Here is a 72,089-nt window from a genome sequence, read left to right on the forward strand (position 1 = left end):
ATTAAATATTTTTTCCATCAAAGTCAGGACTTTCCATTGGAACCAGTATGCAAGAGACAGTAACCCAAATTCAAATCTAATTGAAAGCATTGGCGTCCCAATGGGAAGGCTCAGAACCATTTTCCATATGTGACCCTCGATCTTGACCCACGGAATAGTTAGGCTCATTGGGTTAATTTCCATCCCATACATAATCTTCAGGACCACCTTAGCTACATAGTAGGTCAGCAAAGGGTTTATTGAAAACTTGCAATATTTACTATACACCTTCTTCATTTGGTATATCAATTGCTCACTGTTGTTCATTATTAGCTTGATGCTGCCCTCATGGGATCTTTTGTCCCATAACTGAAACCCTAAATAAATTAGCTCCCTATGGGGTACTATCTTAATATTATGTACCTGCCAGATGTATTTTGCTCTGGCCATCTTTGGGTAACTTAACTGAATAATCTGGCACTTCTTTTGATTGATAACCAAGCCATTTGCTTCAGCATAATTGGTCATTTTAGTTATCAGGCGCTGTAGGTCTACAGGTGTATAATCTATCAGAGCCAGATCATCTGCATAAACCAGCCAGTTTATTGATTCTCCCCCCAATTTAGGTGAGACGAGGCCAATATCTTTCATTGCCTGATAGAAGGCTGCCATAAAGAGGTTAAATAGGCATGGTGCAAATATGCATCCTTGCCTTAACCCTTTAAATGTTCTAATTGGCGCTGATAATACTCCTTTAGAGTTCAGTTTTATTTATTCCAGGTTTCTTGGTGGATGTGTGCAAGTATTACAAGTAGCGTTGCTGGTATTCCCCAAGCCTTTAATTTCTTCCATAACAGTTTCCTGTCAACGAGATCAAAGCCTTTGGAGAAGTCCATTAAAGCCACAAATACCCATGTCTGACTACCGTTGACAATTCTACCCTTCCATGCGGGTAAGATCAAGCCATTCAACATTGTTCCCATCCCCTTTCGAAACCCAAAAGGGTTTGGGTAGGAGCTTTGGGTAGGAGCTTTTTTTCTCTCACCCAATCATTCAGTTTCTCCAGGACAATTGAGGCAAATATTTTGCTATCTGGGTCCAGCAAGGCGATTGGATGGTAGTTAAATGGGTCAGACCGTTCTCCTTTTTTATGGATTGTCACGATAATAGATTTCCTCCAGGATTGAGGGATTGTGCATTTCCAGAGGATATCCCTAGATAATACATCCAGTATTACAGCCCATCATTTTGATCACCGCGATAGATAAACAATTCGGACCACATGCTGCAGACATAAATGCTTTTACTAATATTCTTTCAAGGTCTGGTGCCTTAAATTCCACTATCCATGGTTTGTTACAGTTAGCAACCTTGCTGGACCCTTCAAAGCCTATACTATTAATATTTTTCCAATGTTTAATCCACGAATCCTCAGACATGCCTGTCAATTTCAATGCATTCGGTGATGCTCATTGACATTTATTATAGACCAAAATTGCCTTGTATCTTTTTTTATATGTACCTCCAACATCTTCTCCCCAGTTTTATAATTCAAAAGTTGTCTATGGCCCCTTAGCCAACGCCTATAGCTTAGTTGGATTTCCTTTTTTTAGTCATATAATTGCCTGTACTGTTTTTATTAATTCTAATTTGTCTAAATTGGTACTTCATACCCCCTTTTTTTAGCCAGCCTTTTTTGTGAAAAGAGTATTTGTGCCAATTATCTGTTAAACGTATTGTGTATGGAGTTTCCTGCTCAAGGAGAAACTCATTGAAGCCCTCAACTGAGCAGTTATCTACTAGTGTCTCTCTGCTAGCATGCGCCACATAATTAGTTAGCTTCTCATTTAATGTCCTGCCCGTATGCCTATATTTCCATATACTGTTTCCCGCAGGATTCACCAGCAGATCTATTGAACCTTTGATATCTAATTAATTTGTCTTCATCGATAAGTGAGTAACTAGTATATTGTGATCACTCATTGTTGTTACCTTCACTGTAAAATGGAAACACATATCTAGCAGCGCTCTGAAAGCCATAATATAATCAATTGTAGTTTGTGATTCTCCTCGCTTCCATGTACTGGTCATATTTTTATTATCAGCCATTGCTTTGTTCAAGATGTGGACGTCCCAAGCAGTGCAGAGATTATCCCATTTCTTCCTATTCAGTCGCGCAGACAGCTTCATTTTACGCCTGTCATTCACACAATCAATATTAAAATATCCAGCTATAATCACCAGCTAATCAGCCTCACTCAGCCATTAAGCCACTAATTCAGAGATGTAATCAATATATCTATCTAAGTTGTCCAACTGATTGTTCCAATATACACTAACCACCAACAGTTTCCTTCTTAGACCTGTGCATGCCACATCTATTTCCACAGCCAGAATACCTTTTATTACATTGGAAATGATATGAGATGACACTATTTTTGAGTTTCTTGTTGCCAACAATAATCTACTCACCGGTCTACCTCTCTTTTGTTTCTTAGCCTCTTGCTGTAATATGGTCAACCCATCTCGGCAAAACTTAGTACTAAGCCAGATTTCCTGAAAGGTGATAATGTCGTACGATCCATTGGGGATACCGTGGATTGGTCATCTGCTTTCCCCACTACTTCCTCTGTCCTGTCCCGGACCTCCTTGGCCTTATTTGAGTCACTCAATTGAACTGCCGCTATCATCACTTGTTTCAGAATAGAACCCTGTATGGGCAGACTCCCCACTTGCATTTGCTTGTGACATTCCTGACTAGTCGTAGGCACTGCAAAAAGCGACACCCATTGTTCCTTTGCATCTGCCATCTTTTACGTTACTTTAAGTTATTTATATAGCACAATCATGGACCCATAGGCATTAGGGCGCAGACAGAACACAAAATACAATAACATGGGAAGTTTGAGAAACAGTCATAGTCTAAGATCATAAGTCAATGCTGCATCGGAGATTTAAGAGAACAACCAAGTTTTAAATTCTTTCTTAAAAAGGTCAAAGGAGACCTGGCCTCGCAATCCGGGGGGAGCAGATTCCAGGCCTCAGTGGCTGCAGAAAAGAAGGCTCAATTTTCTACCTTCTTAGTTCTACATCTGGGAGGAATCAGGACATTCTGATTACTAGACCTAAGGGTTCTGCTGTTCATCTTATTAGTGTAAAAGGTCTTGCAAATACGAAGGAATAAGGCCCAGTCTACATTTGAAGGTGATAACGAGGAGTTGGAACCGGGCTTGCGCCTCCACAGGAAGCCAATGCAGAGAACGTTTGGCCGCCAATACATGGTCACGGCGAGATAGTGCAGTGACCACTCTAACCACGCCATTTTGAACAACGTGGAGTCTATTGGTATCCGCTTTATAAAGTCCAACCAAAAGACTACTACAATAATCTATCTTTGCACCGATAATTGCTCTCGCAATGGTTTCAGCATTGTCCTGGGATATAAAAGGTCTGAGATGCACCAGCAACGTAACGTAGTAGACTGCTGCCGAAACAAGACTACCCACATGAGCCGTCATGTTCAGCAGCTGGTCAAAAACCACTCCTAGAATTTTATTTTTTGCCTGCGGGGTTATTTTTACTTCGCCCAATAGAAAGCTACTGTAGTAGGGGGTCAGGCTTCGCCAACATCGATGGAGTACCCACGATCACAAGCTCTGTCTTTTCTCTATTTAAGGCAAGATTGTTACATGCCATCCAGTTCTCTACCAAAGTATAAACTCTATTAAGTTCCTCTTCATCCTGTGAGTGAATACCGATCATAGGGACGACACTGAGTGTCGCCTGCATAGTCAGGAAAAATAACCTCCTCCTGCTCCAAAAGGGGGAAAAAAGGGGCCATAAAAATGTTATATAGGCAGGGAGAAATACACGCTCCCAGCGGCACCCCGATGTTAACTAAGACTGGTAAGGCCTCTGCCTCCTCAAAGAAAACCCAACTTGCTCTGTTGTCCAAGAAAGAAATAAACCATTGAACTGCAGATGGGGAGAAATTGGCCACCTCTGCCATCTGGCAACCAGAATGGCATGGTCGAATGTGGCTGACAGATCTAGTAATATTAAAAGAGAAGATAGACCTCTATCAATACGCCCCAAAAGCCTTGACTTCAGCTCCAATAGAGAGGTCTCAGTTGCAAAGCCTTGTCTGAATCCTGATTGATAACGATTAAGGATAGGCAACTTGTTCAGATGTTGTGAGATCTGACTGTAAGCAATATGATCAAGAACTTTTAACAAAAAGGGCCTATTTGTTATGGGCGTATAGTTAAGTGGATCCTCCAAATCCAGGCCAGGTTTTTCAAAATGGGAGTAAACCAAGCTTTTTTTTTATATCAGCTGGAACCTAACCCTCCTGCAGAGAGGAGTTCACAAATGTACATATAGCATCCAGAGGTACAGGAGGACACGATTTGATTATCATAAAGGAGCAGGGATCTCCCTTACATCTGGTTGGCTTCCACTGCTCCACCGCCAGATCGTCAACTGTAATAGGGGAAAAATGAAATTGAGGAATCGAAGAACATCTAACAAAAGACTCCGTACCACTGCTACCGGATGTTGAGGGTTGGAGATCTTTTTTAAGGTCTATGTCAGACCTAATACCCTTTAGCTTATTTTGCATCACATTTTGAATTTCCTGGCACCAGGTTGCATCCTTTATAGGGGAGTTTGCCTATGGCTGGGAGATTTTCTCTTGTTCTAATATTTTAAAAAGTTCTCTGACATCAGATTTGGCATTCTGAATTCTTGAATTGTGGAAGTTTTTCTTCGCTTCCACAATCGCCAATTAATAGGATTTGGCAGCTGCTTTATAATCTGCCAAAGATCGAAAGCACGGGTTTTCTTTCCAAGAATGAAAGAACTTAAGGGTAGAAGATTTTAATTTTTAAAGATCTGATGAAAACCACGGTTTACTTTTCTTTCCATCGATATTTTATCTCGGTTTCAGAGGAGCAAGAGAATTAGTAATAGAGTCCAAATTGGCTACAATGGAATGGGACATGGCAGCCACTGGCACGGAATCGACGAAATTGATAGCAGGATCAAGTAGAGGTTTGATTTTTTCTCACGTGAGAAGCTTCAGATTCCTAGCCAATGTGGCCCGAAAACTCCTATTCTTCAGTTTCTTAGGAAAAGCTGCCATAATGGAAAAGTGCACAAAAGCATGATCGGACCAGGGACAGGGAGTGACCTGAAAATCCAGGCTACTAACGTTGGCTGTCGAAACCCAATCTAAGGTGTGTCCCAATTGATGAATGGAAGCATTACATTTTTGTTCGAATCCAGGTCAGAAAGGACCTGCTCTAATTCTGCCGCCAAATCATCACCTGCATGACCCAGCCAATAATTAAAATCTCCTAATAGGACAAAATGGGAATTTGGCTTGAGAGCGGCTAACAGATAATTAGAAAGGGACAGAATAAAGTTTTCAGTTAAGGAGGGAGGCCTATATATTAAGAGAAAATTCACAGTGGATTCTGTGTTAAGACCCACTTTATGGTGCAGGGATTCTATGCCACGCATAATTTGGCCACACACTTCCCAAATACTCAGGTCAGCTTTAAAAATCAGAGCAACCCCAACCCCCCTGCCCTGTCAAAACATAGTATAACCCTCAGGTAAAGCTAAATTGAGGGAAGTGCCCGCAGCACTAGTACCCCAAGTTTCAGTCAGTGCGCAAATATCAATATTGTTCTGTTCTATGTAACCACAGACCTCATGGGTATATTTAACCAGAGATCTAGTATTCAGAAGCATGCATGATAGTTTAGAAACCGGGGTAATAGAGCGTTTAGTAAGCTGGTGTACCACGGTTCCAACCTCTAGCATTTGAGTAACAGAATCAGCGTTACCAGTTGAGGACAAGGTGGTGTCAATATCCCCCCTGACACTCTCACAGCCACTGCTGCATGAGGAGGATCGGGAGACAGTATATCCATCTCCTTATCACCAGTGGTAGCATTAGGTGAAAGGTTATGGTCTAACAAGAGTTTAGCTTGAAATACGGGAGCACAATTCGGATCTAAAGCCAATAACGTAGGACATACCGAAACCTTCTCAGCAAGCCTGACAACTGGAGCATTGAAAATATTTCTGGCTGCCGATATTGCAGCCAAAACTTTGGTAATCCCCATGGCCGACAAACACCCAAGCAGCCTAACAAGCCCACCACGGCCTGACCACGGACCGGCACAGACCTGCTTTACTCCTTCACGCCGGCACGTTCGCACCGGGTTTCTTGTGATAAGCGCGCTCTGAACTACAACAATTATGGGTATTGTAGTTCAGAGGCAGCAATAAAGCGTGCATGCAGAGTCTGACTCTGTTTTAAATTGCACAAGCAGAAATTAGTAAAAACAAGATCACTTGTTTGAAGAAAGCCCCAGTATAAATGCAAAAAACAATTTCCCCACACTAAAAGCAATAAGAAAACGGATGAGCTAAAAGCAATTAAAATAAGTACTAAATGTAGCTGAAGACAACGAAGAGACTAGCAGCAGCAAGTATAAGAATCAATGAGGCCTGGGGGCAAATCATTTTGTTCACCCGTTCTTTCGAAGGGCTCAACTTCCCCCGGTTCGAATTGTCTTTCTCTCTGACTGGTGATGCTGATCTAGCGATACTACAACCAATTGTTTTCATCTTTGATGAGAACTGCTTATTAACCGTAAATCTCTCTTTCTTTCCCCATTCGGTTTTTTGCCGGGTATCTGACGAATCACTGTCCGATGTAATATATTCCCACACTTCTATTAGACTTATTGAGTCTCTTTCTTTGTCCCTATCCATAGAGATCTCTTTTTCTGCATTGGTCCCCATTACAGGTAATTTTCTTAGTCTACTGTTGTCTTCACCGTTGGTTTTATGTGCTTCATCCTTCTTTGACTGCCACAACACATCTCCTAAGTATTTTCTTGAATCTTTCTTCAAATGATTCCTCCTACCAAGTCAATGATTTTTTCTTTGCTTTTCTTGGATTCTTTGGTGAAGATGTTGTTTCCTCCAAGGGTACTTGTGTTGTAATAGTAGATATTTCCTCAGTACTGTTGTTTGTTCCTACTGCTTTCTCACTTGTGCTCTTTATACATTTTTGTGTGTTGAAGCAGCTAGAACTCAGTATGTCAATTTTTATATTTAGCTCTGAAAAGATGAGCGTATGAGCTCTTACCTCATCCCTTATATTATCAAATAGGGTGAGCACTCAGTATGGAATTGAGTGCTGAAATTGATGGTGATGACAGTTTTATACATTCATCTGCCTCACGTAAGGTGGGATGGAGTATGTTTGTTCTACTTGCTTCTGGGCCTTGTGCAAGATTACTTAGTGACATTAATTCCACTAGCTCTGATGGTGATCCTCTCATGGGGCCATTGTCTCCATAATACTGTTCCTCCGGGCTTGTGTAACCATCAGCTGCCCCCACCCCCTTCATGTGTTCTGGAAGGCGCATGCCTTTATTAACAGAACTTTCTCCTTCTACCCAGCACAACTCTCCAACACCCTTCAAAAAACTAATATCCCTCATGTTGACTCTGTTTAAATTCAATTGAGCAGGTGGACGAATGTTCTTTGCCATCGTACTTGCCCCCACGGGCTCAAAATAGCTTTGTTGCCTTTGCGACACTCCAGGGGTTGAGTGATTTTCCACCCCCCCCCATTACCATCTCTAGTGGGTATAACTGATATTTGCGCTGTTTCCCACTGAATTCCGGGGACACTCTCATTCCCTGTGTTAATTGGGGTTTGTTTTGCCCCAGGGAGGCCCAAACCAGCACAAATAGCATTCAAAAGGCAGTTTTCTTGCTGAAGTGTGGATGGTACAGTGTTCAAAGTGTCCACCAGGCTTATCAGATCCCCCGACATCACCTCTCGATCTTCTTGGGGTTGAGTTACTATTTCAGGTGATTGGGTCTTGGATCGTGTTTTCTGTTTATGTGTCTGTTTACGCAAGACTGTAACTGTCAGCGTAGATTGCTTCTTTCTTGTTTGTACAGACAGCACCATACATTCTAATAGCCTGTGAAATGCCAATACCCTTACAATTTGAACTTGGCTAGTAATGTTTTCTAGAGATGTACATTTCAATCCTTATGCCAATAGTCAAGCAGCTACAAGCTTGTGCCCACACTCTTCTCCTAGGCTGCTTTCAACTCATAGACTGTAATATGAGCTGTCTCTGCTTAATTGCCTGACGCGGTCCAAGGCAGCTTAGTTTAGCAGTCCAAGGTTCCGCTGTGCACCCAGTATGCTGCACTTTTAATAAAGTTTCCCACCTGCTACAACTATTGTTTAACCTAGAGACAGAGGAAAGAGAGACAAGTCTAGAGAAAGCTCAAAGGCTCAATGGCCCACAGTCGCTTCCTCTCTCTCCCCCTGATAGGAGTACCCGGTGAAAAGGATGATTTTATGGCTGCTTTTGTCAGGTGTCTATCAAAAGAGAGTCAAAAGAGAGTCAGGACTAGAGGTAGTTCAAAGGCTCTAATGGCCCACAGACGCTCCCTCTCTCTCCTGATATGAGTACCCAGTGAAAAGACTGTTTTGTAGTTACTTTTTTCAGCGAAGGCCGTTCATACTGGCAAGATTCTAGCAAAGTGTGAAGGAGTTAATGTCCCCGACCCAAACTGGAGCTTTGATTCTGGTCCCATCGGCAATTGGGGGATGCTTTGGGAGGGGCTTTGAGAGTTACACCGAGCACGGCTTACCTTTGTTAAGCCTCGCAGCTCCACACCTCTGCACCCCGAACACCAAACACACTGTTGTACACCACTGCGATGCGCACAGGGTGTGTATTCTTAAAGGATCCTCCTCCTTTGGAAAGTGAAAACAGAGAACAGACTCCTTGCACCACAAATGTCAGCCCGCCAATACTCTGCCAAACACACTGTTGCACACTACTCATTTTTCCAGTGATATGATATCCCTCCATGGATAGATGGGAGTCCTGTCCAGTGGCTACTGCATGCTGATGTTTTGGTGCTGCTGGGTCGCACTCCTGTTGATCTTGTGAGGCAACTAAATGCTCTTAAATCATACGTGGATAAAAATAAATTGGTGATAAATGTGGCAAAATCGAATATTCTGATTTTCGGTCCTCCGAGAGGATGTAAGGTAGAGAACTTTAAGTGCCACCTTTTAAGAGCCACCTCAATTATTCGGAGGTGACCAGAACACATTCCTATCAGTATTTAGGATCGATGATATATAATACAATGAAAGATCTAGCAAATACCACCATGCTAAAAAATAAGATAACAGTGTTAGCCATTCAGAGATTAGCCCTCCATCGCTGATTTTGACGTTATTTCTTTCCGCTGATTTTACAATATTATAAAATGAAAGCGGTCCACACTATTATGTATGGAAAGGAGACCGTATTAGGCACACCAGTTGCATTACGGAATAGCTTGGAGGGTCGTTTCTGGAAGAAGGTCTTGGGGTCCCAGAAGGAATCCCGATCCAGATTGTTTGTTTTTAATAAAAAATTTTATTAATTTTATTCACACCAAACAACAATACAAACAATCCCAACACGCAGTGTAGTTTACAACAATTCCATTAAACACCATTTGTATTTCCATTTTGCCACTGCTTCCCAGGTCCCACCCTCCATTATGAGCCTATTTATACTTCGCGTTCAACATCTGCTACATGTGGCCGGGTCTCACTATCATCGGATTCCGTCGGGTCCGATATAGATCCGAACAGTTTCGCTATTAATAATTTCCATGCCATCAAGATACCTATTTCCTCCTCCACACTCATGCTGCTCACCTCCTGCCATACTACCGTTTCGGCCAGCGCCCATTTCTGTAACTACTTCCACCATATCTCCACCAGTGGCTTGTGGCACTTCTTCCATCCCATGGCGATCCTTCATTTTGCTAACACGTATGCTAAGTTTCTCAGTTTCTCCACATGTTTAAGTTTCCGTGGTCTGGGGAACTCTCCCACCAAGCAGGCCCAGGCCGTATCTATGACAAGCGTGACCCCTTTTGTCACTAAATTTTGTGCCACTTCACCCCAGAAACATTCGTTTATTACTGGGCATGACCAAAACATGTGTGTCATGTCAGCATTTTCCATGTCGCACTTAGGGCACGCCTGTCGCCCAGCGTTTCGGAACTTGGATATCCTCAGAGGGGTCATATATGCTCTATGCGTTATGTACAGCTGTATTTGTTTAAGTCTGGCGTTTCGTGACACTTTTTTGTGATATCCCTAGGTGCGTTCCCACATCCCATCTCCCATTGGGGCCCCCACCTCCTCCTCCCAATGAAGTCTCAAATGTGTCAATTCCTTCCCCACCTTGGTCATTACCATCTCATACAATCTAGAAATCTCATGCCCCCCTTCCGATATGTCATATATTGCCCCCGCAGTAGCATCTGGTTCCTCTGCCAACACTGTTTCAGGCCACGTTTTCCGAATTTTCTGAACCATCCTATGGGATGTAACATATTGGCCAGTATGTAATCCCACCTCCTCCCCAAGTTCTTCGAAATCTCTAATGGTCCCCTCTTGCCAGATGTCCCCTAACGTTACCAGCCCCACCGATTCCCAGTAAGTTCTGATAATCACCCTCAGCTGCTTGTCCCCTCCTGCTAAAGCGACCAGCGGTACTTGCGGGGAGCACGGGAATGGGTCCTCCATCATCACGTTCGACGCCACATTTTCCACCCCATCATCATCATCCTAGGGCGCTCCTTCATATCTGTCTCAGGCAACCATATAATTTCCCTTAAGTAAATTGGGGTAAAAACCCGCCCAAACAACCTATGTTCAGGGGTCACTTCGTCGGAGAGCCAATTGGCCACATATTGTAATTGACTTGCTATACAGTAGACCTCAAAATTGGGCAGCCTGATACCCCCCTTTTCGTAGAAGTTCTGCAACTTCCATAGCGCTACTCTATTCCGGGTACCATGCCATAGGAAGTCCCTGCACACACTATTCAGTTTAGCGAAGAACTTCTTGGGTATCATATGTGGGATATTACTAAAATAATGTAAAAGCCTAGGTAGGACCACCATCTTAAGCATTGGCCCGTCCCATCATAGGTAGGGGCAACCTCTCCCAAAACTTCATGCATTTCCGGATTTTCTCAACAGCTACCTCAGTGTTGTGCTTATGTTCCGCTTCTGCGGTGTGATATTCATCTATGCCAAGGTAACGGAAAGAACCAATCACCCATGGTATCTGTAACACCGGCAACCTTTCCTCCGAGGTCCCCTTATAGCTACCTAGCGGGAATATACTAGATTTTTGAGGATTTACCGCTATGCCGGACAACCCCGCGTATTTCTCCATCACTTCAAGGAAATATTGAAGATTCTCTTCCGGGTATTTCAAGTATAGTAATAAATCATCCGCATATAAGGATATTAGATGCTGCTCCTCCCCAACCTCAATACCTATCGTATCGTATTGTTGCCTGAGGTATATCGCTAGGGGCTCCAGGGCTAGGATGTAAAGCATCGGGGACCAGGGGCACCCCTGCCTGGTACCTCTACTAAGCTGCCATCTCTCGGATATCACTGATCCCGTTCGAACTCTGGCTAACGGCTCACTGTATAGCATTTTCGCCCACCTGATATAACCCGGCCCTACTCCGTAACCTCCCAGGGCCGCCAGCAGCCACTTAACGGAGTCAAAAGCTTTTACTGCGTCTAGGGATACGATCGCCATTTCGCCTTCATTTCTATCCGCCCATTCGATCACACGGTGGAGTCTCCTATGATTATGGGTTATATACCTATTCGGGACATAGCCCGTTTGATCCAGGTGGATTAATTTACTAATTACTCTCTGCAATCTGTTTTCCAGGACAGCCGTCAGTATCTTGCTGTCCTGGTTCAGCATCGACAAAGGCCTGTAGGAGCTACAGCTACACCCCAGTTTGTTGGGTTTAGGGAGCAGTATTATGATTGCTTCTCTGAGTGACTGGGGCAACCGTCCCATCTCAAACGCTTCGTTAAGCATGTCTAGCATTGGGGGGAGCACTTCTTCTCTATATACTTTATAAAATTTGCTAGGGAACCCATCTGCTCCTGGGGTCTTACTGGTGGGCAACTGCCTCACAACCTCCTCCAACTCCTCCAGGGTAATTGGTACATCAAGCTCTTCTCTCTCCTCATCACTTATCTTAGGTAGTCCTATATCTTCTAGTGTTTCGGTTATCTCCTCTTGACTACTCCCCTCCTTGTCCCTGTATAGCACCCTCTAATAATTTGCAAATTCCTTGTTGACTCCTTCTTGAGTGTCTACTACATCGCCATCTTCTCTAGTTATTGTCCTAATCGGGGGTCTAGGGGTCTCACTCTTGTACAGCCACGCTAAAAGCCTACCCGTTTTATCTCCTCCCGCGTGCTGTCTTTCTACATACTTTTTATAATTGAGGTTACAGTGCCTTTCCCAGTGTTCTGCACATTGCTGTTGTAGTTTAAGTACTAGCTCAGTGTCCACACTGCCACTTTCTAATGTTCTTTCTAGTTCATCTTCAACTCTTTGTAGGTCAGCCAGTACCCCACCTTGCAGGCCCTTTGACTTAGCTATGGCTGCCCCCCGCATCACCACCTTAAAAGCTTCCCATAGTGTACCCGCCGAGTCAACACTACCAGTATTCATTTCAAAATAGTTAATGATCTCATCTCTTATGTCCTCACGAAAGACCGGATCTTTGAGGGCCTCCGCTCGGAGGCGCCATGTCGGAATCCGCGCCCTTGGGGGGCAGTATTGCCACCCAAGGACCATGGGCGAGTGATCTGAGAGGACCCTCGCCTTGTATTCTATTTGAATGCTCTCCGTAATTACTTCTGGCATGGCAAAAACATAGTCCAATCTCGTGTGTAGCTGCTGCGGGGCAGAATAATGCAAATATTGCCTATCATTGGGATGTTTTGTTCTCCATACATCTACCAAGCCGAAATCATCTAGTAACACCTACAATGCTTTGGCCTCTGGGGTGGGCCTGTCAATCCTGCTATCAGATCTATCCACCTTGGGGTTCATTACACAATTAAAATCCCCGCCCAAAATAACCGCGCTTCCCAAACACATACTAAGGTTGGTGCACAAAGTTCTGAAGTATGCCGCCGTGTTATGGTTGGGGGCGTACGTATTCACGATGCATACCTCTTTATTCTCCAACAGCCCTCTCAATATAACCATCCTCCTGTCAGTCTCAGCCACTTCCTGTAGTAGCTGAAACAGAACATGAGGCGCCACCCAGACAAGCACTCCCCTAGCGTAAGCAGAGTACGACGAACCCACCACAATCCCTTTCAACTTTTTCCCAACTAGCTCCAGCTTCTCCCGCGTCAAATGCATCTCCTGTATCAATGCAACATCTATCTTTTGCCTTTTCAAAAACAGCATGACCTTATTCCTCTTCATATAACTGTTAAGTCCCCTGACATTTCACGTCACTATCCTGAGATCTCCCATAGCGCTCTGATATCTTCCTCCCTCATTTCCAACTGAACCCTCCCGGTCATGCAATGCAGATACAACCCTTCAGCTCTTCCGTGTAGGCTCATGTTTAAACTTAAACTCCCCAAAACTATGTACACCCCAAACTTCCCACCTCCCTTCCCTCCCCCCACCCAACCCTTCCCCAACAACGCCCCCTCCAACTGTTGCCCAGCTCCATCCCTGGATCTCAGGCACCCCCACATCTAGCCCCGTCCAGCACAAACTTATGCTCAGGGCTCAGTAGGGTAAAGTCGCCCTAATGGCCACTTAACTATTAGTATTTCGGGAGTGGGTTGCTGCCATCCTATTGCTCCTATTTCCAAATGTATTACGCATTGTGTTAACCCTATGCAGTTTCCAATTACAATTGACCTACTATATTCCAGTCCATGACGGGCACAAGGCCCGAATGCTATCCAGTGTTCAATCAGTCTCGCTTCCCGGTATAATCCGGTACCCCCAATGCACGTGGCACACATTTTTCAGCCATCCTGTTCCTGCCGGTCACGGTCCACTTCTTGTTCCGGGCAGCCTTGCAGACCCGATCCAGAATGTTCGTTTTAAAACAGGGTTGTTATCCCTCCAAGTTATAGTCCAGTGGAAAACCATTATGCTCTTGAGGAAATATGTACTGGCCTCAGGTTTTTCTGTTTTTCAAATTCTAAAGACAGCATTAACTGGAAATAGAGATTGTATATTCTCTTCTTGGCAATCTGAATGTATGGCTAGGTTAAAGGAATCGGAAATTGCACTAGATTTATTATTGAAAACCCTCTTGAAAGCCAAGGAATGGCTTTGAAGATTTGCCTGGATTCGCACTCTAGAGCAACGCAGAGCCTATAAGCAATATAGTCATTTTAGGGGTGAAGAGAAGGTTTAAACTGCCTCCCTAATTATTTACGGAAATTCCCAGATTGGAAATTCTGTAACTTATTTATGCCAGTGTGCTTCAATTTGTTACCTACGGGGGAAGTAGTGGGGGCTGAACTAAACTAGAGATGGCTCTGAGAGGGTGCAGATTTTGTAAATCCCCTTCCGAGCTTGAACTATAAATCATTTTCTCAGTGATTGCCCAGAGTGGGCTGAGAGACAAAACATACATATAGGGAACTATATCAGCCAACACCGGTCTAATACCTCTGAAGAATGGGGGAGAATTATGATAAGTGGAGCAAAGGTGGGTCTGACTCTAGCTGTGGGAATTTCCTTAAAGGATTTGTTTGTTTTTTAATATACCGGTGCTGTTCATTTTGTATTGTTTGGCAGGGAAATCACAATGAAATGTTTGTGGGACAGAGTTGAATATGAATGATTAAAATGTCTGAAATGTTTTACAATGCTGTGTTTTGTTTTAGAAATGTGATGTATTCTTTTTATGATGTTTGATATATTGTATGGGTGCATCTGGTGAAAGGTTTGCCTAGAGCAGGCTAAACGCCATAATTAATAAAATAACATTATAAATATTATTGGATAATGGACAAAGACAATATGAGTGTTCTGATGTGGGCGGTGGCTAGGTAAATTGACAAAGCCAATCTGGACATGTGTTCTTACTGTGGTTTGACTATTTTTACTGGCCATGTAAAACCAACATGGTGGGTGTTCATACTTGCCCATGCTGGCCTCAATTGGTGCAGCCAGTCTGGACATATTTTGTTATTATGGCATGCTGACATAGTAAGAAAACATGTCCAGACTGGCTTGGCATGGCAATATGTGAAAAGCCAGCATGATGAGTGTTCTCACGTGGCTGTTCCGGCCTACATTTGTGCAGCAAATATTCTGGACATATTTACTTACTGTGGTATGATGCCCTAGTAAAAAAATATATCCTTACGGGGTTTGCCACTGCATGGTTTACTGGCATAAAGGGTAAAGCAAACCTGATGAGTGTCCTTACATTGACATAATTGCCAAAATTGGTGTAACCAAAATGTGCATATTTCCTGAATATGCCATTATGACATAGTTCATTAGCATTACATTGCAACACTGTGATACACGCTCATGCTCATTGGTTTAACAACCTTCCACTGCAACACATAAAACCAGGTATTGATTTAACAATACTGCCATTGTCCCACTTCCTCATATACAAAGAGTATATTCCCAACAGCCATATTCAGTAAAGCACCTTATCCCCAGAGCTCCACCCCTTCACTTTACCTGGACCAGTGAGGGCCAGCAACATCCATCCACATACTGCTTCTTTAGTTGCTATGGCCTCATCCTGTCTTTTGGGGGAATTGTGGGCTTCACTCTATTCCCTTCGTTACCTGATGATCTCCCCTTGGGCTATTACATTGAGAAGTGATCCATCTTTCTGTCCTAAAGTGATTTCCTCTCTTTCCATCGGTCAGAGGAGATTGTCATTTCTTCTCTTCCAACAGGGTTAGTAGGGAAGGATACAGAGGTCATGGTGGGTCTGGATGTCCACTACCTGGCTAGGACAGCTGATTTCCACAAACCTTCCAGCCTATTTATTATGTTTGGTTCTGCCAGAAAGGGTAGGAAAACCTCTTCCCTCACGATTGGTTGATGGATCAAGGATACCGTTGTTTAGTCTTATAACTTGTGCGGGGTCCCTTGTCCTTCAGGTGTGATGGGCCAGACCATGAGGGAGATGGCTGCTACCTGGGCAGAAGCTCAGGGGGCCTCCATTTCAGAGATTAATCAGGCGGCCATATGGGCTTCCTCGTTTACTTTTGTGAGTCATTTCCAGCTTTTTCTGCCTGATCATGACGATGGGGTTTTAGCCCGCTCAGTTCTGATTGGTGCTACTGGTTGAAATGGGGGCAGTTATTAAAAATAGTCAGGATGCACAGCAATCCCTTTTTAGTGTGGATTGTGATGAAACTCTTTAGCATTTGGGATTCCTCTTAAAGTAAATACTGGGACAAGGAAGAGGAACATGGAGGTAATACCCTTACCCCTAAACATACTCTTCTCATCCCAGTACTAACACCCAGCCCCCGACCCTTTGCCAAGTCACATCCGGAAATTTTGGGATGTCAGGATGTAGATGGGGTTTTGCTCGCCCTTATTAGCCCAGCGAAAGGGAATGTGTTGAGTTTTGGGATTAAGGAGTTGTATTGGTTAATGCTGTCTCGAAGGTGGACACCTTCACTGAGTGAATACTAGGCCGAAGAAGAGTCGAACTAAAAATAATCAATATCAGCTGTTAGTAATAGGGGCACTGCCACCCTATGATTCTAACTCACATTCTTCAGTTTCACATTGAAACACTGGGAGGCAGACATCTGTTGAACCTTGTAGCACTGGTGTGTGTGTGTGTGTGTCTATACAAGAAGCCTGAGTGTGTGCTCTTCCAACACCCGTCCTCGCAGAGGAGCATTCCAGAGGTTCTGTGGAGTAGAACATTTCATTTCACCTCTTCCATGCACCAAAGCTTTAGCTTAGACAGGTCTATGATTTACAACAGTCCTGTACATGTTTTTCATTACAGACAAGCAGCAAACAGATGGTATTAATCAAAGTTATAACTGTTGCAACTTGTCAACTTTCAATAATACTCGTTGCATTGTGTCTGCAATGCAGCCAGGCACTTTGCTATATCTAATCGAACAATATAATAAAAGGCCAGATGTAGGTTTGTCCGTGTATGTTTGTCCGATGCAGTAGCTTCACCTGTGTTCACCGCTAGAGGGAGCTGTTGCCTTAGGAATATAGAGACAATGCCAATTTGCATAGTTTTGCCTGTTGTCACTGCTAGAGGGAGCTGTTGGCTTAGGATATATAGTGGTCCTACTGTGTCAATAAAAACCTGCACTTTGGCCCATGTACATGGGCCTGTACACTACAGTTTACATAAAATACCCCTCAACATAAATAGCAAAGGCCCTCGGATGAAAAGTGGTACAAACACCATACATGTAAACCTTTACTATTTCATTAGTATCAGAGTTCTAGGTTATTTTGTACATGTTAAGTTTTGCACAACTTGCAAAACTGCTACCCACACATTGTATACTCATACTGATGTGCTCGTGCCACAATATTGTTTTCATTGTATACTTTGTGTGAATGAGATTTCTTCATGTAGAAAACGACGAAAAAGAAGCTGAAAAAACACATTACAATTATGTACTAGTTCAAAGGAAAACACTAGCAAGGATGTCTGCCTTTGGCCAGTATTTGCTTTAAATAATAAAAAAGAATACAACCTGAAAATTAGAATAGGTTAAAATAAGAATCAGATTGTGGAGGAAAGCAGGTCATGAAGCGATGTGTAGGCAGCACAAATAAAGATTACACACAACTTGAAGTTAACCTCAGGGGAGGCCTCCAATATGGTAGCACCTGCATTCGGTTGAAAAAGGCGCAGATGCATATTTAGCTTCAGTCTCTCATAAAACACAGAATTGCTATCCCCTATGGATGTGTGAGTGTATTTATTCTGTGCGTTTTCCCTCACAATGGCAAGGTTAGGTTATGGAGTTCTGATGGTGTGAGCATGCTTCTCGGGAACAACCGGAGGAGTTGCATCTGTTTCGAGTTGCCAGGCAGTGGGGTGATTGCTGAGGGTGGTGGTGGAGGGCATCAGTAACAGGCTAGGTGATCAGTTGCCTCTCCACATTGCGCAGACGCCAATGAGGAGGGAGTTGTTGCTGATGCTTGCATAGATATCCCCTGTGGCATGGATCTGGCCTATCCTGCAGTGGCAAAAGTGTGTGTGTGCGTGTGCGTGTCTGTGTGTATGAGAGAGAGAACATTGGTGCAGACATCATATTGAAAGGTGCAGAAAGTTAGTGTCCCCCATCTTGATACACAACAAAAGGATTACTGAACTATTATTTTGGTAAATTCTATTTATTTCCAGCATTCGGTTTAGGGGTCACAAGCTGCAAAGGTGGGCACAGTATAGGCAAGTATCAGTTGTTCTTGAGATCATGGAAACAGTGTTGACTGTGTGCTGGTCTCGTTTAGTAGATGAACCATGCATTGCATAGAGTGTGGCCACTGCATGATGTGTAGGCTTGGGCAGAACAATTCAGTATGTCAAATGGGTTTATCTTCTCACAGTCCCCGCACTGCTTGTCGTTGTCCAGACCTGGAACCTGAGGGCTATGTGCCTCATTTTAATAAGCCTGCGTAACTTGGGTTCTGGAATAAGCTGCATGAGGGGAGATTTGGGTGAACAGAGGATAGCACAGGGGCAACATGTTGATCTTGGAAGCAAGACCACGCAGTGCAACAGAGGTTAGAATCCTGGATCCGCCCTTAGAAACCGCACTCATCGGTATTAGATGCGTTATAAAAAAACAATGAAATAAAAAGAAATTGTAGGCGGCAGTGGTGTGGAGGGTAGATGTGCTGGCCATCAGACCCTACCAAGTTGGGCATCAGGAGCCATATGTGAGGTGTTGATATTGCATTTCAAAGACAGTGACTTTCAAAGTTGATAGCCACATGGCTTGGCTATTTGGTAACGTTTGATGAAGGTGGGGTGAAGCCCACCATAAGTGTCAAGCTGGCAGGGCAAGTCCATGACTTCGCCCAGCTGCTGTCTTTCTCCAAAACAGTTGTATGTTTCCGAGTCCGGCGGGTTGCTATCATAGTTTGATTCTTCATTAATGCTTGGTAAAACTGTTGCTAGTGGATACAATTCTAGTTTGATGAAGTGGAGTGGCAGCAGCCCTATAGATAAGCTGCGCGTCAGCCACATTTAGTCCCTAGAAAAAGCCAAATGTCCCAAACAAAAGAAACGAGCAAGTAAAATACTCCCAACAAATAAGAAGAAACAACTGACACCTGGAAACCTGCCCCCTGGGTAGCACCCACACAGCTCCACTAACATGTTCATATCAGTGGTATCAGCAGGGTAATGGCACAGAAAGGTGCCTACTTGTGTTTGGGTGCTTCCGGAGACAATGAAACTTCTTGTGGTGGGTTTACGTCAGTCTTTGGTCTGTGGCCCTTGATCTATTAGTGGGTGCCTTTAGGGCTGGCCTTTGCCTGTGGGAGTGGGACAGGCCTTACAGCTGTACTTATGTGTTTTTGGAGAAGGGAGGTGTATCTTTCTTGGTCTGAAATGTACTTGGTGCTGCGGTGCTCTGCAACTGTATGCCAGGTGGAAGGGTGGAGGGTGTCATTAATTTTCTTTACATTCAGTACATTTGGAGAGAGTGGGGGTGTTTCTGAGAACTGACAAGATTCCTTACACAATTAGGCTCAAATCAATTGCACACAGAGAGAGGAGTAGATTACTTCAAACCACTAGAATCAATGTGGCAGCTTTCACACAATGCTTCTCTTCAGAAGTGACTTGTATGGATGGAGAGAGAAGAGGCCGTTGCCACGTAAATGACATAAACAATTTAACCTAATAGGCAAAAAGCCCAAGCAATGTGGCGTCAAACTATTTAATAACAGATCACACTTCTTTTTAATGAAAACAGAAAATGTGAAACAATTTGGTTGACAAATATTTTAAATATGTTGGGTTTTTTGTTGTTCCTTTTATTGGTCACCGTTATCATTTCTTATCAGCTGTGATGCATCTTTTAGTGTTCAGCATGAGCCTCTTCTCTTCATAGCCCGGATGTACTTATCCGCTGTAGGGAATTGGCTTCCTGTGCTTTTTTTTTTCTAATACAATATTGGCTAGTGAATGCAAAGCAGGGGATGTGGGCCTGTGGGTTTCTCCCTAAGGGACACAGGTGATGTGTCATTTTTGAGCTGCAAAGCTGATATTTCACCCCACCCTGTGCTCTTTCATTGTTCCGTGACCACATGGATTCATGCAGAGCTTAATTTATATAAATATTAAGTGTCAGGGCCAAACAAAAATTGGCTCACTGATGCCAGCCCCGGCGGCCCAGCTCAGAGCTAGATTGGCCCCCAGACCAGGCCCCTCCAGTGCCTATAGTAGAGCAGGACACTGGTACTTTGCCATATGCCAAAGTTAAACTTGCGCTAGCATTGAAACATAACTCTGATTAGTGGCTTTGCAGAGTGTACAACTGCTGTAGCATTGATGAAAGCGGCGCACCTGGTGCAATGGGCAGAATACACATACCACAGCATAGATGGGGGATACAGATTAGTTAGAGGTCCATTTCTTTAAGTAGTGTTGCCAGGAGTGCGGAAACAAACAAATTGTGATGCGCTCTATGTCAGAGCTCCCTATTGCTTATACATGAAGCAATGCTATCACCAATTAAACCATGAGGGCAGATTTTTTGAAGTGTGCACACTGAGAACTAAATTACTCGGAGGAGCTGACCATTTTCAAATATTAGGGACTGGGCCTGGCAATTTTTACAGGTTAGGCCAGAGATGGAAGTGTAGTATAAATCATTGGTATGCCGTACCACTAGTTCTTTTAATTTTTACAGAGCGTACCTTTAGTTCATAGGTTCAAGAAACTGAGAAACAGCCCTGGATGCTTTCTCTTTCTCCTGAGCCAAATATAGAATCGCTAAGGCCGGACATTCAAGCACAGCCCATTTCTCAAGTGTGTGTGTCTCTCTCTCTCTCTCTCTTTCTCTCTTTCTCTCTCTCTCTCTCTCTCTCTCTCTCTCACACACACACAAACACCCCCACCCACCCACCCTCCCCCTATTGAGGTGCTCAGGTTGAAAGCACATTTCAGTGGCTCTGGCAGAGTCTTTCATATGCATGATGGAACATTTCCATCTCAAAGAGAGCGCACAAAACAAAAACACCAGTTACCTTGCAAGTCTGTACAAGTTAAAGTCAGCAACACAAAGTGCCCATTTGAAGATTTACTCATCATATATACATGATGTCTACTATCCTGATATGCAAAACAATAAAGTTGCTTTGAGTCACTAATCAAATGTTTTCAACATCATGAATAACTACGAGGTGGATGTTTGCGATTGAATCTGCATATCTATCTATCTAGCTTTGTATATTACACAACTTATTTTATTACATGTCTTAAATCACTGAAAGTACCGTGGAGTTAACTAGATTTTTCAGGTTGCCGTTATCTTGCATTCTGACACTTATAGTTTACCATTCAGGTTATGAAAATGAAAGCACAATGATATTCTTTTAGCTTAACATGTTGCTATAAAAGATTTACATGTGGCCATAAGCCTTTATTATGAAATGTGTTTTTTTTTTTAAGTAACCTCCATAAGACATCATTACCGTACACCTTGAAATCTAACTATTTGAGCCAAAGGTTGTGATCCTCAGAGACTCCCCGAACCCCCTCAACATCCCCCCGCCCTCCCGGCAGCCAGTACCACTGTTTCCTTTTTCCCACTTCCACGCGCGCACAGTGAGAATGAACGAGCAGCAGAAACGCGTTCAATCTCACTGTGCACGTGTGGCTCTTTACATAGCATCAGGAATATGACATGTGCAAATATAAATAACGTATGCAAGAATATTTCTTATACAAAATATAAAATGTGGCATGACAATTGCACCCCAAAATAAAATGGTTTCTCGCTGAACAACGGTTCAATATTTTGCCCACACGCACACACGAACTAAAGAAAAGTTACTGTTAATGAAGCTTGCATGTCTCCTAGTATAGACATAAAGTGTAATTACAACCATACTGTCAGGGTAGCACATGTAGGGATGTGAATGTCTAGAAACTGTGCCAAATATTCCCCTGTCGTTGAAATCAAAACAAGATAAAATGGATGCCTTTGTGAAACAATGCATGGAACTTTCTCGAGTTGCTGCTACAATGGAATCACTGAAGACATGACTCTCTTAACCATCCCTATTAAAAAAGCAGAGATTGCTCAATGACAAAAAGAAGGATTTGAGAGTGTAATCATTCCAAACGGTTATGTGTATCCAAAAACACACAAGTATTTTCCATACTGTTACATCCACGCCAGGAGACATGAATTTTAAATTGTTGAAGCACAAAAGAGACAATACAACGTGCACAGGGTTTCTAAAAGAAAACGCAGCCCATAGAGTGGACTTATAAATAAATATGCCATAACAGGGGAGAAGGAATAGTGCTGTTATGCATTTCAACAACACTCTGATCGCGCACAACAACGTCAGGCGTTTGTAAGAGGCAGCCTTGACAGATCTGCAGAGAGGCACAGAGAGAAGGGGTGAGGGGCGCGGGTGGGGTGCAGTCAATCACAATAACGCATAATGATGCGTGAATTCCTGCTTCTCTAAAAGCAGGAATATGCTGCGTTGCAAAATATCAGAGTATCGCAAGGCTTATCAAATAACGTTCTAACATTTTGCTTGCAGGTCACACTTTCTGCTGCAAGAAAGACTCGCGTAATTGTCGAACAGAAACAATGTGGCCCACCTTGTGCTGCGCTACTCTCCCCGAAAAGACACTCATTCACAACATTGGGCATTCAAAGCTGTACCAACCCTCTGAAATGAGTAGCTTGCCAACCTCACTGCACACTGTTTTAGTAAATTTAAGGGGCAGAGGGAAATATGCACGCAGCTGGCTAATTTAACTTTTTAGTTACCTTAGTTCCCCACTGGCACAGAGATGCGAAGGAGAAGAGAGGTTTTACTGGAGCTATTTTGGGCTACTTTTGATGAGTCCTCCTAAGCTGTGTTGTTCTTCATATTTTTGCCCCCAACCAACTACCATCATCCATCCACCCCATCCCCATTCTCTCTAATCCCACTCGCTCACTCACTCACTCACTCACTCACTCACTCACTCTTAACCAACTTTCCCCAACCCTCTCACCCTATTTCCATCTCTCTACAAGCACTCTTCTCTCTACCCCTCTGATCCTTTCTCTCACACTCTCAATGTATTGATTACCCTCTCACTCTCAACTTTTCTCGTTCATATTTACTCTTGCTCATCATCAATGGCAGGTTGTCTCAATTGCTTTCTCCTTTGATCTATTGTACTTCTCATTCTCTTGCACGTCCGCACCCCTTATCGCATCCTCCTTTGAAATTTTGCACTCTCCTGCTTAGACCCCGATGCCTGTAAATGCAAAATGCAAAGTACAGAAGTAAACGCCAAAACTATTGGCTTTCCCAATGCTTGTTTTGTGAGTTGCCGCCAAGCAGCCACATCGCTGTGAAGCCCAGACTTTGGCCCTCATGACAACTAAGCCGGAATGATACCGTCATGATTCCATCATGCCGGTAGTACCGTTTCTGGCTATCCAAGAGACGGAATCACCAGCATATTCCAACAGTGCAGGCATGCACCCCTTATTGCAGAAACAGTGTTACCAGCCTGAAGGAAACACCGGCATGAACAAAATTGCCGTTAAGAGCGATTCGGGCATGATTCATAATGGAAACACTGGCAGCAGTGCATCCGATGCTGGAAACACTGACAACGCTACTACCGGCAGCGGTACCAAAGTCATCGCAGGAACTGAGAGTTCCTCTGTGGCCATTTTGAAAATCTCAATACATTTAAAATCAGGCACTTCCTATTGCCATCCATGGACACAAACAGCATCAAGATGTCTGGAAACACAAAGTCATGTCTGCCTGAGGTCCGGCTACGCAAGCCCTGCTCACTCAGGCAAAATTAACTGCTCTTACGGACAACATAGTGGCTAATGGCGATTCGCTGTTTGGGAGGGGCAATTGCTAAACAAGTGTCAAGATTCGTATCCGAATCTGAGCCCCCCAAATGCTCACCTGATTCTTCCGGACTTGTAGAGAAGGTTTCCTTTGTCTGACCCTTTTTTCCCTTTCTCTTCTTCTTAATAGTCTTTCTTTCTTTAAAAAGATAAAGCCTGCAGCAGGGGGCTGCCAGCCACTATGTCTGTCTATCAAATTGACAGACGAGTGGCTGCATCCCGGAAACAGGCAGACAGGGGAAAAGCCGGCAGGCAGAAAAACCCCTGATAAGGATTGATGTCCAGATGACTACTCCGAAATCTCCAGAAGATCGGATGCAGGTGGAAGAAGTACTGGAGTAATGGAGTCCTGTCTGAGCAAGGATAAATCCTTCCAAGAATCCACTGTAGGCGAGGTGAGTGAAGAATTCCCCCAAAAAATAAAGGGAGACCACAAGAATCCAACTTGCAGCTTGCTAGAAGCAGGGAGACTGAACACAAGACGGGAGAGCACCAGACCACAGGACGGGAGTGCACCAGCACAAGGACAAGGAAGCGGGAGAGAGGAATGTGGGAAACCAGGAGAGCAGGGGAACCTGAGTGAGACCGGGTAGCGGAGGCAGAATCGAACCAATGGAACAATGGGAGAAAGAGCTCTGCGAGAGCAAAGAAAGGGAGATACACAAAGGCCGTTATGAACCAAGCAAGGGAAACAGAGCATATGCAAGCCTACACACAGCGTCTTACCCCTAAGAGGATGGATAGGTTACATCGCGCTGCCGAACTCCGCTGGAATGAATAAGTAGTGGAAAGGCGGCGGCCATGATGAAATTCACTAGAGCACTGCAGCACGTTAAAGAAATAACATGCCGGCCGAATCAATGGCGGAATGTCCAGCGCCACCAAAGACACCACAGAAACACAGAGGTGACAGTATGCCCCCATCGATACCTGGTCGTTCCAGGCTTCCCTGGGTGAAGGCTATGACATTTTTGCAAGAAAAGAGGAGCTTGTATGAAAGATCTGAGTTCCTAAAAGTTTTTTGAAGGAGGGTAGCCTGCCCATTGAATTAGATATTCAAGTCTGCCCCTGTGATACAGCAAGTCACAAATCCCAAATACCTCATGCTCCTTGGGGTTGGTAGTGACCTGTATAGGTTGTCTTGTTCGCTGATGCAGGAAGGGATCTGCTAGCTAAGGGCGAAGCAATGAGGAGTGAAACACAGCATGTAAACCATTGAGGGTCTTCGGCAACTTAAGTCTGAAGGCCGCATGGTTGATCTTGGACGAAATCTCATAAGGCCCTATGTACCGGGGTGATAGTTTAGAAACGGGCTGTTCTGTCTTGATGGTCGTGCAGATATTTGGAACCTACGTCCCCAAGTACCACACGGGTAGAAAGTGAGACCACTGCCCATGCAATCTTTGAGGCCACAGGTGTAGAGGGCTGCCAGTCTGGAGCCAGGAATGCCGGAAGAACCCCCCCGACCACTGCAAGGCAAGGAATGGTTAAGTCAAACACAGTGGCAATGGGAATCAATTCAGAATGACAAGGATGAGTATCAGGGGCTTACCTAATTAAGGTGGAAGGGCAGCCAAGTAGAATAAGTGGAGCAGGAGCCTGTGGGTAGCCGGCGGCAGCAGCAGGCTGATGAGGGACCTGGTAGCACTCTGGATGCCGGAATAACACCTGAGCCAATAGTACAGAACACTGGGTGCTGATCCTTAAGCAGTCCGGTAAACAATCTGAGGTCGAGAGCCAAGAGTAACGCCAAAGACAAAGGAGTCCGATTCCTGTATCCAGTTAGTTGAGCCAAAGGTCAAAATTCCAAAAAGACAAGATAGTGCGACTGAACTCAAGGGAAAAAGCAAGGCAGTCCGTGTAACGTTCTGTGGTCGTTATAGCTTAGGAAATCCAAAGAAAAACCAGACGCCAAACAGTACTCCGAAGAAGCAGCTGTGAAGCGTTTCTTCTGCGTTTCCCCGATCCTTTTGACTGTGAAGTCTGGTCACATGATGTGGGTCACGGGATCATGTGCTCCGAGTCACGTGTCCCACGATGTAAACCGAGAATACTGATTCTTGACCACGTGACGCGGGGATCTCTGCGCACCCATATGGTATCGATAACCATGGGGAAATCGCCATGGCAGGTGCCAATGTAGAAAGGGTCGCAAAGATCCTGAATTGCCAGCTAGGAATCTCTGCTTCCGGGCAAGCTGCTGCCGTTGGGTACGTGAGTGGGCACGGGGATTGCCAGGGACTCGGCGGGTGGTGTATGTGGAACCAGGTGAACAGGAACTGGATGTGGACCGGGACATGACATGGGCGAACCCATTTAGGTAAGTACATAGTGGACAGCCAGACCCTAGTACCCACATTCCAATCAGGCCCTCTCTACGAAGCCTGTCAGTTCATTGTCCTTCTCCTTGCATTCATTTAGGTTCTTGAAAGCAATCTTGTGAGCATCAGCGATTTCTGACAACAAGGAGTCAACGGGTGGAATTTTAGAAGAAGAGTTAATCGAGATGGGTAAACTACAGGGATGTAGACCATAGGTGCAAAGGAAAGGACTGATTTTCATGGCAGAATGAGTGGCATTATTGTAGGAAATTTCTGCCTTGGGTAGCAGCTCCACCCCGTTGTCTTGTTGTGAATTGGTGAAGCACCTTAAGTACTATTACATAGTGCTATTCAGCAGCTCGGTTTGACCATTGGTTTGTGGGTGATATCCAGAAGACAAAGCCCTCTGGATACCCAAATTCTTGCACAGGGAGCTCGAAAATTTTTGAAGTGTATTGTGTGCCCCAATCAGAAACAGTACATTCAGCTAAGCCATGAAGGCAGAAGATCACCCTGAAGAACACTTAGGTCATCTATGAAGTGGTGGGCAAGCCAGGAAGAGGAGAGAAATGAGCCATTTTTTAGAAGGAATCAACTGTTACTGTGGTGTCAGTACAACCTTGGGAGGCTGGTAGGTCAACAAAATTGGTGGAGATATGACTCCAAGGTCTTGTAGGAACCGGGCTTTGCTCCAGTATGCCAAGGGGTTGTTGTGTGCAGTATTTATTTTGAGCATAAATCGAACAGGATTGTGTTTAGGATTTTACATCCGAGCAGAGGGTCGGCCAACAGAAGTTCCTACTGATAAGTTCCACGTTACTGGAAAATCCTATACGACCTGCCATCTTGCTTTCATGACACCACGACAGAACTTGCTTCCGTAAGGAATCTTCCAGTATATATAGCCTGCCATTGATAAACACTAGACCTTCCTTTCTTTTGAAGGGGAATCTGCCGTCTTGGTGGAGATCCGGAGTTAAGGTAACTGAGGCCTCCACCTCTTGGAGAAATGAAGAAACCAAGTTGACAAAGCACTTTCTTCTGAAGAAATATTCTTAAGACCAGTAACAGATCCTGTTAACAGGGTTGGAGCGAGACAAGGCATCGGCTAGGATGTTTTGGCTTCCCAGGATGTAAGAGATAGAGAAATCGTACTGGACGAAGGAGTAGGCCCATCAGGCTTGTCGACAGTTTGGACACTCCATCTACTGTAGGATAAGTAGGTTCCTGTGATCAGTACGGATGGTAAATGGATGTGTGCCTCCTTGCAGTAAGTAGTGCCACTTCTCACAAGCCAACTTCATCGCCAAGAGCTCCTTTTCTATTACAGAGTAGTTCACTTCACTTGAAGACAAGGCCTTAGATAAATATGCCACTGAATGTTCATTCCCATCAACTTCTTGTAGAAGAACCGCTCCCACAGCAGCCGCCGACGCATCATATTCAGTAATAAAGGGACATGTCTGGTCTGGCTGGCGAAGAACAGGGGCTGAACAAAACAATTTTTTAGACGTTGGTAGGTGCCCTCGGCCTGTGCGTGCCACTCAAGAACAGCATTTTTCTTTAAGAGGGATGTGATGGGAGAACCACTTCAGAGAAACCTGGGTTGACTTAGCGAACCCACGAATGGCTGAACATCCTTTACCAATGTTGGAGCAGGCCATTGGAGGATAGTGGAAACCTTGTTCTGATCCATTTGGATATCTTGATTGGACAAAACATATCCAAAGTAGGGTATGGTGGAGACTCTGAACTGACATTTCTCTCGCTTCACAAGGAGCTGGTTGTTTCGCAGACGTATTAGAACCTCCCAGAGATGTTCTTGATGTTCTTGGTAAGAAGTGGAAAAGATGAGAATGTCATCCAGATAGACAATCACAGAGTGAAACAGTAGGTCTGAGAAGAGGCTGTCCATAAACCTCTGGAAGACAGCCGGGGCATTAACGAGACCGAACGGCATCACCCTGTACTCAAAATGACCAAAAGGGATCCTGAAGGTCATCTTCCACTCGTCTCCCTTCCTTAGGCGAAGAAGATGGTAAGCTCTGCGCAGGTCCAATTTGAAAAACACTGTGGCTCCTTGAACCGCCTCCAGGATATCACTTGTAAGAGCCATAGGGTAGCGGCCACGAACCGTGACTCGGATGAGTCCTCTGTAATCAATGCAGGCTCTGAGCTCCTGTGTATCCCTCTTAGGTATGAAGAATAATGAAGCTCTAGCCGGGGAATGAAAAGGTCGAATGAGTCCGTTCTGTAGGTTAGAAACCAGGTACTCCGTGAGCGCCCATTTCTCAGGAATGGAGAAAGGATACATACGCCCAAATAGAACCAAGGCCTCTGGGGTGAGTTCTATGGAGCAATCCTTCAGTCTATGAGGCAGGAGATCCTGGGGAACCTTATCACAAAAACATCAGAGAATTCAATGAGCTCCAGGGGTATACAAAGAATGCTGATCGAATCTACTGGCGTGGAAGGCAATGTCTTCACCGATTCCGGAGCAATGTTGAGTAGGCAATGTTTGTTACAGTGGACAGAATTGAACTCTCGGAGATTCTTTGTTCAGTCTATGGTTGGGTTATGTTTTCTTAACCATGAAATTCCCAGAATCAAAGGGAAATGGGTTGCCCTGATGATATCAAACTGGAGGGTTTCCTAATGCTGAAAGACAGAAACTTGGAGTTTTTCTGTGGTATGAATGATGAGTCCCGAACTGAGTGGCCTTCCGTCTAAACCTTCCACCTTTTGATCTTCCTTTCTTTCCACTCTTGGGATACCTTCTTGATCAGCCCAGACTGTGTCAAAAACGTTTCCTGCAGCTCCACAATCAATCAGAGCCAAGGCATCAATCTTTTTCTTGCTGAGTGTTAATTGAACTGAGACCACCATCAGTATATTCACCCTGTGTGGACCGACTGGGTTGTAAAGGGACTGACAAGCGAACCTCGGATACCCTTCCCTATTAGTACCGAGGTCGATAGTTTCCAGACCTGCGAGGATGTACTTCAGGACAATCCCACAACAGATGAGTGTCTGATCCAGAGTACATGCACAGGCATTTCTCCCGTCTTCGTTTCATTTCTTCGGGAGTCAGGGGTCCTCGAGCAGCTCCGATTTGCATGGGTTCATCTCTGGAAGGTCTGGGTATCGGAGAAGCATATGGTGTGGGTTCTGTAGCTTGAAAAAGTGGACTCCTACCCTTCTGCCTTTCGGCCAGCCGATAATCAATTTGTAGGATGATGGAGAGTAGCTCCGAGAAGCTGTTTGGTCGAGAGGTTCTGGCCAGTTCATCTTTGATGTCTTCCCGGAGACCTCTTCTGAAGATGGTATATTGAGCGGACCCTGGACACCCTGCATCTACCGCAGTCCACTTGAAGGAGGTGATATAAGAAAGAAGATCCATAGAGCCCTGCCTGATATCTAGCAGATACTCACAGATGGACCACCTCAGCTCTCTCAAATGTTTGCTTCAACAGGTTAATGAAGGCTCTGTAGTCTTGCAGTACAGGATTACCTGAGGTGACTAAAGGGGTTGCCCAAGCAAGTTCGTTACCCACCATGTTTGTCATCATAAACCCCACCCGAGCATGGTCAGAGGCATATTTGCCAGCACGAAAGGTAAAATGAACCACACAGGCCTCTATGAACTCTTTGAGTCTTTTCGGTGCCCCGTCGAACTTTCCAGAGGCTCACCCCATAGAAGGGATGTTGCTCATGAGCAGTAACCAGTTGATGTAGTACTGGGTTCTCAGCTTTGAGATTTTGGACTTCCAGAGTGAGTCCTTGTATTGTAGTAACAAGCTCCTGGACTTGTTCTGCATTTGCCATAGTAGCTTCCAGGCATTGAAATCTGTCAAGATTGATATCCAAATCTGAGAGGGCTGTCAGGCTTTGGCTTCACCTCCCCCTACTCCTCACCTGAGTCCTCAGATATAGGATCCTTAAACACTGCCTTGACTCTTGAACGTTCCTTCTTCTTAGATGGAGTCTGATCCTTAGGAGTTTGAACCTTCTTTTCGTGCAAATAAGGTCTGGCCCCTCCGGAGGCCACCTTGGCAGTTATCAGAACCTGCCTTCGGGAGCTCCCAGGGGGCCAGCCTCAGCCCCATGGGAAAAAGCCAGATGGCAAAAAAAAACCTTGGTAGAAGTTCTGCAGGAGAAGTGATGAGTAGTTCCAAAGACTAAGGAGTGTGTAGGCTGTTTCTCCCAAAGCTGAATGCCAAATAGACTCAAAGATAAGTCCAATATATATGAGGGGATTCCACGATAGCACTGAAGCTTGCAGATAAGGGCTGGGAAGGAAATGGTCTCCGGGAAATAGACAGGTATCCCAGACAAAATTATAATCCGGATGGAATACTGAGACAAACAGTAAGCATACGGAATGACAATCTGGAGGAAAGAAAACAAAGAGAATAGGAGAACAAGGCGGAAAGGAAAAGACTGAGTTAAAGGTAAGTGAAAGAAAAATAAACCTAGCCGACCGTACATGCGTGCAGACGGCACAAAACTAGAGCAGCAAAGGAAGCCGAGTAGCAAGGAAAACAAGAAGTCGTAGAGTAGCAGGACGCAATCCGGGGATCGCGCCAGAAAGTAGAACGACTAGGAGGTCAAAAGCGGAAAGAAAGCAGAAAGCAGGCTAAGGTTAAAGAAGCGAAAGGCAGTGAAAGTGCCACTGGCCGAAGCCGCGTATGAAAGAAAGTTAAACCGAAAGCCAAAAAAAGGGTGCAGTAACCGAGGCGAAAATGCAGATAAAAATAAACCAGGACAGAACAAAAGAAAGTCCAAACGGACAGACAGGGAAGGGACACGAGAAGACAAGCACACACGGAAACCGTGAGAGGAAGAAAAAACTCAGCAGAGTGAAACGGAGCGTCAACAGTGAAAGTAAACACAGATACAACGCACAGAGATAGGGGCGGAGCTAGGATTTATAGTGGAAGCCGCCATATTGGATGAGGACTAGAGCATGCTGTCTACTAGAGCCTCCATTGATTCCATAGCTTCCACCCTCGATTCCTGACAGTATACCCCCTTCTCCTCGGGGAACCCCCTGGCTTACCCAGATGAAATTGATGGAATCTCTTCACCAGGTGGGGAGCATTAATGTGATAGTCAGGTTCCCAGGATCTTTCTTCTTTGGGATAGCCCTTCCAATGAACCAGGTATTGCAATCTGCCCTTGCGGTATCTGGAATCAACTAAACGAGCCACTTCGTACTCATCAGGAATCTGATCCACCTTGGTGCGTCCTTTATGAACTGGTCTTTGAAATGGATCTTCTTTATACTCCTTGAGAAGAGAGGTATGAAAGACAGGATGAAATCTCTTGAGATAATCCGGAAGTTTGAGCTTAAAAGCTGCTGGATTGATCTGTTGAGCAATAGGAAACGGTCCAATGAAACGCGAGGTAAATTTCCCCGTGTGGACCCATCTTGGTAGAAATCTGTTGGACAACCAGACTAGCTATCCTATCTTCCACTCAGGATTGGAACGTCTGCTCCTATCCACCCACTTCTTCTGGGACATTTGGCTCACTAGGTGTGCCTTCTTGGCTACCTCATGTACTTCGTGCAGATTTCGTAGAGCCTCATCTAATGCAGGAACCTTGGTAGATGGAGTACTAAGCCAGGCTAGGTGTTGAGGGTTGAATCCATAGGTACAAAAAAAGGACTCATCTGAATAGTCGTGTGAATGGCATTATTATAGGCAAACTCAGCTTGGGAGAGAAATTCGAACCACTGCTCCTGCTGTGGGCTACAGAAGCACCTCAGGTATTGTTCCAAGCTAGCGTTGAGTCTTTCCGTCTGGCCATTACTTTGGGGATGATAACCTGAGGAAAGCACCCTATGGATTCCCAAAATGTGACAGAGAGTGGCCCAGAATCTGGAGGTGAATTGGGATCCACGATCAGAAACTATAGTTCTTGGCAAGCCATGTGTCATGATGCCTACTCCCGGGGATCCAGACCAAGTCCAGAAACCCCGGAAGCAGGCATCAAATCATTCCAGGCAAGCCCAAAAATCCCTGCTAGGAGCTATTTGGGTGCAGTCCTGGCATCTATGGTGCCAGGCTCATATGGAGAGTCAGTCCTGGTGCCATAGGACTTTGGAGGCTATTTAAACCACGCCCGAAGAGCAGCACACGCTTCGCGTTATTCTGCATCCAGCAGCGTAACGTTCACCGTGCCTGCAAGTCTGCATCCAGTTTTCTGCCACGCCCACCTCGAGTCCGGAGCTCCTAGAAAAAGGGAGAAAGAAGGAGAAAAGGTTAGAACAAGAGCAATACCTTTGATCCTTACCTGAATTACCAATCCATCGTCTTGCCAGGAATCTCAGAGTCAGTATTGTTCTGGAACTCACCAATTCCTTTGAGCCAGTGAAGCAACTGGTTATCTACGCGCCCCTGCGCTCAATGCAGGATGGAGAGCTCATCTTTTCAAGGCATCAGGTGAGACTATAAGAGGGGACATCAAAGGTGATCAGTGGGGAGATCAGCGGGAGTGGGGGGGGGGTTAACGCTCAACTCCACAGGTGGTTAATTCCCTTTCTCCATTTGCAGAAGAATATTTCTATGGGCCAAGCAAACGAAGCTAGGTGGGCCAGTCCAGTCCGTCATCTCGGCACTACGCGTCACATTGGTGGAGACTGCAGCTGTCCAGTTCAGATCAACGCCCCTGTGGGAGCCAGGTGAGCGTAACACCATGTAGACGGACAATGTCTCAAAGGAAGACTGCTGCGGTATCTGAGGCCGAAGGCAGCTGTTGAAAGGCCGAGAAGTGCGCCAGTTTGCTATAGGAATCAACAGTGACCATGATTACAGTCATGCCAGAAGACTGAGGAAGATCCACGATGAAGTCCATGGATATGTGTTCCCAATGGCGTTCTGATATAGAAGGTTGCTGCAACAAACCTATGGGCCTTCCCGTCTGATACTTGTTTGAGGCACATACAGAACAAGTAGAGACGTACTGATGCACGTCTTTTCTGAGGGTTGGCCACCAAAAACCCTGACGTAATAAGTCGTAGGTCTTTCTTATACCCGGATGACCCGTCAAGGGCGTATCATGGCACCAGGAAAGAACCATCCTTTGAAGTTTCTTGATTGGGACAAAGAAAGCTTTTTCATGATAATACAATCCTTCCTTTCCTTGTACGATAGAGGAAGGAAACAGTGGTAACAGCTCCTTAAGAAATGTGGTAGTTGAGGCTAGAATCTTAAGCTTCGGAAACACCAAGTCATGTCCTTGATATAACCCCAAGCCTTCCCACTTACTTCGTGACAAGGCATCAGCCTTCTTGTTTTCAATTCCAGGGATGTACGTTATAACAAAGTCATACTGTAGGAAAAAATAAGCCCATCAGGCATGGCGTGCATTGGTACATTCCATCTGCTGTAGCACCTTCAGATTTCTGTGGTCAGTACGGATAACAAAGCAATGTGCAGCTCCTTGTAGGAGATGGCGCCATTCCTGGCATGCCAGCTTGATCCCAATAACTCTCTCTCCAATACAGAGTAGTTCCGTTCACTGCAGGTTAACGTCTTGGAAAAATAGGCAACCGGATGTTCATAGCCGTCTTCTGATTCTTGGAGAAGTATGGCTCCTACTGCTATGATAGAAGCGTCAGTTTCCAGGATGAACTGTTTGGTCTGGTCTGGCTGGATCAATATGGGAGCTGTAGAGAATCTTTCCTTAAGGATAAGAAAAGCTTTCGTGGGTTCGCCTTCAAATGAATATCTAACCCCCTTCTTAAGAAGTGAAGTAAGGGGTAGTACTGTCTGTGAGAAGTTAGGAATGAACCGCCTGTAAAAGTTGGCTAGACCCAGGAAACTCTGCAGCTCCTTTATGTTCACTGGTTCTTTCCATTCTTGGATAGCCTTGACCTTTCTTGGATCCATTTCGATTCCTTCTTGGGACAGGATGAACCCAAGATAAGACACTGAAGTTGTCTCAAACTGGCATTTTTCTGGTTTGACCAACAGCTGATGGTTTAGTAGCCGCCTCAACACCTTCTGGACCTGTAGTCTATGTTCGGCAAGTGACTTAGAATAGACGAGGATGTCGTCTAAGTAGACCACCACTGATAGGTACAACATGTCTGCAAACACCTTATCCATGTACCTCTGGAAAACAGTCGGAGCGTTCACAAGACTGAACGGCATGACTCTGTATTCATATAAGCCGAACGGAGTGCGAAAAGCTGTCTTCCATTCGTCTCCCTGTTTTATTCTCAGGAGATGGTAAGCTCCTCTTAGATCCAGCTTTGTAAAGTACACTGCCCCTTGTACCGCTTCTAAGATGTCTCGTATGAGGGGCATGGGATACCTGTTTTGAACTGTGATCTTATTGAGTCCTCTGAAATCAATGCATGGACGTAACTCATCCGAATCCTTCTTAGGGATAAAAAACAATGAAGCACCACAGGAAGACCTTGATTCTTGAATCAACCCGTTCTCAAGATTGGCATCAAGATATTCTCTCAGTGCTCTTCGTTCTGGGAGAGACAAAGGGTACATCCTTCCGAAAGGCACTGTAGAAGCCGGTATCAGGTCTATGCTGCAGTCCTCTGCTCTGTGCGGAGGTAATTGCTTGGGAATGGTATCCAGGAATACTTCTGTAAATTCTTGATATTGGAGTGGATCTGCGGATATAATTACTGGTCTGAGAGTGTTGGTTCCTTCCTTGGCCATGAGCTTGGCTGTAGAAGAATTCATGCAGTTAGATTTGCAGAACTGAGAGTCGAAGCACACTCTATTGGCCGACCAATCAATAAGAGTGTTATGCCTCCTTAACTAAGGTATCCCTATCACCAAAGGGAAATGTGCTGCACGAATCTGGTCGAATACCAGGAATTCTTGGTGGTTGCCCACTCTCATCTGCAATGGAATTGTCTCTCTCAGGATAGGACACGAGGATAGGGGCTCACCGTCCACTCCGTCCACAGGAATGGGTCTTGACTTGGGTCTTGTAGGGACAAGATTCTCCTTGGCCCAGTTCAGGTCCATCAAATTGCCTGCTGCTCTGCAGTCTAACATCGCCAATACCTCCACTGGAGCTGAATCAGATAACCACAAGAGGACCTTAAAAACCATCAAGCTGTTCTCTTCATTCTGTTCTAAGGTTCTTGAGTTGTAGCAAGAGTGACCGGCAATTCCCCCGAGACTTCCCTTGCAGCAGATCGGGGGTGGGCGTTTTCCTTCTTCCTAGGGGGAACTTCTGGACAATTTCTCAATAAATGTTTTGAGGATCCACAGTACATGCACAGCCCTGCCTCTTGGCGACGTCTTCTTTCTTCAGGATTGAGAGGTCCGCGAGTGGCACCAATCTGCATGGGCTCATCGGTAGAGGGAATAGGTCTCTGAACAGGAGTCTTGGAGGGTAGACCGATTGCCTGTGAGGTTCCCTGTATGCGTCTCGTCTCTTGTCGACGTTCCTGCAACCTAAATTCAATCTGGAGAGACAAAGTCATCAGATCCTGGAATGAAGAGGGTCTAGCTACTCGAGCAAGCTCATCCTTAATCTCATCCTGAAGACCTCTTCTGAAGATAGTCTGTTGAGCCGAATCTGGCCAGTCCACCTTTGCGGCCAGTCTGAGGAAGCAGGAAATATAGGTTTGTACGTCCGTATTTCCCTGGCGGCCATCAATATAGCTTCCCAAGAGGAGTAAAGCACCTCTGGTCTATTAAATCGGTCCTTAAAGGCAATCACAAACTGGTCATAGTTATTCAATGAAGGGTCATCATTTGAGACCAAGGGTGTTGCCCATGATAAAGCATTTCCTGTGAGGTTAGCTATAAGAAACTCAACCTTGGAACGGCTAGTCTCATAAGCATGGGGTCTAAAAGTAAAGTATACCTTACAGGCGTCAAGGAAATCCTTAAGTCCTCCTGGATGGCTATCATATTTGCCAAACGAGAGAGGCATAGTAAGTAAATCTCCGTGGTCTTCTCGACGTAATACCACTTGTTGGCGAAGGACTATGTTTTCCGTTCTTAAGGTTTGAACTTCAGCAATGAGGTTCTGCATTGCAGCTACAAGTTCTTGGTATTGCTCCAAGGATGCCATGTTTAAAGATGGGCATTGTATGCAGTCAGGCCTCAGCTCCACCACCCCCTTCTCCTCACCTGAGTCCTCAGATATAGGATCCTTAAACACTGCCTTGACTCTTGAACGTTCCTTCTTCTTAGATGGAGTCTGATACTTAGGAGTTCGAACCTTCTTTTCGTGCAAATAAGGTCTGGCCCCTCCGGAGGCCACCTTGGCAGTTATCAGAACCTGCTTTTGGGGGCTCCCAGGGGGCCAGCCTCAGCCCCAAGGGAAAAAGCCGGATGGCAAAAAAAAACCTTGGTAGAAGTTCTGCAGGAGAAGTGATGAGTAGTTCCAAAGATTAAGGAGTGTTTAGGCTGTTTCTCCCAAAGCTGAATGCCAAATAGACTCAAAGATAAGTCCAATATATATGAGGGGATTCCACGATAGCACTGAAGCTTGCAGATAAGGGCTGGGAAGGAAATGGTCTCCGGGAAATAGACAGGTATCCCAGACAGAATTACAATCCGGATGGAATACTGAGACAAACAGTAAGTATACGGAATGTCAATCAGGAGGTAGGAAAACAAAGAGAATAGGAGAACAAGGCAGAAAGGAAGAGTCTGAGTTAAAGGTAAGTGAAAGAAAAATAAACCTAGCCGGCCGTGCAGGCGAGCAGACGGCACAAAGCCAGAGCAGCGAAGGAAGCCGAGTAGCAAGGAAAACAAGAAGGCGTAGAGTAGCAGGACGCAATCTGGGGATCACGCCAGAAAGTAGAACGACCAGGAGGTCAAAAGCGGAAAGAAAGCAGAAAGCGGGCTAAGGTTAAAGAAGCGAAAGGCAGTGAAAGTGCCACTGGCCAAAGCCGCGTATGTAAGAAAGTTAAACCGAAAGCCAAAAAAAGGGTGCAGTAACCGAGGCAAAAATGCAGATAAAAATAAACCAGGACGGAACAAAAGAAAGTCCAAACGGACAGATAGGGAAGGGACACGAGAAGACAAGCACACACGGAAACCGTGAGAGGAGGAAAAAACTCAGCAGAGTGAAACGGAGCGTCAACAGTGAAAGTAAACACAGATGCAACGCACAGAGATAGGGGCAGAGCTAGGATTTATAGTGGAAGCCGCCATATTGCATGAGGACTAGAGCGTGCTGTCTACTAGAGCCTCCATTGATTCCATAGCTTCCACCCTCGATTCCTGACAAGGACCCCCAACTCCTCGGCTGATTCTTCTGGACTTGTAGAGAAGGTTTCCTTTGTCCGACCCTTTCTTCCCTTGCTCTTCTTCTCAGTGGTCTTTCTTTCTTTAAAAAGATAAGGCCTGCCACGAGGGGAAGCCACTATGTCTACTTGTCAAATTGTTCACAAACAAGCAGCCCTCTCCCTGAAACAGGCAGACAGGGGAAAAGCCAGAGTAGCAGAAAACCTCCTGATAAGGATTGATGCCCAGATGACTACTACGAAATCTCCAGAAGATCGGATGCAGGTGGAAGAAGTACTGGAGTAATGACGTCCTTGCTGCCTGAGCAATGATAAATCCTTCCAAGAATCCACTGTAGGAGAGCAGAGTTAAGAATTCCCCAAAGAATAAAGGGAGACCACAAGAATCCAACTTTGGGCTTGCGAGAAGCAGGGAGACTGCACACAAGATGGGAGAGCACCAGAACACAAGACGGGAGTGCACCAGGACAAGGAAGCAAGAGAGAGGAATGGGAGAAACCAGGAGAGCAGGGGAACTGGAGCGAGACCGGGTACCAGAGGCACAATGAACCAATGGAACAACAGGATAAAGAGCTCTGGGAGAGCAGAGCGAGGGAGATACACAAAGGCAGTTACGTAACAAGCAAGGGAAACAGAGCATAGGCGAACCTACACACAGCGTCTTATCCCTAAGAGGATAGTTTGCAACGCACCGCTGAACTCCGCTGGAATTAATAAGTAGTAGAAAGGCGGGGGCCATGATGAAATTCACTAGAGCACTGCAGCACGTTAAAGAGAGGACGTGCCAGCCAAATCAATGGCGGACTGTCCAGCATCTACAAAGATGCTACAGAGACAAAGAGGAGACAACAAGCCAGCGGCGCAAGATGGCCATATGGGAGGAGGCGGCGGGTAAGGTCACAGCAATGGGGCCAGTCCCCGTACACCCAAAGACTGCTGCAAAAGGTAGGGCAATCTGCGCCTATGAGTGTGCAACATCTTGATAGCACATCGTAGGGAATCCCTGGCCGCTGGAGGTGGGACGGCCTCACCCCTCAAAATAATGCTGTTGGAAGAGACCTGCAGTTCCATCATGCATCTTGAGGGGATTGGGGGTGTCAGATCTGTAGAGGACAGAGCCGGTTCCCAAGGAGACAGCGGGGAGTACAACAAGCCACATCTAAATCCCAAGAATGACACAAATTGTACATACACCTAACAGATCAGGGAAATATGTCCAAGGAAAGGAGTACAACACATGACATCAGCATCATAATGTACTATGCACACATAGATGCCAGGGGCCAGGGTCAGAATAAGCCATGCAAATGCATCATACACCAAATCCATTAATGCACATGAGCACTAGAAATGTGCACAATGGCAGAACAAGACAATTAGCACATCCTCATAGCACAGACAAGAACAAGCCACCATGCCATAACAACAACTCAAGTGGACTCACACCACACACATATGCTTGCCTGCAACAGAGCACATTTGAACCACAGACATCATGTCCAGGCCAGGGCACATTCATTGTGGTACAATGTGACACACAGGTGTCTATCTGCTTGCTCATCTCAAACTAAACGATACATCCACTGACAGCAACACCGTTGGACCCTCCACACCCTGTGCAAGATCTGGCAGGATGGCTCAAACCTCCACCCCACCCCCACATCCCTTCCAACGCCTGCTGCACCAACTCTGCCAGACGTCCGAGCCACACAACCTGATGCACTACCTCTGCCAGTGGCCCCGGCCGCACAGCCTGCTGCACCACCTCTGCCAGCGGCCCCAGCTGCTCAGCCTCCTGCACAAACTCTGCCAGCGGCCCCAGCCGCACAGGCTGCTGCACACTGCAAGCGGCACAGCAAATGCGCACTTTCTATGCGCCAATTCCACACCAGCCACCACCCTATCACAGCACCTTCTCTGATGAGGCTGAGGCAGCAGATGGAGGGTAAGGCACCAATCACACCATATATCCTACACCAACCTTCAGTCCTCCTACCCTGCACAGCCCTCCACACCCACCTATGCCCAACATACTTAAAATGGACACACATATCCATTGTATGGAGGCTTGTCACACTGAGATGGCAGACATGGTCCAGCAGCAACTTTCAGAATTCAGGCGGATGTGGGAGTGTGTCTAGGTTAGCAGCCAGTGCTGTGTACGTGCCCTGGCACAACATCTTACTTGTACTTCTTGCACAGTGGGTCCGAACGGCAACAAAGGGGGTTCTGCACTTGCAGAGTCCCTAATGCACATCCTGCAGGACACCCTGAAGCGCATGGCTGCCCAGGGACCAGACCCCTCCTCAAGTGCGAACACCCTGCAAGCTCACTCCAGGGCAGTCCAAGGCACTGCTTGCAGTGCTTTATGGGCACACCCGCCCATGGCAAGAGCCGATTCATCGATAAGCAAAGGCAGTTAAAAAGAAAAGGACCCTGTGACGCCGGTTCACAATCACGGAAGTCAAAGGGAACCGGCGCCGCAGGGACACAGCGCATCAGGATGAAAGGTAAGTAGGGGGTGGGGGTGTTTAGACAGTGGGGTTGTGTTGCAGGGTGTTGGTGGGGGTGTGTCATTTTATGGATCTGGGGTTGTTTTTGAATGGATGTCCGCATGGGAAATGTACAAACATTTTTGTATTGTGTATATTTCCAGTGCAGACATTTCCATCACGGGTAATTGAGCCTTGGAAAAATCACACAGATCCTTTAGGTCAGCCATGGGCTTGTGTCTGCTCTCTCACCATTGGCCACTTTCTCCTCAATAGCTTATAAGTGGCACAGGGAGGCGGGAGCTGCCCCATTCTTCAAAGGCCCACATCTAAGACAGTGTCTGCTCCCTGTTCGCTTCCTGGCCGGGTCTGTGGGTCTTCCCCCACACCCCACATGTGCATGTGGAGGCAGAGGAGAACCTGCTCCACCTTCAACGTGACTTTTTACCATCTCTCTGAAGGTTGCTCCCTCAACCAAAATCTTCCATCCTCTACCTCCTCATGTGTCACCCCATTCCACACTCCAACTCACCTAGACTTCCACTCATACAAAAACAATTGAACTTACATGTTGTAGAGGAGGTCACAGATACGGCCTGCACTCCAGCCCCCCATTTTGAGATACCAGGAGCATACTCGCCAAGATATGTGACGCATAAGGAGCAAATAAACCAAAGGAGAGCCACGATGGGGCTCTGTCCAGTACCCATCAGAAGAGCAATACCTATTGAAGCGCCAATAACCATACAACCATGGGCTGCACAGTACCCATTGAGACAACCGTACCAGCAGCTGACGCGAAATGAATATTACTTACAAACTGTCCCTGAAGAGACCCAAAGGGCCCTAATTGAAGGTGAATGGTGACGACAAAATGGCCCGGACAGACGTTCAGATGAACGAAATGACAATCCAAAAGATGACACATAATGAGGAAATGATATGAATAAGGATGTAATGGACATAGAAGAAGAGACAATATTGAAACGATGTTGCAACACAAAGAACATAACCATAAAAGAAGGAAGAAAATATGCAACTAGCTAAACGACTGTAAATAGGCTTGGAATGCAAGAAGCCAAGAAAACGGTACAGCCTGCTAAGCTTAGTAGAAGAATAGAGCGGCAAGCGCCAACTATATATATATCTACCTCAAGAAGCACACTATACTAGTGCGACTCCATTTTACATAAGCAGAATTAAGCCCAGGATGGCAGAGGACAAACAGGCCAGGATTCTTATACCAGCACAAAGCCAGACGAAAGAGCGGAATCGAAACTCAGGAAGAAGCAGCTCATGCCTGGGAATTCGAGGTCAACTCAAGGAAGGGAGGAGAGCGGCAACTCTAAAGAAACGAAACGTAAGAGCATAGCAGCCAGCCAGTGAAGGATGAGATAATGAGGCCCAGTCAGGTGGCAAGGCTAAAGGAAGAATCAAATACACAGATAGAGGAAGAATGAAGCAGAGTCACAGTGAACTGACACGTGACCAGCCAAGCACAAAGAGGAACCCACGGCTGATGTCATCCAAACCCAGTGGATGCAATAACCTCTCCTGATAAGAAGCTACAGTTTCGAGGCCATCCCCTGCCAGCTAATTGACACATAGCCCTAAAGTACTGATTGATGGAAGGGGGGCAGGGTGAATCTTGGGGCACACCGCATCTCGGTGTCCATTCTGGATGCTGCTAATTAAAGTGGAGATTTATGCCTGGGGGTGTAACCCACCCAATCACAATGGACCAAATAATCTAGGGTCCTATAGCTAGAACCAATGAGACGTCATACTTTTAGTGACGTCTATAACAAGTGATGTAGAAGGATGGGCATAGACGCCCACCCAATACGAGTTATCCCATCCCCCCACTCTGTTACCATATACAGATATAGCACCTATATTTAAGTTACCTTTTCCGACCAATAGAATTGCATGTCAAACTTATGAGTGTAACACGTCAAAGATGATGAAAATCTGCTATAAATATTACTGTCTGAATGAAGAATTTGGAAGTTGAAGCGAGACGGGCGATCGCATCACTGTTGATTTCCATTTGTTTCCCCGTTTTTTGTACTTGTCATTAAACGGGCTTCCCTTTGCCAAACCATTGACTTGTCCTTATTGATTGGTGTTGGAGTAAGAGAATCCTGCACCCCATCCTCCTCAAGGTGCAGCTATCTCGTTGTAGGTACTTGAGGATAAGCTCTGATCCCATGGGCCCGTCAGAGGTCGCTCCACCCTCCTGTACACTTGGTAGCGGTGAGGATGGTTTTGTCCATCAACAATTGAATATTGATTATTGATAAGACATATATTGACCGTCGACACAAAGTAACTCTAGATCTTCTGCAATATCACGAGTCCTTCGCCATTTTGGCCGAGTAGACTGTGAAGCTTCCCGTGGACAATGATAGCTTAAACTTGTCCAAAAAACTTCAGTGGGTTTGAAGGCAGCCATTTTACAAACATAAACCCTTCCATTCCTACGGGGAGTGGATCAGACAAAAGACTAAAAAAGGCGTTTAACGGAGGCGGTGATCCAAAGGGTCCAGAGAGGAATGATCCGAGCAGTAAGTGAAATGAAAAATTGATGCCTTGGCAAATGTCTTTAGGCAATAGAACAAGTAAAGGAAAAGGTAATGGAGGGAGGTGGAGAAAAACAAAATAGTCAGAAATAGAGAAGGCTGTATACATATATATAAGGGGCTAATGACTCGAGAACAACTGAATAAATAGTGAATACTGGGGTGGACACCTGAGATAAAGGGAGAGGATACCGGGGTAGACGCCAGAGAAGAGTGTGGATACGCCTTGTTCCTGCACTTTAATACAGCGGTCAGAAGAAACGTGAACTCATAGTCCCACATAATAGGGAAAGACTAGGCTACTACGACGGTTAAAGATTTCATAAAAGGAGTTTGTTTAAACTCCATGTCGGGGTATTGATTAGAAGGCAGAGATATTTGTGTCCAGTTGGTGTCTGTCTAGTCTGTTTAATGTTTGTCATACATATTATATTGATGTGTCACACGAAAGGAAATTTGTCTCCTTGTTGTTTGAAATTGATCAAGGGGTTTTACGCGATTCTATAGTTGAGAGGGAATCGCACATGAATTGGTGTTCTTGAGTAAATTGGTGATGTAAAACTTTGTCAGGAAAAGATTGGATTGGAACTTGCGGTATTGGTGCTCTCTCATATCATAAGAGTGGTGAAGTTACATGGAAGTATTGTTAGAAACAGGTTTAAGCATGGAAGATATTACTCCACTAACACACTTTTGTAAACAACTGCCTAAACATGCACTAAAGCTTAAGAAATAGAGTGCCGACTGGGTTAAGGGCAGCGCCCACAAGATGTTTATGCCATGGCCACAAAATGGGTCTCTATCTAAAGCCGTGTTACAACACATGACGACAGCCACATATACAGGCAAAAAACTAGAGAACCTCCTCGCTGTTCTAGAACTTTGGAAAATGTTCGATCAGTCGAAGGAGGAAGAGCCACTTGCCGACTGGATATTAAACGTATGCACGGAGGGGGGTGAGACGCCTACTGCACCACCTGCCCCGCCTGAAACAGAAACCGAGGGAAGTAAGCCTGAGACCCTCTACCCATTAAGAGAGCTTAAGGCAGCTACGGGGTACACCAACACCGCATATGAGTCACCTACGTACAGTAGTGATGAAAATAAGGGGAAGGATCAGGATAAGAATCTTACTTCCACAGTCCCGAGGGACAAGGAGAGATGCGAGGATGAGAGGAAAGATCAGGCACAGACTAGTACATCTCTCGATAAAGAGGGAGAGGGAAAGAAGTGGAAAGGTAGTGAAGACAGAACTGATGAGATAGCATTTGCAAAAGACAAATGGTTGGGAGGACAGATATTGTTGAAACTCGATGGAAAAGGAAGTGATGATATGAGACCGAGAGAGAAGTTTGATGAGGCACAGAGAAGGGAGAAGGAGAAGGAAAAAGTGTTAAGGGACGAAAGGATAAGAAGAAAAGATAGGCGGAGGCGAGAACAGCTATTTCGCGAACAGCAAGAAAATCAGCTCACTCGCAAACAGACAGCAGCCTATGACCAGTACAGACAGAGACAGCAAAGTTTAGAAGAAGAGCAAAGAGCACATGAAAAAAGGGTAAAGAGACGAGAAGATATGGAAATTCGAAAGGCAAATGAATGTAGAAATGAAAGGAGAAGGGAAGAAGATAAGGTCAGAGAAGAAGCGAGGAAGCGCAAAGAATTTGTTGATGATATTGAACGTAAGCGTAGACAGAGGGCACACGATCTCGAATATCTGGAGCGGGAAGTTGTTAAGATGGATTTCTGAACTCTGTCCTGGAGGGGCAGAGGTTCAGACGGCCAGCCTAGTTTCTTGGAACAGGGTAACCTCTGGACAAGCCAGACCAATTAGGCTAGCGATGGCGGCGGTCAAGACTAAGGGCCTCATTAAACTGTAGGTGGTAAGGGTTTACCGGTATTTTACCGGTACCGGTAAATCCTTACCGCCTTACTACGAGGTCCCTTTGCGGGTTGGGGTATTTAACGCCTGCTTTTTTCAGGTGTTAAAAACCAACCCGCAAAGGGACCCAGGGAGCTAATTACAGTACCGCAATTTGCGGTGCTGTAATTAGCGCCTTCCCCATTCCCATTATGCCCTATGGGGCAGAAATGGGAATGGGGAAGGACAATGGTGGAGGGGGAATTACCACCCCACCAACCTTGGAATGGGGCGGTAATTCCCCTTTCCACCAAGGCGGTGCCGGTATTTTACCGGCATGAACCATGGCGCTAATAGCGCCATGGTTCTCCGCCTGCCGTGTAATGAGGCTCAAGGTCTCAAGAGGGGTGAGGGTGACTGAAAGCCTGCAATGAGCACACAAAGCAAGGACGCTTACAAATTACTCCAAGCAGGTGTTATATTAAAAATATAGACACATTTATTACAAGGCCTTTGTAACATTGACAATAGTAAAGAATCACGGTAAAACTCAAGTAAACCAACACATCACAATCAAATACAATATATATACAATTACCGAAGGGTCTAAAGAGTTCGAAGCACGAAAAATGCAGACCACCTAGATGGGGAGGAAAACAGGCAGTGCAAGTAATCGTTAGACCCAGTTTGCCTTCAGAGGCAACCTAACTAGAAGGAAGTCCGAGCCCTACGAAGAGTGGAGCCTTGTGATCAAAAGTACCTGCACACACTGGTGCCAACGGGCCAAGTGGAGTCTCTTCAAGGAATCAGGCAGTTCAGAGCGGTGAACAAAGGAGGGCGAACAGATCTCCGCTACTCAAGCGCGGCCTCCACTTGTGGGCAGAAGCAGAGCGCCAGTGCGAAAAAGGCGTGCTGTTTAACACAGCGAGAAAAAGCTACGGGCTACTGCAGGAGGGTGACCGGTTCCTAGCGTTGCTACTCACCGGTCCCCGATGCAGGCAGACCCAGGCTTCTCCGCGTCAGTTTCAGTGCTGGCAGGTTCAGATATGAGCAGGGGACGTCTCAGCTTCTTGTAGATTCCGCGGCAGCAAAAGTTAGAGTTGAAGATGTCCCAAATACAGTGAACCCACACAGATTGTTACCACAGCAGGGCAACGAAGCGGCTGTGTGTATTTCAGCCCAATGTACACTTCTCACTTCAGACTTGGGAATGCCAAGTGTACGAATCTTGTGAGAGTGTCAAGGACTCGGAATACAGCAGCAACCTGACGGTGGTGACAGAGCAAGACTCCTGTGTAGGCTGGTCAGTCCACTGAATGGCCCAGAGACGCTTCCGAAGGCTTACGTGCAGGAGATGATGAAGATGCCGAGAATAGTTGTTCCCACTATTCCAAAGGGTCGAAGTACCAGTACAGGCCTTCTCGTTCGATCAGAGGCAGAATGGTTTCACAGGGCGACAGCAGTGCAGAGGAGCAGTCCTTCAGCGGGTCACCAGCGATTCCTCGGTTCAGCCTCTTAGTTGCAGGATACTTGGCTCCTGTATCCGTCTTTCGTGAGAACTCAGGAGATCGACATGGTGGTGTTTCCAGCCTCCTCTTATCCAGAGTTCCCTTCGTGCCGAAACGGAGAGGACCCAATGGGAGATCTGCTCAAAAAACACTCACACCATACGTGGACCTCTCACGGACCACGGTGGTCCCAGGCATTGAAGACACACTAGACTCTCTGGTACCGAGGATGTGTATTGGGACGAGACATCCCAGCCCACATCCTGGAGGCACACACAAGGCCTGTAGAAGCCCGCGAAAGCATCTGTGTTTCGGATCGACCTGGGAAGGTGAAGGGGCAAGACGGTCAACGGACAGATAAAGAACCTCGTGGCATGGCCATTTTGGAAGCCAGGCCACACATTTTGGCCAAATGTGAGAAGCGCGGTTAACAGGGCAAAAGGGAGTTCAAAACACAAAGAAACGATCGCCGCCACTAGTCCCATCCGTGACATACTTGCACAGTTCGTTGTAAATGCATAGAGAGTTTCTAAGGCCTGTAGAATGACTAGAGACCCAAGAGCGCAGTAATGTAAATTACGGTGCACTCTTGTGCCATGTTGCACGAAAGCTGCAACATGAGAAAAGAACTACGTAAAACAACGTTTCCCGGTACTGACTGTCTTAAGGGCATGTCAGTTTCCCCGTAAGAGTGGAGCGAAAGCCCAGAGGAGTGAGGCGGAAGGCTCCACTTCTCTGGCAAAGTCTAGATCAGGGTGTAAAACAACAGCAACAATATGGGGGTTGCCACATGGAAGGAAAATTACCTACAATTAAGAAATCTTTCCTAACACTCGCCCCTCCCAGACTATGGACAGGGGGAACTAATCCACCCCTGGATGAGTCTCTTGTTCAGGTCGGTTAAACATTCTGGACAACCCATCAGCAATGCTATGTTGGACACGTGGCCTATGCTGAATAGTGAAGTCAAAGCCTTGAAGACTTATGGACCACCTAAGCAACTTTGGATTCTCTCCCTTCATGTTCATCAGCCACTTTAAGGGCTTATGGTCAGTTTGCTCAGTGAAGTGGGTCTCATAGAGGTAGGGCCTCAGTTTCCGTAGGGCCCACACAACAGAGAAACATTCTTTCTCTACTGTGGACCATCTGAGCTCTCTGTCCTTAAACTGGCGACTAATGAACCCAATAGGGTGTTCCTTACCCTTCTCATCTACTTGCGATAGTACAGCTCCTATCCCAGTGTCAGAGGCGTCTGCCTGCAGAATAAAAGGTCTTTGATAATCAGGGGCCCTGAGGACAGGGGCCTGACACAAGGAGTCTTTTAAGCCGTTGAAGGCCTTCTCACACTCAGCGGCCCAAGTTACCTTCTTGGGTTTCTTCGGAGTGGTGAGGGCAGTCAGAGGGGCGGCTATGGTGCCATAGTCTGCCATGAAGTTGCGGTAATACCCTGTGAGTCCTAAGAAGGCTCTCACTTGGATATGTGTAGTGGGGGTAGGCCAGTCTCGTACTGCTTGTACTTTACTGGGAAGAGGCTATATCCTCCCTCCACCTACTTCATGTCCAAGGTAAACCACTGAGCCTTGTCCAATCTGGCATTTACTAGCCTTTATGGTCAAGTGTGCTTTCTGAATAGCCTGTAGCACAATCCCGGGGTGTTTCACATGGTCTTCCCAGGTGGCGCTGAAAACTGCTGTATCATCCCGATATTCAAGATAGAATTCATCCAACCCATTCAACACATAGTTCACAAGCCTCTGGAAAGTGGCAGGTGCATTCTTCAACCCGAACGGCATTACCCTGAATTGGTAAAGACGGTCTGGAGTGGAAAACGCTGTCTTCTCCTAGGCATGTTCTTCTAAGTCTATTTGCCAATAGCCCGCAGTGAGGTCAAACGTGCTGAGGTACTTGGAGGCACCCAAGGTATCCACCAGCTCATCTGTTCGAGGCAAGGGGTGTGCACCTGTCTTGGTGACAGCATTCAGAGCCCTGTAATCCACGCAGAACCTCAATTCAGAAGTGCCTGCTTTTGGAACCAAAACCACAGGGCGGGACCAAGGACAACTAGAGGGTTCAATCACCCCAAGATCTAACATTTTGTTGACCTCTGTCTTAATGTAAGACCGTACTTTGTCTGACATCCTGTATCCTCTACTTTTGGTAGGAACGCTGTCTCCTGTGTCTATGTTATGTTTGCACCAAGGTGTCAAACCAGGGGACTGCGAAAACAGGGGGGAAAATTGCCTAAGCAAACTTTTCACCTCAGCCTGCTGATCAGAAGTCAGGTGAAGGGCCACTCAGACACCCTCAAAGGAGCTATCTGAAGGACCGCTTTGGAACAGGTCGGGGAGAGGTTCAGACTCCTCTTCCTCAACATCTGAAGCCAGTAGCAGTGCTCCGATTTCGACTCTTGGGACGAAAGCCTTCAGCCTATTTACGTGGAACACTTTTGGAGCCTGTCCAGGCCTTCCAAGGTCCACTAAATAGTTGACCTCACCCAGGGGCTCCACCACTGTGTAAGGGCCTGACCATTTGTCTTGTAAAGCTCTAGGCCTTATGGGATTCATGATCAGGACTTGCTGACCAGGTGTAAAGTTGATGAGGGAAGCTTTCTGGTCATACCAATGTTTCAGCAGCGCTTGTCCTGCCTTCAACTTGTCACTAGCCAGACCCATCAGAAGTACCATCCGTTTTCTGAGCCCTAACACATAGTCTACTACGTTGGTAGTAATAGGGGGAGTGGGCATCTCCCATCCCTCCTTGACTATGGCTAAGGGTCCCCGCACAGGGTGACCAAACAGAGGTTAGAAGGGGCTGAAGCCAACACTCTCCTGTGGTACCTCTCAGTATGCAAACAGTAAGCATGGTAAAAGAAGATCCAATTTTCTTCTCTGAGGTTCTTCCAGAGCCCCAATCATGCTCTATAACGTTCTGTTGAAACGTTCCACCAGACCATTGGTCTGGGGGTGATATGTAGAAGAGAACTTGTAGGTGACCCCACATTCTTTCCACATAGCCTGCATATACTTTGTCATAAAGTTGCTGCCTCTGTCAGATACAACTTCTTTAGGGAAGCCAACCCTAGTAAAGATGCCAAGTAACGCTTTTGCAACTGACTTGGCAGTTGCAGTTTTCAATGGGATGGCCTCAGGATATCTGGTAGCATAGTCGACTAGCACTAGGATAAACCTATTGCCTGAGGATGTTTGCAGGTCAAGGGGACCAACAATGTCGATCCCTACCCTTTCGAATGGTATTCCCACAACTAGGAGTGGTACCAATGGAGCTTGGATTGTTGAGCCACTCTTACCAGATAACTGGCAGGAGGCACAACTCCTGCAGTGTCAAGGACTCGGAATACAGCAGCAACCTGATGGTGGTGACAGAGCAAGACTCCTGTGTGGGCTGGTCAGTCCACTGGATGGCCCAGAGACGCTTCCGAAGGCTTACGTGCAGGAGATGTGAAGATGCCGAGAATAGTTGTTCCCACTATTCCAAAGGGTCGAAGTACCAGTACAGGCTTTCTCGTTCGATCAGAGGCAAAATGGTTTCACAGGGCGACAGCAGTGCAGAGGAGCAGTCCTTCAGTGGGTCACCAGTGATTCCTTGGTTCAGCCTCTTAGTTGCAGGATACTTGGCTCCTGTATCCGTCGTTCGTGAGAACTCAGGAGATCGACATGGTAGTGGTGTTTCCAGCCTCCTCTTATCAAGAGTTCCCTTCGCACCAAAATGGAGAGGACCCAATGGGAGGTCTGCTCACAAAACACTCACACCATACGTGGACCTATCACGGACCACGGTGGTCCCAGGCATTCAAGACACACTAGACTCTCTGGCACCCAGGATGTGTATTGGGACCAGACATCCCAGCCCACATCCTGGAGGCACACACAGGGCCTGTAGAAGCCCGCGAAAGCATCTGTGTTTCGCAGGAAAGGACATGCCCAAATAAGGATAGCCCCTGAGACGGCTCGACCTGGGGAAGGTGAAGGGGCAAGACGTTCAACGGACAGGACAAAGAACCTTGTGGCATGGCCATTTTGGAAGCCAGGCCACCCATTTTGGTGAAACGCGAGAAGCGCGGTTAACAGGGCAAAAGGGAGTTCAAAACACAAAGAAACAATCGCTGCCACCAGTCCCATCCATGACATACTTGCACAGTTCGTTATGAATCCATCGAGAGTTTCTAGGGCCTGTAGAATGACTAGAGACCCAAGAGCGCGGTAATATAAGTTACGGTACACTCTTGTGCAATGTTGCGCGAAAGCTGCAACATGAGAAAAGAACTACAGAAAACAACGTTTCCCGGTACTGACTGTCTTAAGGGCATGTCAGTTTCCCAGTAAGAGTGGAGACCCAGAGGAGTGCGGCGGAAGGCTACACTTCTCTGGCAAAGTCTAGATCAGGGTGTAAAACAACAGAAACAAGTTTGGGGGTTGCCACATGGAAGGAAAATTACCTACAATTAAGAAATCTTTCCTAACAGAAGTTAAGAAACCCAATCCTGTTGTAGAATGGGAAGACATTGAAGAATTCTTCCCTGCGTACGATTCAGTACCAGGCACGAGTAGGGCAAATATTGAAGATGACTTCGACACCAGAAGCATCGGGGAAACGATCAACAAAATATATGATGAAATGGGGCTAGAATCAATATCCCAAGGGGAAGTCGAGCGCTTGGAAAGCACTCAGTTATATGACACTGAGGACGTCACCTGGAGTAGTGGGAGCAGGAGACTGTCCTTGGATAGGCTAGACATTAGTAAGAGCAACGATGACGCAAGGAGTTGCGTGAATTGGGAACAATCAATATCCGACTCCGGAGAGGAGACAGAGTGTGAGGCAAATGAAGAAGGGAGACTGCTTGAAAAGCGGCTCCCAAGGGACAAAGGGGTACGATGGTCAGATGCTAGCGAGTCTGCATCGAGGGCATCAGAGTCTGCCACACAGTCTGACCGGCATGAAGGAAAACCCCATGGTCAGAGGGGGGTGTCAGCATCCGCCTATGTAGACAAATTGAGGACATTGCCAAGCAGACGGCGATGCAGGAATGTTACCCCAGCGATAGACAGAAGAGCTGCGGGAAAAGAAAAAGAAGGCTGTGCATTCCAATTTCCGCTGTTAGAAAAGGGGGAGCAAGACCGCAATATATTCCATGACCACACATGGATCGGGAAAACCTGTAAAACAAACATCCAATGCTGACATCGGGAGCCGGGAAGTGGATACACACGTTAGGAAAAATGACAGGGGGTGCCACGTTAGCTATAGGGGACATTAAAGGTCTCCTGATCGCTGTTCTCAGTGAGAGAGCAGACGATGTGTGGAAACGGGCAGGGTACCCTGGTGTAACCATTATTAGCACTACACACGACGGAGTGCCATTTAATAATTGCAGAGCAGCAGTATGGAAAGCGCTATGAGTGCTTTACCCAGACACTTCCGATATGGGAGTTATAATAACTCAAAAAATGAAGAAGTCAGAAGATGTGTTGATTTATATCCTGAATTTCCAAGACGCGGGGGTGCTTGAAACGCATGAATCTTGGATGAAATCTATACCTGTATTTTATCACATATTGTGCCAGGGGTTACCAGAGTCTGTACAAAAACAGCTTAAGAAATTGGTTGGAGTTGAGGCTAAACCTTGGGCCGAAATACAGTTGACTATTGCACATTACTGTAGATTGTTGCAAGAAAAGAATCGGAAAAAGTAGGCAACTCGAAAAGGTGAAAAAGCAAAGCTTGTGCAGAAGAAGTTATCAAAGTATGCTCTTGAAGGAGCCATGCTGACTAGCCCAGCTGAACAGAACGTACAACAGGTGGCTACCCCACAGCAGAACAACCAGAGTAATTTAGGATTGTACCCGAGGGGAAGGGGATTTAGACGAAGAGGATGGCAGAGTAATCAGGGAAGTTTCCAAAGTAATCAAGGAGGCTTTCAAAATGTGCAGATGGGCAGTCCAGACATGTTAAATGGACAACCAGCCCGACCACCACAAGTGTGTTGGCTGTGTGGAATGACAAGGCATCTGGCGCACTCATGCAGAAGCCAAGGCGCGTGGCAAAAATGGCCAAGGAATGGGAACAAGCAGAGTGATTCCACCTGCAATCCCACAACAGGTCGATGCACAGAATCACACAGTGCAGCAGCAAGCACCAGGCATGCAGCAAGGTGCGCAACAAGGGGTTCAACCCCCAAACATGGGGAACTTGCCGCAAGGGCAATTCCAACAGGCACCACCGCAAACTTCTCAGGGCACAAACTCCGGAAGGGGAGACAACCCAGGGAATGGAGAGAATCCACAAGTGTACAGTGGAACAAATTTATATATGAACTAGGACAGCTCACTGGGAACCCTGATGTGCTCTATCTTATCAGTGAGACCAGACCCTAACAGGGAACCAAGGGTGAATGTTGTCATGGGGGTAAAGAAAATTCCTTCTTAGTTGACACGGGTGCAAAACGCTCACTCATACGAGAAGGCAAGTTTTCCTTGTCCCGTGAGGCCATATATACTCAGAGTTTTACAGGAGCTCACAGTCGAGTTCCCTTTACAGACGCACTCCCAGTCTCCGTAGGAGAGTGCAAGATGAATCTACCTTTATTATATTGACATCAGACCCCAGTAAACATTTTGGGCCGAGACTTAATGATGAAATTGAACATGACGATCTCGTTCACGGAGGAGGGCATAGTATGCTCCACTCCAAGAATGCATTATTCAAACGTGTGCGATATGATCAGGGCATACTCAGGACACATAGCCATGAGAGCTATACCATTAGAACCAGAAGATTTTGCATACGGCATGCGTGTGCTTATGGCAGGACTGCCAGGCCTCGCAGACAAGGTCATGAGAACCCCTGATGAGTTTTTATTCAGACCAAGAATACCTATGCAGGAAGAGGAAGGACAAGTATTTCCCTTGATGATAAATGCAGCAGCAGTGAGAAAGAGGGTAGCGTTAGTCGAAGGTTACGATGATGAAGGTAGACAATGGTGTGAGGTTATCGCCATTGAAGAAGTGTATTGAGTGACTGACCTCACCGATGACAATCTGTTTGAAGAACAACGAGACTCAGAAGAGACGAGAGTGGACGTGAGTCTCATATTTTGGGTAAAAATTATCAAAAGAGAAGTGCCTCAGAGAATGATGTTGGCACTGATACGTCCGGAATACTTTGATGACGATATGGCCTAGGTGCCTGTCTCAGTATGGACTACAGGACCCTATGATGTAGGCCTCTTGAAGGGGGTGGGAGAAGTGAAAATTAAATTAAAACCAGGAGCAATTTTACCAAGAGCGTGACAATATCCCATGTCCAGAGAGGCGGATGACAAAGACAATGTCCACCATGATGGATCAGGGCATCCTAGTGACGTCAGAGTAACCCTGTAATACGGTGATCTATCCTGTCAAGAAAGCAAAAGGAGAGTCTTGGCGTTTAATCCAAGATTTAAGAGCATTAAATGATATTGTTGAAGCCGAGCTCCCTCTAGTCCCTAATCCATCTACAATCCTATGTAACATACCCATTGAGGCAAAATATTTCACGGTGATTGACCTGAAAAATGCCTTTTTCTCAATCCCATTGCACCGTGACTCTCAAGATCTGACGTCATTTAGATTCAGACAAATGCATCTGAAAAGCACAAGTTTGCCACAGAGGTACTGCGAGCCCCATCCATTTTCAAAAGAGGCCTGCAGATGGACCTAAACAATATTGTATTAGCAAGTGTCGTCTTGCAGTATGTGGACGATGTCTTGATCTGCAGCTCCACAGAGGAACAATGCAGGCGCGATTCTGTTAAGCTACTGACTATACTGGCTGAGAAAGGCTATAAGGTTGACAAGGAAAAGCTACAGTATTGTCAACAGGAAGTGCTGTACATAGGCCAATTCATCTCGCATGAGGGAAAAATGGTGACCCTAGAAAGGGCTGAAGCTATCATGAACACGGCAAAGCCACTCACGATAAAGCAAATGCAGAGCTTTTTAGGCCTTTGAAATTATGTTAGAGCATGGGTCTTCGATTACTGCTCGTATACCAAGCCCTTGCTCCAGGCTTTAAAGAAGGTCCAGGTGACAAAAGAAAAGATTGAATGGACCGAAGCAATGGAAAAGGGGTTTACAGAACTCAAGAGAGCGATTTGCATGGCTCCAGTTCTCGGGATTCCTAATTATGCAGAGGAATTCTACCTATTCTCACACACAGGTGGCAGCGTTATGATGGCAGTACTCGCTCAAAGAACCTCATTGGGGTACAAGCCCCTGGTGTATTACAGTGGGAGCCTGGACCCAGTCATGAGAGGCCAATTACCATGCAAGCAAAGCTTAGCTGCCACAGCGTTCGCCATAGAAAAGGCGACAACCATTGTAATGGGATGTTCCATGACCTTATATGTTGAGCACTCATTATTTGCCATCTTAGAGAAACCAAAGGGTACGTTGACATCTCAAAGAGCTCCTGCCTATGAAGTGATCATATCTAATCCATCAATCAAAATAATTTGATGTAAAACAGTAAACCCAGTTATGTTCACAGCTGAGCCAGTCACTGAAGGAGAGCCGATACATGACGGTGCAAACTATGAAGAATTCTATGATGAAATCCCCAGGGTGAAAGAAAATGCCCTGGCGGGAGGTGAGATCGTTTTTATTGACGGTTCTTCGAGCATCGACCAAGAAGACGGACAAAGATATACAGGCTTTGCCGTAATGAAACACATAGCAAACAGAGAATTGCAAGTACTCGTTAGTTCACGAATACCATCTCATTATTCAGCACAGGCTGTGGAATTATTGGCATTGATACTCGCCATTGAGAATCACGCAGACCAGGAAGTTACGGTGTACAGTTACTCCACCTATGTGACGTCCATAGTGCACGCAGGCCTAGCATGCTGGAAAAGGACGGGCTACCTCCGAGCGGACGGCACGCCAGTACAACATGCAGCCCTATTGGACAGGCTGATTAAGGCACTACATCTCCCAGAGGGCATAGGGGTCATGAAATGCGCCGCCCACACCAAAGGGACAGATTTCGTGTCACGCGGAAACCATGCAGCAGACACGGAAGCCAAGCGTATGGCATCCAAAAGTGAAGCGATCATGGATGTAGAAGTGGCGTGCACCCATGAACGGATGATGATAGCACGAGCCACACCAGAAGCCTATAGCAATATGGGGCAGACACAACTAATGGAGCTTCAAGGGGAGGCACCTCAGGATGAAAAGAACCTGTGGAAACATCGAGGGTGTTCCTTAAACCCCTCTGAAGGATTGTGGTGGCAAAACAGCACTGGTAAACCAGTAATGCCTGTAGCCCTACTACAAATAGCATTGGAGCAATTGCATTACCCTATACACATGTCAAAAGAGAATCTAGCAGCAACGCTCGCAGAAGACTGGTTTATACCGAATTTAGCTGAGCATGTTGCATTCTTTATGGTAAACTGCATAATCTGCCAGCAATTCACCGCTGGGCACACATTAAAAGTAGTGAGAGGAGTCCTCCATCGGCCACATGGGCCTTTTCAGCACTTACATATCGACTACATCGACATGGTTCAAGTGTGTAACGGGTACAGGTACTTTATTGTAGTGGTGTGTCCATTCTCTAGATGGATAGAAGCAGGTCCATGTACACACCCAGACTCTACCTTTGTGGCCAAATTCCTGGTGAGGGAAGTGTTCCCTAGATGGGGGGTGTGTGAGGTGATGAGATCAGACAACGGGGCTCATTTTGTCTTTGAGCAAATCAGCTTGCTGCTTGGTATAAAGCACAAGTTCTCATCGGCATATCATCCGGAAGGTAATGATATTTGGGAGAGGCTCAACAGCTTGTTAAAAGAAAGGATAGCCAAGTTGAAGCTTACTCTTAAGAGGGGATGGTTGCACTGCCTTCCACTGGCATTGTATGCTCGTCAGAACCAACCAGGCTCTGACCATCATTTTACGCCGCACCAGATAGTCACAGGAAGAAGAATGAATATCCCCCTTAACCCCTGAAACAGAGCTAGATGTGATGCCCAGTCCACCCGAGAGGTCCTGGGAACCGAGTTACAAGAGTACCTGAACTGCATGACATCCAGCCTTACTATAATTTCAGACCAACTACAGCAACGATGAAATGGGTGCAGCACAGCACAAAACAAAGCAGGGGACGCTACAACAGACCCAGCTCAAGGTCTACGTGTTATACTCGTCTTTCCTGGACATGTGGTGGTAGTATAAAACCACATGAGGAAGAGGTGGGACGAGCCAAGATTCAATGGCCCTTTCATCGTAGAGGACTGCACTCTTTCGGCTGTTAAACTGCAAGGCAGGAGAGCATGGATCTTTCTCAATGACATTAAGCCCTAAATAGGAGAAAGCCCTCAAGCTGCACCCCACCGTGAAGAAATTACAGACAACAGGGAAGAACCTCAGCACATGCAAACGAGAGCCATGACAAGGAAGAAGGACACATGAGCAGCAAAGCCAAGACAAAGAACCTGTTTGCAAGTTGTGGCTTAAACTGAACATTTCTTCTGAGCAAAAAGAGGATAAGGAGTTAACGGACACTCTGTTCATCCTAGTTGCAGGGTGAAGAAGAAAATTGCGCATCTAAGCCACAACACGTTTGTCGACACAAACTTGTAAATTAATCACACTAAAGCGTTGGTGAGAAACAAGACTCAAATAGATTGTGATCAAAGACTTGTGCCTAAGGAGCTAAATGCAGCATCCTGAATCATCAAAGAGCAAGACGTCACTTTGCAGCATTTATGATGTCTCCCAGCAGAAATATCACAAGGAACCTGCTCACTTATTTCCAGTTAGTTCTAGTTTCCTATCCGTCACTTGTAAGGAGAGTCACCATTGTCACAGACTTCATCCAAGATCCTGCCCACAAGAAAGTAATCTGGCAACTGCTTACTGTCATCGCGGAAGCCTTCATTGTGTTACCAGAATACAGTGATAAGGGCACAAATGCTTCCACCACAGCCAATTGTAGATGAACTCATCAATACGCTCTTCTTTCACATCATAGAGGAGTGCCCAGATATTGTCAGAAGAACCACAGACACTCTCACTTACATTAGAGATCCAGCAAACTCTGAACATTTGAGCCAACTGTGGACTAAACTAAGTTACTTAATAGCAATCCACGCAGCAGGAAAGTGCAAGGACTGTTCATGTCAAGGGAAGGGCCTGTGATCCAGAACCCAGCAAAGCAGGACAAATGTCCCTGTCACCCGAAGACAGCGGACTGGCGCACAATGTCCTATTTCACCTAGTCACTGACTTTCCAGAAATGGTGCGGAGACCTATCGAGGTTGACGTCATTACCTTCATCAGAGATCCAGCTAATGTTGCTCATATGGGAATGCTCCTCCATTGAATAATGCTGCAAGTGGAGCTGTCCTATTTTCAGAGAGATTATATGAGGAGATTCCAGTGAAACTTTCCGCCGAGGGACAGATCGAAGAGACAGAGGCAAAATACTTCATCTTTCCGCCGAGGGACAGATCGAGGGAGCAGAGACAATAACTTCACCTTTTTATTTTTTTGATTTTGATAAATTGTCATTTTTCCATTTTTTCACATGGAACAGGTTCCAGCATGTCCTCAGGACTGAAACAGATTCGGGGGGTGGACTGGGAACTCACCTATTTTGAATATGCACAATGAATGTGACTTACCAAAGGTGTTAGTCTAATCTATTTTCCACAGTCTAGCAAGGGAACTGTATCCCGTATCCAGAGACAATTGTCACCCACAATAGGGGGGACACTTGCGAAGCACCAGACACTTTATGACACAAACTTTCTGAGAAACAATAATGGAGTAAGTGAAAAGAATAAAATATTGACATTTGTTATGATTATGATGGGGCCCCAGAACTGTAACCTGGTCCTCCCACAAGCAGAGAGGCGCCCCCGCTTCTCTGGATGGAAATGCTGCAAGCTTTCCTACTGCGCGATTATGTGTATATGCATAGTGATTATCATTGTCTTTCTGTCATTAACAATCAGAACTGCATTCTTTATTGGTGTACGAAGCGTTCCAATCTCAGTGCACCCACCGGATAATGTACACATAGGTCCTACAAAAGCACCCAGACCCTATATTGTTATTCCAATCCCGAGAAAATCTGATGGTATGATAAATGAACCAAAATTGAATGTAATTAGCAGTGATACATACACACTTGACGGAATGAATGAAGAGAAAAGCTGGAGACAGGGTCAGCACAGAATGAATGAAAATGTACCACTAACCACTACACGCACCCATACACCAAATGCACACAAACTAGGGCATGTGTCAATGACCACAGAACCTCAAGCAAAGGCGACAGAGAGCATGAGACTGCCTACCAAACAATCAGTCCCAGAAAACAATGAGAGAGACCGAAGGGATTCAAGTGAAAGGCCGACTAATACAGACATAGCAAAAGCCCTCGGGAAGACAGAAGCGGCTACGAGAGAATTCACTACAAGGACACAAATGTTGATAGATCATTTATTCCCGTTCATAGCTAGAGCGAAGAAACTACATGAGGAACTGAAAAATAAACCCGCAGAGATTGCATCGACAAGCACACCAGTTCCAACACAGGGAATAAGTACCAAGCCCACGATGCAGCCTTACGTTGGGCTGATGACAGACAGATGGGAGTTAAAGGCACTTATAGAGGGCAGGAAAAGAATACAAGAGGAGAGGAAGAGATTTGAAAAACCTCCACCTACCACATCGATGCAGATAAAAAAACCTGCTCCACCGACCAGCATGCCCGAGAGTCCTCCAGCAAGGAAAAGTCACACAGACGTGTTTAGAGATGTAGTTATAGCTAACTACAGAAATACACTAAGAATCAAGAGAAGCCCACATGAAGATAGCAATGAACTAAATAGTTACCTGGACAGCACAGCACATCTAGGAAACAACATCTGGTATCAACACATGAAAGAAGTCGGGAGAAGAGGATCAGAAGGAGATTGCTTCGTTTGTGCACTTCTACCGTACAGCATGGGGAAATCCAAGATCTTCGTGGCTGTAGAAATTAATGTCCCGACAGCACACTGTTTGTCATACATAGCAATGTGCAATACCAGAGGACACTTTATGGGGAGGGATGCCTCACTGATATGGGCAACTGAAACAGCGTATCCCGATGAAGATGATTATGTCCAGGACATTAGGACAAGTAACAGAGCTCATACTAGGAATTATGTGATCAGGTACGAAAAGCCAGAAGTTAAAGGAGCAGGAACAAGATGGGAAATTAACCCAGGACTGAACGTCCAAGGAAAAACTCCAAAGTTTGGAAGAACAGAGCCCAACTGCAGATTGGGGAGCAGTGCTTTCACCAGATGGATGGGAAGAAGGAGTAATGATATGCCGAGCCTGGATGGTCCTAGGACCCTGCCAAGAAGCAATAGAAAACTCACAGATGTTGTGCAAACCTCTATGGCCAAAGTTGGTAAAGTTACTAACATGGGTCGAAGACAAAGGAGGACCCTTGCAGATAGTGCCACTGGAAAGGCCAAAATTATGCTTCAGGAGCAATGTATGAGGAAGATGGGAGAAAATCAAAACTGCGGACGAATCTTTGAAGCTCCAGGAATGACTCACGGAACCACAGTAATTATGGATCATTAATGGGCGTGTGGATCCATGGCATACATAAGACTACCGAAGAACTGGGGAGGCATATGCACAATAGTGAACGCCCATGTTCCTGCACTAGTGATCCCGAAAAGTGACCTGAATATTGACAGTTTTCCGAAAGCAGATGCTCACCTAAGGAAAAGGAGATCTGTGGAACTGGTATCCCGAATGAAGAGAGAAAATTACTTTTCTGCCAAATCGAAAGAAGCATTCCATGCAATCCCATATGAACACAGGCTGTTCAGCCTCACCTCATCAGTGTTCACAACAATCATCATGCCAATATTCCAGGTTGGAGAAAACACTAAATGGTTCCAAATAACCAGATGGGAATTATTACAGACCATCAACACCACCATAAAAGGATTCAACGCGATTAGAGAAGAACTAAGAGCAATCCGATTGATGAGTATCCAGAACAGATATGTACTTGACATGATCACAGCGATGGATGGAGATGTTTGCGTGAAAATCGGAGAATCATGCTGCACATTTATAACTTCACATGATGAAGAAAATTGAACTTTAACAGAAGCCATAAGTATGCTGACAAACCTACAGCACCAGATGATCAATGATACTGATGAAGTGGATGATGACAGCTGGTTTGGAACTCTATTGTCATGGGTCCCACAATGGATGGCAGACATATTCAAGTTTCTCGGAGCCCTGCAATTGATGATACTATTAGGATTTTGTGTTATCAAGATAATCATCACACAATGCCAGAAAACTGCGAAGAAATCCATTGGGATGAAGATCATGATCGATGTCAAACAGGGATGGAAGCCAAGAGACCTGACAGATGAATAAATAAGAGACTTTATGAAGGCCAGCGAATTTGCGCCAGAAGGAACAAAGTTTGTGTACCCCAGAAACCAAAGAAAGTATGAAGGAAAATGGATCTATTGCAGCCCAAATGGACAGTGTCAGCTTATGACCGGGAACAAAGATGAACATGTAAAAACAGCAGGAAGTCTGAGAGGAGTGATAAAAATATGGACTCCAAAGAAACACATGTTCACACCATTATGTACAAACACAGAAGACGAAGAAGTGGATACAGAGGAGCCAAGTAAGACTAATCCAAAGGAGGAAGCAGGAGTGGTCGATGAACCGACCAGAGGGAGGATTGTAGAGGAGGTCCCAGATACGGCCTGCACTCCAGCCCTCCATTTTGAGATACCAGGAGCATACTCGCCAAGATATGTGACGTATAAGGAGCAAATAAACCAACAGAGAGCCACAGTGGGGCTCTGTCCAGTACCCATCAGAAGAGCAATACCTATTGAAGTGCCAATAACCATACAACCATGGGCTGCACGGTACCCATTGAGGCAACCATACCAGCAGCTGACGCGAAATGAATATTACTTACAAACTGTCCCTGAAGAGACCCAAAGGGCCCTAATTGACGGTGAATGGTGACGACAAAATGGCCCGGACAGACGTTCAGATGAACGAAATGACAATCCAAAAGATGACACATAATGAGGAAATTATATGAATAAGGATGTAATGGACATAGAAGAAGAGACAATATTGAAACGATGTTGCAACACAAAGAACGTAACCATAAAAGAAGGAAGAAAATATGCAACTAGCTAAACGCCTGTAAATAGGCTTGGAATGCAAGAAGCCAAGAAAACGGTACAGCCTGCTAAGCTTAGTAGAAGAATAGAGCGGCAAGTGCCAACTATATATATATCTACCACAAGAAGCACACTATACTAGTGCGACTCCATTTTACATAAGCAGAATTAAGCCCAGGATGGCAGAGGACAAACAGGCCAGGATTCTTATACCAGCACAAAGCCAGACGAAAGAGCGGAATCGAAACTCAGGAAGAAGCAGCTCATGCCTGGGAATTCGAGGTCAACTCGAGGAAGGGAGGAGAGCGGCAACTCTAAAGAAACGAAACTTAAGAGCATAGCAGCCAGCCAGTGAAGGTTGAGATAAGGAGGCCCAGTCAGGTGGCAAGGCTAAAGGAAGAATCAAATACACAGATAGAGGAAGAATGAAGCAGAGTCACAGTGAACTGACACGTGACCAGCCAAGCACAAAGAGGAACCCACGGCTGATGTCATCCAAACCCAGTGGATGCAATAACCTCTCCTGATAAGAAGCTACAGTTTCGAGGCCATCCTCTGCCAGCTAATTGATAGATAGCCCTAAAGTACTGATTGATGGAAGGGAGGCAGGGTGAATCTTGGGGCACACCGCATCTCGGTGTCCATTCTGCATGCTGCTAAATAAAGTGGAGATGTATGCCTGGGGGTGTAACCCACCCAATCACAATGGACCAAATAATCTAGGGTCCTATAGCTAGAACCAATGAGACGTCATACTTTTAGTGACGTCTATCACAAGTGATGTAGAAGGATGGGCATAGACGCCCACCCAATACGAGTTATCCCATTCCCCCACTCTGTTACCATATACAGATATAGCACCTATATTTAAGTTACCTTTTCCGACCAATAGAATTGCATGTCAAACTTATGAGTGTAACACGTCAAAGATGAGGAAAATCTGCTATAAATATTACTTTCTGAATGAAGAATTTGGAAGTTGAAGCGAGACGGGCGATCGCCTCACTGTTGATTTCCATTTGTTTCCCCGTTTTTTGTACTTGTCATTAAACGGACTTCCCTTTGCCAAACCATTGACTTGTCCTTATTGATTGGTGTTGGAGTAAGAGAATCCTGCACCCCATGCTCCTCAAGGTGCAGCTATCTCGTTTTAGGTACTTGAAGGTGAGCTCTGATCCCATGAGCCCGTCAGAGGTCGCTCCGTCCTCCTGTACAATGTGCCCAGTGGCTGCATTGTGTTTTCATTTTGTCCTGCTAAAATCGAATTTAGCTGTGCTTAGTGGCTGCATTGTGTTTTCATATCGTCCTGCTAAAATCAAACGTACCTGTGTGCACTACACTCTGTCTCCCTCCCCTCCCTTTTGCCCCCCCACCCATCCTCTTCTGTGCATCAGTACTTCAGACTGGTATGTGTCTTCCTCACCACTGCAGCAATCTATGTCGCTATCTATCTCTCCTATCTTCTCTAACTGCTTCACCATCTCCTATCCTTCTCCTATCACTAAATCTGGCCAGAAGAAACTTAAGAAGGACACACTGTGCTCCAACCCTAGCCTTCTTATTGCCGACACCTAGGTCATGGCTTCCACCAGAGAGACTCTCACTGACATCCTTTTCTTCGTTAATGCACCTGACCTATGGACTCGCCACATTGTCGGCTTGCTCTCTTCTATCACCTCTTCTCCCATTAATGGTCCTCCTTGACCGCTTCACCATTTCCAGAGTCATCATTAATGTCTATTTCAATGGAACCATCATGGTTCTGGGCCCTCAACCCAACCTCCTTCTCTTTGACAGGCTCCTCCCTCGCCTCTCTAAACTTACCTCTCCCCCCGGTCAGGCTCCCCTGCCTTCCATGCCTACTTCCTTCTGCGCACAATCTCCCCTGCCACTGTGCCTTCCTCATTCTCTGCACAGGCTCCCTTGCCAACTGTGCCTTCCTCCTCCTCTGCACAGGCTCCCTTGTGCACTGTGCCTTCCTCCTCCTCTGCACAGGCCCCCTTGCCCACTGTGCCTTTCCTCCTCCTCTGCACAGGTGCCCTTGCCTTGCCATACTGTCCGGGCTCCCTTGTCAGCCTTGACTCCTCCACCATCCTCCACTATCCCTTTGGCCCTCTTGCCACCCGCGGGGGGACCACTGTTCCCTGTGCCCTTCCACGGAAGACCTTCAAAGATGACAAGCTGCTCCACATTGCCATGCTCAACACTCGCTCTGCTGTCAAACACTCATCTGACATTTGCTCCTCCTCGAACTCATGGATCTTGATGTGCTCGACATCACAGAGACATGGTTCAAGGATAGTTCTGTCACAAGCTTTGACACGCTCCTCCCTGAAGGCTTCAAAATACTCTATGCGCCCAGGCCAAAGAAGACAGGAGGGGAGTGGTGCTGAACTTCCCAGAATGGATAGCTGTGCCATCATCCCTACTCAGGCCTACTCCTCCTTTTAGGGCCTAGTCTGTAGGTGTTCACTCTCTGCTAAATCTTCTCTCCTTATGCCTAACCTCTATCGGCAACCAAGAGAGTCCACTCTCTTCCTCTCTGAATGGGCTGACCTGGCCTCCGCTCTACTTTCCTCCTCATCTCAACTCCTTCTGATGGGTGATCTCAACACCCATCTGGATTCCCCTGACTCCTCAGGACCTTTCTGCAACCTATGAGACTCTCTATCCCTCTCTATCCTACCCTCTTTCCCCACGCACAGCATGTGTCACACTCTGGATGCCCTCATCTCTACTGACATCCTTCTCTCTATCCCTCTCACTACCTCTCTCTCTTGGACTGGCCACTCTCTTCTCTCAACACACTTGTAGCTCTCATCTCCCCATACAGTGGCACACCCGGCACAGCCACTAGGCTTCAAAGTCACCAGACCCATTAAAAAAGTGACAGTGGCTGCCTTTGCCTCCACCTACTCTCCTCCTCCCACAGCTTTGGCTGACTCCCACCCTGACACAGCCCTCACTAACCTCAATCTTTCTATCACCAACACTCTTGATACTCTTGCCCTTGTCATGAGGGTCTGACGGAAGCCTTCCAAAAGTGCGACTCTTGGCACAACTCCGATCTGGCTGTCCTTTAATATAGGTGTAGGGAAGCTGAGAGGAAATGAAATTTGTTGGCCGGACCATCTGACAAACTGGCCTGCGCCTCCTTCAAAGGCATTATCGACTCTGCATCCACTCCAAGAAAATAGTCTTTATTTGAGGCTGAAGCGACGCAGCATCAAGCAACACAGCCAAACTTTTCAAAGTCTGCAAGAAACCGTCAAACCTGCAGCAGCCTCTTCTTCTGTCACACCCACCCAGTACCTTTGCTCGTTCGTGGCTTCACACTTCATCACAAAAACCCAAGAAATCCTTTCCTCCCTCTCTCCCACACCACAGCATGCACAAACACCTGAGCCTCCCTTGGCCCCCCCACTTCCCCTCTCTTCTCTCTCACCCATCACACCAGATGAGGTCACCAGAGAAGTCCAGTCTATGAAGGCTTCATCCAAACAGGTGGACCCCTGCCCCTCCAAAACCATTAAGGATTACATTGACTACCTCACACCAGCCTTGGCTGACCTCTGCAATCTCGTCTTTTCCACTGGAGTTTTCCCAACTGCTCTTGAGGACTCCCTTGTGCACCCTCTGCTCAGGAAACCCTCTGCCAACCCCTACATTCTGGCAAACTACAACCCTATCTCTATCACTCCTTTCCTGGGCAAACCCCTGGAGAGGTTGGCTATCTCTCAGCTGACCCGCCACACTGAATCTATTGGTTGCTTCCATGACCATCAGTCTGGCTTTAGAGCAGTGAGAGGCAGGGAAACTACTCTTATGAACACCCATGAAGACCTTCTCACAAACCTTGACACTAACACACCCTCTGCCCTCATTCTGCTTGACCTCTCTTCTGCCTTTCACATGGTTAACCACAACATCCTGATCACACGTCTCTTTGACACCCTGGGAATCACAGGTCAGGCTCTGGCATGGTTAACCTCCTTTCTCTCCACCTGCCCATCCCAGGTAGAACTCAGAACCTTTCTCTCGACTATCGCTCTCTCAACCTGTGGTTATCCCCAGGGATATAATTTATCCCCCTGGTCCTTCAACGTCTATATGGCAGCCTTGGCACGTGTGATTGTCACTTTCACCTCTAACTTCCAGTGTTACGCGGATGACACACAACTATCCTTCAGGCTACCCTCTTGCGCATCCTCCTCCTCGCTCATATCTGACTGTCTGCAATTCAGTCTTGGAGTGCTGCAAACAACCTCTGCCTCAACGCCAGGAAGACTGAGATTGTTTGCATTGGGACCCTTGCTCCCGATTTCCTGCTCTCACTCTGGCTGGCCTCCCTTGGCCCTGTGCTAACACCTGGAGGACAGCTCAGGGGCAACGTGCTCACCTTGTAAGCAAGATAAGACAGAGCATCACAGGTTCGATCCCCGGGTCCGTGCTTATAAAGCTCTGGGTATTAAGCACTTTATAAATAACCTATCATATCATATCATACCTACATGCAAGGCTAAAAACCTTGGGGTCATCTTCGACTCCTCCCTCTCCTACTCCTCTCACATTTTGGGCATCTCAAAAAAGTCTAACTCTCAGCTAGACCTCCTCAGAGGTACTCTACCTTTTCTCACTTTCCCTTAGCGGCTCACTGTCTCCGGAGCCCTGGTTCTCTCTAGGCTGGACTACTGCAAAAGTCTTTTCCTCAACCTCCCTGCTTCTGCCCTGCGCCCTATGCAACTCATCCAGAACTGAACCGCAAGACTTATCCTTGGCCTCAAGACCAAGGACAGCATCTCTCCAGTGATGAAATCCCTTCACTGGCTACCCATGCTGCAAGGATCAAGTTCAAGACCCTCTGCATTGTCCACAAGGCTTTGTGGGCCTGGGACCCACCTACCTGCAACGCTGCCTATCTAAATACTGTCCCTCACGAGCCCTCCGCTTATCTACCTCCAACCTTCTGTGCGTAAGCCGGTTTTCCAAGCAGAGATTTGGAGGCCGATCCTTATCCTCAGCAGGTGCCTCCTTCTGGAATAGCCTCCCTGCCACCCTCCGTCTTGAGCCTGAACTTCTTAAGTTTGGAAACTCCTCAGACCTTCCTCTTTTTCTCTTTCTTCGCTCTCCCTTTACCCTGCTAACCTAGCTCTCTGCTCTTTCCCTCTCTCCCTCCTCTTCCTTACAGCTTGCTGATTGGCTGACTGGTGTACCTGAGAGGCTCACAGGCACCCCCGCCAGTCCTCTCTCGCAACTGCCTCAGGGCCCTGCACCCTCACTGCAATTAAGAATTAACCCAAGAGAGTGGCTCCCTCTGCACTTACCCCAGTTTCCACCGACTGGGTGCACTTGGACCTCCTCCTCCCTGTGACTGTCTGTGCACTTGCACGATCCGGATGCACTGTGCCTGAAGATTGTCTATCTGTTCTCCCTTGTCGTCACCCCCTTAATTGCACTTGGAATCGTCGCCAGAGCTATTTGCTGTGTCTCTTCTGTTAAAATGTATTATATGCACTTCTCTGCCTGTGCAGACTATTATCGTCTCAGAATTTCAAGGGCCATGGGCGATCGTTGTTTTTCGCCTTGTTCCCACCCTCCTTGAGTGCTCTGAAACACTTGACTGTGTATAGGCCCTTTATAAATAATCATTACCATTACCATTTACCACTGAATGCCACACATTGTGCAGCGTAGCACAGGTAGCACCATGTGTTTCCACTTCTCCTATAATGACAGTACCAGTAACATTTTTTTATTTATTTTTTCATTTCTTTTTTATTGTGTTTTGGTTCCCATATACAAAGAAATGAAAACCTTTCACAAACGATAAAAGACAGTAATACGAAGAAATAAGTACCACTAAAATTTGAATTTAGATCTTAAAATATGGTATCCCTAAACGATAGTGCTGCAAAACACCCAAATCGGGTCTGATGTTAGGCATAGTCTTTGCTAAAAGACTTTTGAGCAGCGGTGTATCTGGAGGAACTCTACTTTAGCCTTTGACAAATACAACATTTTTAAAAGCTAGTCCAATAGTGTAACAGGCCAAACTGGGCAACGCACAGCTGTGCATGCTTAAATCATGCCAGCCAAGTAGTTTTTGACAGTTTAAAATCACCCTTCAATAGAAATTCATAGAGTTCCTCTTTTGTCTTTGCCCAAGTTCAAGTACACATTAGGAAACCATTCATATGTAGAATGGAAGGGGCTGTTGCTAAAACACAGCCCTGACGTACTCCATTTTGGCTTTGATGCTTTTTGGGTGGCGTAAGCCTGAAAAATATTGCCAAAACATTGCTACAAGAAGAAAGGGGTTCCAAAAAGCAGTCTTTGTGGCTGGCAGGACAGTTGGAAATGCTTTGCCATACAATTCCCAACACACCAGGTGTTCATTCCTGTTGAGCTATGGGATGAAATCCTATAGTGGCTTGTTTATGGTATTTTTTGACCAATCAGGAGTCCTGTCATATGTCACGAGTCTGTGTGACTTTCCACGGACTGATCTCTTGGAGACTGAGACAGGCCTCCCTTCTCAGACCAGATCCCGGACTAAAATCCACCTCAATCCTCAGCCTGCTCAGTCCAGCTGCGAGTGTGGGCTCCAGACACCACGCTGGCTCCCGCAGCTCGGAAGGAAGCGGCTCTGTGGATGTGCCACTGCTGCTCCTCTACTGCAGTCTGCAGCCCTCGCTCCAAGCAAGGGTCTGTCCGCACCGCTGCACACACTCTGCCGCTGGCACATGCGGATGCAGAGCCAGGCACAGTCCCTGCCTGCACTGCCACACCCCCTGCTCTTGGGCTCAAATCCTCAGCTAGGGAGGCAGCAGCAACCTGGCAGCGGCGTGTAGGAGCACCACTCCCTACACCTTTGGTGGGTATCTTTTTTGCATGCATTATGAGAACACTCCGGACATCTTGCGTTCCTGTGCATGTTAACTGCCCCCGTAGTGTCGTGGGGTCGCCCTACCTGGCTGGGGCGCATTGTCTTGCGTTACCTAATGTTCGTGTTCCTGCTCTGGCCCGAGGATGCAGTGCCTGTTCTTGACACTTTCTAGTGGTGTATGCATAGCTTGCATGCCAGGTTATGTATAAATGCCCCGGGTGCAGTGCACCCTAACAACAGTAAACTGCACGCTCTCTAATAAGATTGAGCAGGGTGACCAGACGCTCCGGTTTTGCCGGGACTGTCCCAGTATTTGGAGCTATGTCCCCCTTTCTCAAGATTATGTTCCCATTGGAAACTGCAGTGGTCCTGGTTTTTTGTTGTAGGTCTTCATAGCTGGCAGGCAGGAATGCACAATCTCGCGCAAAAGAAATGCTGCATTTTACAATTTAAGATTGCGTTCGTTTGTGATAAATTAAGTATAATTTATGTTTCTTTGAACAGTAACACTTAAACCCCCTTCTCCTCCAAATGCTGCTGAAGTGTGTTGGCTTGGCAGCTACTTTCAAGCATAAGTCCTACTTTTATGTTAGTTGCTGTGTCGCAGTTTTTTACTTTTTAAATCTGGTCACCCTAAGATTGGGTGACTGGGCTGCTGCCGCGGAAAGCGATAAAATGTGTGCATAGCGCTTTACACCCTCCACTCACTTTGCTTAGCAATTGGAGTGGACAGCGAGGACTTCGTGGGCTTCTTCAATTTGCCTCAGCTTCTTTCAGGTGATGTGCCTGGTTGCCAGGCGCAATGAGGATGAAATCGCCCCTGTGCCACGTCCAGGAATGTGTGCGCTGCTCTGCGTTGCGTGGGAGTCAGCAAGGTGAGGGGCATTGTTATGCCCGGACCTGCGAACACGCAGGCCCGACAGACCGGCAGCTGGAGGCGCCCCGCACACTTGCTTCACCCAACAGTTGTGGGCTGCCTCACGGGCCACCCCGAGGGTTTGCTGGGGGGCACCCACCCGATGCACATAGGACAACAGGGAGACACAGTGTCAGCCAATAGTCACATGGGCGCTACAATGGCCTGGGGGCACCCAGGCCAACACGGCTGGAGTTTTCCAGCAGATCCACCAGCACAAAGCTGCAGAGTTGCCCGGCAGGGGCTCTGCTACACATGGGGACATCAGGGACACCGTTGCCTAGCAGGGGCACTGTTCTGTTAGAGGACACAGCAGGGCAGGCCCTCTGCCTGCTATGCAGTGCCAGTGCAGTACTGCGAAAGAACGACACAGCATGCAATAATTCAGTTGGTATGGACTGATGAGCGTGAAACAGCTCATCCCTTTTATTCATGTGGTCACATGGTCACTAACCTGACATGAGCACTAGCCCTTCAACAGGACTCCTTTGTCCTCAAAAGGGCACAAAACCGCAGGCATCTTCCGCGTTGGTGCTCATTGGCATTCTCTAGGCGCCTTAATGTGTTGATGTTGTAGCCATATTTTCTGGTTAGAGCAGACTACGAGTGTGTATGTGTGTGGGGGCATTCGTTTGGGAGGGCCTGCATGCAGTCTTTCTCCTCATCTCACTCTTCAACTTTTTAGAGTTGAGTGCCAACGTCGACCCAGCCCATTAAAGCCACAAACTAAGTAGAGAACATGTACTCTATGGGCGCTGCAGATGGCAGGAACATGCAAGCATGCACTGGGAGGGCCAGCACCCTGGCAGCCTGTATCTCGAGACTGGGAGTGTGCTGATCTGACGCGCCTTCACACCGCCATGAGGGAGACCTGCAAGCACACATCAGCCCTAAAACATCTGGAATTCTAGATGGAGATCGCACGCAGCTCCCAGCACAAGGAGACAATAGGTTGTGTTGGCAATCAGCAGCCACGCTATTGTCAAACACACTCCGAACATGCAACACAAAGGCAGAGCGTACAGGAGGCTGCATGCAGGTTTTATAGTGGATGTTTAAGGTATTTCACAGCCATGAGGTTTTGAACTGTTTCCCCCTAAAATGGGGGTAATACATAAGCGAATATTGCAGCGAGTTCAATTATGTAGCAGTGGCAGGACACGCCTCTTGCTGACAAGCCTTGGGCAGCCTTCCAAAACGCGCGCTTTCCGACGTTGTTAGCAATATTCTTTATACCTGTTTCCCGAGGCCGCTTCTACTATCCGTTACAGGTTTGTGATTCGTTTCTTTAAAGATAGAACCTAACCTGAACCCCTTATCACATCCTCCTACAAACTTGGCCCCGTACCTAAAACATGGGGCCTGATTCACAGAAGTGTTTTAATGTTTAGCGTGGAGCAAAGTGGCTTTGCACTGCCAACAAACACCTTCCATCAGGCCTAATTCACAGAGCGGTGCAACGTGCATCTTTGCACAGCAAAGTCACTTTTCACTGCAATAGTACCCTTTGCACTGTGCTAAATGGGCCTAATTCACACAAAAATTACTAAATCCTATTGCTCGGTGTTTTTACTGTACAGGAACCTGATCCTCTGTGTAGTTCTTTCATTAACACCAAGGAGATTTGGCTGCTTTTCAGCATGATTTACAGAGTCAAGATCATCCCGAATATCTATAAAAGCTGAACAAAAGTGCCCTTCTTTAGATTCATATACTCCATAATAAAAAAATGTGCCCAAAATATCGGTCACTAGTACCCTGTTCTTGCCTCAAAGCAGCAATGTGCTCGCCTTGGAAGCAAGAGGACACAAAGCAACACAGGTTCGATCCCCAGGTCCGCGCTTAGAAACCTCTAGGTATTTAAGCGTTATAAATACGCAACTAAGACAAAAACAATTACGAAAAAAAATTAACTATTCCTTTAACAGCGCCTCGATGCTTGCGGGCTGTGTGAGCGCTTTAAAAATGCAAATAAAATTAAAAAGCAGCTTGAACAGGGAAACGCAAGTTCCTTTGTTCAATACCTGTCTCAAGACGACCTTGCAATAGTTTTCCTAAGATTTCCCCCTATGGGTCCAAGAGAGAACTAGCTTTGTAAAGCGGAGTGGAGTTGCGATTCCCTTTCTTGAATACTAGAACAATTACAACAGGCACCCAGGATTTAGGAACAGCATCAGTTAGTGCAACAATCTTTAAACAAAATGACACCACAGAACCATATCACTTCTGAATAAATCCCAGCAATTCTGTGAGTTCCAGGTGCTTTCAAATGACTCTGGGCATCTATTCATGGCCATAATTTCCATCATTTATTGTGTCTTCCTTTTTAGCTTGTGGATAGTGCTTATTTTCTCGTGTTTTTCTTACTGTATTCTTCGCGTTATGTATTTTATAATATTTCTTTGCCTGCATTTTTGTGAGGTTGGAACCGTTTAAATATTTAAATTAAATATGTAAATCTGGTAAGCCTTTGATGTTGTTTCACTCCCTATTGTACGAGGCATGCAGTACACAGCTCCATACATATGAGCACCATAGCCAGGTTAAACTCTTGTTGCTGTTATCTTTAGGTGGGAGGTTCAAATCCGGCCTAGCCAACTCAGCCTTTCATCCTTTCGAGGTTGAAAAATGAGTACCAATTTGGATTGGGTAATAATATTAATGTGTAAATATGTCCTATGTAAAGAGCTATATTAAAAGCAAATTATTATTCAAAGAATTGCACTTGAAAGCGATATTTGGATACATCTCTTATTTCTCCTCACCTAAGCAGCTGTGTCGTCAGCAAGTATGACTAATTGTTTGGCCCCAAAATATCCCGATATGTGGCCAGCACAGCTGTGTGAGAGTCTATGCATCGTTTTGTCAATAGGTGTTTGTGTCAGTCAACAGCCGTTGTCATGCCTGCATTTGAATGCTCTGCCTATAACGAGGCGAGTATCCTGGCCTGAAAGTAGGTCATATGTGCGCCGGCATACATTACTGCAATATCATCGGTGGACCTTGGAACAGTTACTGG

This window comes from Ambystoma mexicanum, chromosome 12 (genome assembly GCF_040938575.1).
Source record: "Ambystoma mexicanum isolate Mex_15411 chromosome 12, UKY_AmexF1_1, whole genome shotgun sequence".
NCBI lineage: Eukaryota > Metazoa > Chordata > Amphibia > Caudata > Ambystomatidae > Ambystoma > Ambystoma mexicanum.